This window comes from Phyllobates terribilis, unplaced genomic scaffold, assembly GCF_046119375.1.
Source record: "Phyllobates terribilis strain yellow unplaced genomic scaffold, ASM4611937v1 Scaffold_362__1_contigs__length_1925733, whole genome shotgun sequence".
In the NCBI taxonomy this organism is placed as follows: domain Eukaryota; kingdom Metazoa; phylum Chordata; class Amphibia; order Anura; family Dendrobatidae; genus Phyllobates; species Phyllobates terribilis.
Window position 1 is genome coordinate 762,549 of NW_027363122.1, and position 72,089 is coordinate 834,637.

The following is a 72,089-nucleotide window of genomic DNA, read 5'->3' on the forward strand; positions in this document are numbered from 1 at the left end:
TCCGTATCCCAGTCTGCATCCGGGGAGGTGTCCTCAGGTATTAGGACTCCCATCTCCAGGTCTACAGGCAGCTTACCTGGTCTAGCTCGCATCAGATAAGCCGGGGTGCAGTTTGTAGCATTCACCGGGATATTGTTGTATAGGTCTATCAGGTCCGGCAGTTTTTCTGGCCACTGGCTGCGTTCCTCCAGGGGCAACGTCTTCAGGAGATCAATGACTATATTGTTCATCTTCTCACACATCCCGTTGGTTTGTGGGTGGTAAGGCGTTGTACGAATTTTCTTACAGCCATAGAGGTTGCAGAACTCCTGGAAGATTTCAGCCTCGAACGCTGGACCCTGGTCTGTCAGGACCTGTTCCGGATACCCGTGTGGACGGCAGAAGTACTGCTGGAAGGCTCTGGTCGCTGTTTGGGCTGTCAAGTCCTTTACCGGGACCACCACTAGAAAACGGGAATAGTGGTCCACGATTGTCAGTGCGTAGATGTATCCGGACCGGCTTGGAGCCAACTTGACGTGGTCCAGAGCTACCAGCTCAAGAGGCTGCGTGGTGACGATGGGCCTCAAGGATGTCTTCTGGCTGGTGCGGTCCTTCCTCCTCAGGTGACAAGGGACACAGTCTCTGCACCACTTTTCTACTGCTCCTCTCATGCCGACCCAAAAGAACCTTCCTCTTAGTAGGAACTCCAGTTTCTTCCAACCGAAGTGTCCCGCTCTGTCATGGTAAGCCCCCAGGACCATAGCTGCATCCCGCCTTGGGACCAGGACTTGCCAGGTCAGCTCGTGCGTCCGGTGGTTGACAATCCTTCTGCACAACTTGCCTTCGTAGAGGAACAGCTTGCTCTTCTCCTTTCATAGCTGCTTGGCTTCCTCTGGGGCATCTGGATCTAGGCGGGCGTCTTCCCGGGTCAGCAGATCTTTCACCAGGCGGACTGCAGGGTCACTATCTTGGGTCTCGGCCCAGCTGTGGTGAGGTAGGGGATTCATCATCACAGTTGTTAGATCCTCCTCCTTCACGCGGTGAGAGTGTTGAGAGGCTCCATACCGGTGAAACGCGGGGAGTTCTACCTCCTCCAGCTCTTCTGGGTCTTCGTCACCTTCAGGTAAGTGAGGCATTCTTGATAGGGCGTCCGCGTTGGCGTTGGTTTTGCCTGCCCGGTACTTGATCAAGAAGTCATAGTTGGAGAGACGGGCCATCCACCGCTGTTCCAGGGCACCCAGTCTTGCATTGTCCAGGTGTGTCAACGGGTTGTTGTCCGTGTACACGGTGAACTTCGCGGAGGCCAGGTAATGCTTGAAGCGTTCCGTCACGGCCCACACCACCGCCAAGAATTCTAGCTTGAAGGAGCTGTAATTCTCCGGGTTCCTCTCGGTGGGCCTCAGCTTCCGGCTGGCGTATGCGATCACCCGTTCTGTGCCCTGTTAGTTTTGGGACAGTACGGCTCCCAGTCCCACATTACTGGCATCTGTGTGGAGAATGAAAGGCTGGCCGTAATCAGGGTAGGCCAGGATCTCATCCCCCGTGAGGGCCATATTTAGCTGGCGGAAGGACTCCTCTTCCGGTTTATCCCACTTGAAGGGTGGCTTTTGACTCCTGGACTTGGACTGTCCGATCAGGAGGTCCTGCATAGGAGCTGCCATCTTAGTGAACCCGGGGATGAACCTTCGGTAGTAGCCTACCAACCCGAGAAACTGTCTCACCTCTTTGATGTTCGAGGGGCTTGGCCAGCTCTTGATTGCCGTGACCTTGTCAGGGTCGGGGGCTACTCCTTCCGCACTTACCACGTGCCCTAGGTACTGGACTTTTGGTTTCAGCAGGTGACACTTCGATGGTTTCACCTTCAGGCCATAGCCTGCCAGGGCTTCGAACACCTCGGCCAGGTGCTTGAGATGGTCCTCGTAGGTCTTCGAATAGACGATCACGTCGTCCAGGTAAAGGAGGACCGTCTCGAAGTTTCGGTGCCCTAGACAGCATTCCATCAGCCGCTGGAAGGTCCCTGGTGCGTTGCAGAGCCCGAAAGGCATACAGTTGAATTCGCTCAGTCCCGTCGGGGTGGTGAAGGCGGTCTTCTCCTTGTCAGCCTCTGCCACAGGAACCTGCCAGTACCCGCTAGTAAGGTCCAAAGTAGAAAAGAAGTTAGCAGATTTTAGTGCGGCTAAAGACTCTTCTATTCTAGGCAGCGGATATGCGTCTTTGTGGGTGATACGGTTGATTTGTCTATAGTCCACGCACATTCTCATGGTGCCGTCTTTCTTTTTCACCAGAACCAAGGGGGCTGCCCAGGGGCTACAGCTATCTCTAATGACCCCAGCTTCTTTCATTTCCCGCAGCATACCCTTGGCGTTCTGATAATGTGCAGGGGGTACAGGTCTGTGCCTCTCTTTTATTGGTGGGTGGCTCCCTGTGGGGATGTGGTGTTCTATCCCTTTTACTCTGCCGAAGTCTAGCGGGTGCTTACTAAAGACTCTCTCGTACTCCTGTACCACCCGGTAGACTCCTTGTTTTTGGTGCAGGGGAGTGGAGTCAGCACCCACGTGGAGTTTCTGGCACCAGTCCTCTTTTTGTTTCTGGGAGCCATTACCCTCCGCCTGAGGAGATGGAGGCAAGGGTTCCACGGCCCTGATAGCTTGGTGTTCGACAACAAACAGTTTGGCGAGTGTAGCGTACCTGGGTAAGTGTACTTCCCTCTCCCCAATGTTGAGGATGCGGACGGGCACCCTCCCATGACGGACATCAACCACCCCCCGGGCTGTCAAAATGGTGGGCCTGCTGTCTGAGTACACGGGTTCTACCATGGCTTGGTAGTCTCTACCTCTCAACCCGATTGCAGTCCGACACCAGATCATCATTTCACTTTTGGGAGGCATGGAAATGGGGAATGGATCACTGAGTCTTACGCTACCGATCTCACCACCAGACAGTTCTACCTGCTGCCGTCTCATCAGGGCTTTTATCTCCTTGTTGAGGACCCTCTGTTGGCTGGAACTAGCATTCACCGCCACCTGTTGTTGAATTACAATTACCTCTGAAAGACAATTTTCAATTATGTTAGTACCCACAGTTATTTTAGGGTGACTTTCATGACGGTCAATGTCCACAATAATCACTCCCTGTGCCGGCAGTTCAACTTTACCAATTTTAATGGTCATCTCCTTGAACCCCATCTGCGGCACGGGTAAGCCATTACTGGCGATGATGCTCAAGTTACTGTCTGGATACCGTGTGATATCAGCATCAGTCCAATACTGCTTAAAAAGTACATAAGGGATTGTGGTTACTTGCGACCCAGTATCCAGCAAGGCGCTCATGGGGATACCGTCCAGCACCACGGGTAAAACCGGGCGCCCCCCAATGTACTTATCACGCCAATTATAAGGGCCTGGTGATCTTATGCCTGGGGGTCGGCCCTCTGCCCCAGGTAGGACCCGTTTAAATTACAGTACCTGGAAATGTGTCCGGTCTGGTTGCATCGACGGCAAATGGGCTGTCCATCCTCTGCGTAGCGGTCTGTGGGCCTCCCTCGGAACGACGGGATCCTCCTCTGTCGACACCACGGGACATCCTCCGGACTTGAAGCCAGCTCGATGGGTCTTGACGGGTCCACTTACAACGCCTGGACGGTCCTGGTCAACGCCGCGACGCTCCTGGTCAGCTCCTGGACTTGGTGGTGCAGGCCTTTCGACGGGGCTTGGTTCAGGGCCTGTGCATCAGCCTCCACGGAGTCCATAGAGGAGGGCGCCGCCTCCTGGTGGTAGGTGATAGCAGGGCGCCGGGGGTTTTATAGCGCCACTGGTTGCAGATTCACGGAGCACCCTTATGGCCCTGTCCTTAAATTGGGCAAAGGTCAGGTCGGGGTTCTGAAAGAATATGAGGCGCAGTTGGGCCCTGTGGGCGCTAGACAGCAGACCTTCTATGAATTGTTCTGTTAGCAGCTTATCGGTTTCCTGCACACTGCCAGGGTCAGTTTGTTGAATAGCCCTCAAGGCTTCCTGCAGATTTAGGGCATAGTCTCTGATGCTGTCCTGTGCCCGCTGCTTACATCCATAGAACCTCATTTTAATCTCAGCGGAGGTACGTGTATCAAAGGTACCCCGCAGCCGGGCCAGAATACCCTTCACAGTCCTTTTCTCCTCAGTGGGCCATGATTTTACCTCCCTTTGGGCTGCGCCAGTTAACTGCCCTGTTAATATGCTGACCTTCTGCTCCTCTGTCAGGGGGTAAACCTGGAACAAACTGTATAGCCTTTCCTTGAAGTCAGTTAGGGCATGGGGCTCCCCTGAGTATTTGGGCAGCCAGGCCGCTCCAGGGATGTAGGGCAGGGCAAAGGGCATCACCGCTGCTGCAGCTGCGTTGGTGGTAGTGGGCGCCTCTGTGTCCGACATCTTCCTCCCCCCTAGTTAAGCGTGGCCTACCTTCCGACGATCCTCTTCTGTAGGCCGCGGCTCCGCTGCTGCTGCTATGGACGAGGACCTGGCGTCGCGTCCTGATGACGTCAGCGTCGCTCTCTCTCCCTTCCAGGACCTTGCGCAGCGTCGGTGCGTGGGGCGGAGCTTCGGATCTCGCGCGGTTTTGACGTCCACGCCCCTCTTCTTCCCGCGCGGCGTCCTGAAGATGGCGTCCGATGGCGGGAAGCAGCCGCGGATGGCGGGAAGACGGCCGAAGACGGTGGGAAACGGTCCAAGATGGCGTCTGATGGCGGGAATCGGCTCCGGATGGCGGGAAACGACTCCGGACGGCGGGAAACGGTCCAAGATGGCGTCTAATGGCGGGAATCGGCTCCGGATGGCGGGAAACGACTCCACAGGTAAGTTACAAAAGTCTTTTTCAGGCACGCAGTACCCGGTGGTTGCGGGCACGAAATCCTGCCGACTACGCCAAAGCTGACTCGCCCCCTGGGCCGTGGGGCACTCGGATCCGGGCAATAGGGAAACGGTGGGAGTAGTAGTGGCAACCCGGTTCCGTGGCTCAGGGTGGTCAGGCCAGTGGTAGTCCGTTATGTACTGATGTTTATGTCCGACTACGCCACCCGTGGATTGCGGTTATTAGGAACCGCCGCTGCATGCAGACCGCTGGGGCTGATGAGGTGTGCAGCTAGGGTAGTGTGACTCCCCACGGGAAGAGTGCGGCCCCAGGGCAGTATAGTGGATGGTGGGAGTGATGGTATTGAGAGTCCCAGTGCTGGTAGTGCTGGAGGAGCAAGGAGCACACAGACAACAGGTTGCAGTCCAGGGTCTTTACTAAAACAGGTAAATTGACCCACAAACAGTCCCGGCTAGGAGGGGACCTGGATGTCTGAGAGCAACGGGGAAATTGGCCCTGGTCAGGGTGAGGGTGTAGGCCTACCGTGCTTTCTGCGCTCCTTCTGGCTATCTCCTCCTGATAGGATAACAGCCCACGTTTCCGAGCTCTCCGTGTATTCTCGCCTGTATGGCCTGCGACGTGGGTTCCTTTCTGCTCCCAGCCTTGTACGGCTTTACTGGTCCCTTCGGTTGTGGCAGGGCCTCCAGGCTTCTTAGGCCAAGGAATGTACAGTCCCTTGCGGACTGGTTCTCTGCTGGGGGATGTGGAATCCTTCCAGCCTCAGACACCAAAGTCTGGTAAAGTTAAGTCTTTTCTCTGCCAAGACAGGCTCTCTTCGCCTCTTGTCTCTGACTTGTGGCTCTCCTACTGCCACACTTCCTCTTAGGTGCAATCAACTTTCTGTCCCTGCTCCACTCTGGGACACGTCTCAGTGCTGAGACAGGCAATCCAGTTCTCTCTAACCCTGCCCTCAGTACCAGCTTTTATAGGGGCAGCCAGCTCCCCCTACTGGCCTGAGACAGGAGGCATTGCATGCTAATGTTCCCCTGACTAGAGAACCTCCCCCTTGCTCTCAGACACAGCTTTAATTACACTTGTGGCATCCAGGTCAGGGTGACACAGATACCCTTCAAATGAAAGCTGAAAGTCTGAACTTCAACTGCATCTGAATTGTTTTGTTTAAAATTCATTGTGGTAATGTCTAGAACCAAAATTAGAAAAATGTTGTCTCTGTCCAAATATATATGGACCTAACTGTATGTCTAGTGAAACCTTTTCTTATACTACAAATGAAGTAGCTGAAATTATTTCCAATGTCTGAATTCCCAGTGATTTGGCACAAAGAATACCACATGGCTTGAGGGTAAACTTTCAACCAACAATGTTTAAAGATAATGACAATTTTTGTAAAAGATTCGAGCAAATTTTAAACAAGTACTCTTTCAACTTGTTTGTATTGGCATTCCTTGAGAAAGACGCCAATACAAACCTTTCTATGAACTCAGAAAAAAGGTACATACCCATGCCTACGCTGCCCGCAATGTAGCAATATACAGCGGGGTGATACTTTTTTCCACCCCCATACCGGGATTAGAATTCAAGGTTTTTTTACTTGTGATTCTTCTTTTGTAGTGTATGCGATCAAATGTCCTTGATGGTCTCATATATGTTGGTGAGACAACCTAACCTATACGAGACCGCATATCTCAAAACAAGTCGAGTATAAGATGTGGGAAGACTTATCTCCCCTTATCTTACCATTTTAATTTAAAGAAGCACTCCGTAGAACAAGTCAATTTTCAGGTTCTGGAACATGTACCACCATTAATATGTGGGGATAATAGGATTCAGGCATTAAAACGTCGTGAAGCTTTTTAGATCCATACGTTGGATACGTTGTAACCTCGGGATTTAAATAGAGAGTATGAGTTATCTAGCTTTCTGTAAATGTATTAATTATTGTTTTTCTGTTTCAGACACGTACTACTTGATTCCTTTCTCTGGAACTGCATGAAATCACATTTCTTCTCATAGAACTTTATTCACTCCTGTGGGTGATGATGTTGTCTGTTGATTAATGCTAGATATCACCTACTCCTCTCTATTTTCTTCTCTTCCTTTCTTTTCTTTTATTTCAATCTAATACTACATTGGGTAGTGATCAGTATATTTCCCTAAATTATTTTTCCTTATATTTTTTTCCCCTTGGTCTAGTTTATCCCTTAAACATGTATTACTATATTTTTCTTACTAATACCATTGGTAGCCAGAGGTCTACGCTTTATGAACACCTGTGATTCTATTATATATATATTCCCCATTCATTTTAACTGCCTTTACCTATTTTTTTCTTTTCTATTTGGATCTGGGTTATTGCAGATCCAATAACATGACACCGGGTGGCGACATACACATTTGTGCTTGTTACTTCCGTGTTTGCGATCATGTGACCTGATCACATGACCAGAAGTGAGTCATGCAGGTCCTTTTGCTCAGATTCCATTGCAACTTATGAAACAGGAAGTGGCCAATTGTCAGATCCTTGTCTCATTACACGGTTGCGTCTAGATCGCAGTTGATTTTTTGTGGTCCTCACTTTAGCCACTCCATTCTAGACGCCTCACTGCTGAACTTTCTAGATCGGAGTTGATCTTTTGAGGTTCTCACATGCTCCTCTTCGATCTAGTGCTTTCAGTGCTGAGGCGTCTAGATCGGAGTTTATCTTTTGAGGTTCTCACATTCTCCTCTTCGATCTAGTGCTTTCAGTGCTGAGGTGTCTAGATTGGAGTTTATCTTTTGTGTTAACCGTTTTAACAGTTCCACTCTAGATGCTTCAGTGTTGAGGTGACTAGATCGGAGTTGCTGGAGTGAGGGCCTCAAGAGAACAACTCCAATGTAGACAGTTCAGCACTGACACCACTAGATCGTAGTTGATTCCAGGAGCTTCTCATACACTCTGCAATCTAGATGCCTCTTCTGGCTTTTTATTGTAGTTTTAATGCTTTTTTATGGAATTGCTCATGTTTTTAATGGAGCAAACATCACAGGTCAAACAGGATTTTTTTATGCACTGTTATATATTTTTTCTATTTTTACACTCTTATACTTTGTGTTTGGGCAAAATTCTTTTTTTTCCAGATTAATAAAACTTGCATTGTCACTTTTTGCAATATAAAAAATTACACTCAGCACTGATTATTCAGTTTTGCCAGAATGTGACTTTTCCCATTTGTCCACAGCCCCGACATAGTGAAGAGTGTGCGGAGCTCCACGGGGAGAGGTGTAAAAGAGCGCCCCCGACAGTCACTATAATATACAAAACAGAATATATACAGTACAGACCAAAAGTTTGGACACACCTTCTCATTTAAAGATTTTTCTGTATTTTCATGACTATGAAAATTGTACATTCACACTGAAGGCATCAAAACTATGAATTAACACATGTGGAATTATATACTTAACAAAAAAGTGTGAAACAACTGAAAATATGTCTTATATTCTAGGTTCTTCAAAATAGCCACCTTTTGCTTTGATGACTGCTTTGCACACTCTTGGCATTCTCTTGATGAGCTTCAAGAGGTAGTCATCGGAAATGGTCTTCCAACAATCTTGAAGGAGTTCCCAGAGATGCTTAGCACTTTTTGGCCCTTTTACCTTCACTCAGTCCAGCTCACCCCAAACCATCTCAATTGGGTTCAGGTCTGGTGACTGTGGAGGCCAGGTCATCTGGCGTTTCACCCCATCACTCTCCTTCTTGTCAAATAGCCCTTACACAGCCTGGGGGTATGTTTGGTGTCATTGTCCTGTTGAAAAATAAATGATGGTCCAACTAAACGCAAACCAGATGGAATAGCATGCCGCTGCAAGATGCTGTGGTAGCCATGCTGGTTCAGTATGCCTTCAATTTTGAATAAATCCCCAACAGTGTCACCAGTAAAGCACCCCCACACCATCACACTTCCTTCTCCATGCTTCACGGTGGGAACCCGGCATTGAGAGTCCATCCGTTCACCTTTTCTGCGTCTCACAAAGACACGGTGGTTGGAACCAAAAATCTCAATTTGGACTCATCAGACCAAAGCACAGATTTCCACTGTTCTGATGTCCATTCCTTGTGTTCTTTAGCCCAAACAAGTCTCTTCTGCTTGTTGCCTGTCCTTAGCAGTGGTTTCCTAGCAGCTATTTTACCATGAAGGCCTGCTGCACAAAGTCTCCTCTTCACAGTTGTTGAAGAGATGTGTCTGCTGCTAGAACTCTGTGTGGCATTGACCTGGTCTCTAATCTGAGCTGCTGTTAACCTGTGATTTCTGAGGCTGGTGACTCGGATAAACTTATCCTCAAAAGCAGAGGTGACTCTTGGTCTTCCTTTCCTGGGGAGGTCCTCATGTGAGCCAGTTTCTTTGTAGCGCTTGATGGTTTTTGCAACTGCACTTTCAAAGTTTGCCCAATTTTGCGGACAGACTGACCTTCATTTCTTAAAGTAATGATGGCCACTCATTTTTCTTTACTTAGCTGCTTTTTTCTTGCCATAATACAAATTCTAACAGTCTTTCAGTAGGACTATCTGCTGTATTTTCACTGAAAGTCGCACGCGTATTTTCACTGAAACTCAGCAGCCATTTGAAAGACATCAAAAATGGGCTTTTTGGAACAGTGATAGCAATGGTACACGTCATAGAGTTTCAGAAACGAGGTCTCCCACATGCGCACTAAGCAAATCATCAATCTAGATCATATGAGGTGAGGTGAGGTGAGGTACAGATCCTCATATGATCTAGATTGATGATTTGCTTAGTGACTTGGCTTGAACAAGTTTTATAAAGATTTTTTCTATTTTTCATTGTTTGACCTGTACTACTGTAATTCATGCTCATGTGGGTATCTATTATGGTGCTCTTTTCTTTTTTTTTTTTGGTTAATTATTAATACTTACTGCCTTTTTTTAAACATTGTGTTTTTGTCTGATTTTAAATATTACTAATAAAGAATTCTTTGTATTTTTTGGATAATATTCAGTTTACGTCTTTTTTCTATTTGATATACTTACTAGTTGACGTTGAACAGCGTCACGTTTGGGTCCCTCCTACTAAATTTCTGCATGACTCTATTGGTCAGTTATGTTGACTGACAAAGTTCCGAAGGTAGACAGCAGCAGTGGTCGGCCTCCTACACAACGAGTAAATTATTCATGATCATGAGGCCATCCATCTCCTTAGTTTTCTGTTCCTTGGAATGCAAGCGCATGTATGTAGTAGCAGCTAGGCCTGAGGTGGTCAGCGTTTTGGCGCATATCCTACCTCCTACGAGGATTGCTGGATGTTTTCCTGCTACTATCCCTGTTCTATGACTCCCGTTTAAAAAAAGCTTGATGTGATGAATGATGGATGAGGTGGTGGCAAAGGAGAAAGAGCAGGAGGAACAGGAACCATTCACACCAATGTCAGGTCAGTCAACCACACATGTCTTGTAGGATATGTTTCTGTACCAAAAGGAGAGGTTTGGCTACACAGTTATAGGGCATACAGTGAGTGCAATGCCTACCAAAAATTTTGAGGCACTCCAATGCCCCTTAGAAGTGACATGGAGGTCAGAGGGCCTTAACTAAACCTTTTTTTCCATTTATAGCAACTGGGTCTACTGTACACTGTTGGCCTAAGCAGTGAATGGAAAGCTTTCCAAAAATTATGAGGAACTGCAATGCCCCTTGAAACAGACGTGGATTACAGCATACTAAAAACCTTCTACCCATTATTGGGGAGTGGGTCTCCCTTAGTGTTCACTTATGCATTGAAAAGCAAAAGCTGACTAAAAGTGTGGTGGAGGTCGCAGTGGAATAAAAAGACAATATCAATGCCCCTTGGAAGAGACATGGAGGTCACTGTAGCTTAACAAGACGATTTTAATGCACTTTGGAAGAGACGTGGAGTTCAGAGTGGTTTAACAAGACGTTTTTAATGCCCCTTGGAAGAGACGTGGAGGTCACAGTAGCTTAACAAGATGGTTTTAATGCCCCTTGGAAGAGACGTGGAGTTCAGAGTGGTTTAAAAAGACGTTTTTAATGACCCTTGGAAGAGACGTGGAGGTCACAGTAGCTTAACAAGACAGTTTTGATGCCTCTTGGAAGAGACTTGGAGTTCAGAGTGGTTTAACAAGACGGTTTTATTACTCCTTGTAAGAAACATGGAGTCCAGATTGGTTTAACAAGACAAGTTTAATGCCCCTTGGAAGAGACGTGGAGTTCAGAGTGGTTTAACAAGATGATTTTAACGGCCCTTGGAAGAGACGTGGATTTCAGAGTGGTTTAACAAGACGGTTTTAATGCCCCTTAGAAGAGACGTGGAGGTCACAGTGGAGTAAAGAGACAATATCAATGCCCCTTGGAAGAGTGGTGGAGGTTACAGTGGAATAAAGATACAATATCAATGCCCCTTGGAAGAGAGGTTGAGTTCAGAGTGGTTTAGCAACACGGTTTTAGTGCCCCTTGGAAGAGACGTGGAGGTCATAGTAGCTTAACAAGACGGTTTTAAAGCCCCTTGGAAGAGACATGGAGGTCACTGTAGCTTAAAAAGATGATTTTAATGCGCTTTGAAAGAGACGTGGAGTTCAGAGTGGTTTAACAAGACGTTTTTAATGCCCCTTGGAGGAGACGTGGAGGTCACAGTAGCTTAACAAGACGGTTTTAATGCCCCTTGGAAGAGACGTGGAGTTCAGAGTGGTTTAACAAGACGTTTTTAATGCCCCTTGGAAGAGATGTGGAGGTCACAGTAGCTTAACAAGACGGTTTTAATGCCCCTTGGAAGAGACGTGGAGTTCAGAGTGGTTTAACAAAACGTTTTTAATGTCCCTTGTAAGAGGCGTGGAGGTCACAGTAGCTTAACAAGATGGTTTTAATGCCTCTTGGAAGAGAATTGGAGTTCAGAGTGGTTTAACAAGACGGTTTTAATGCCCCTTGGAAAAGACGTGGAGGTCACAGTAGAATAAAGAGACAATATCAATGCCCCTTGGAAGAGTGGTGGAGGTTACAGTGGAATAAAGATACAATATCAATGCCCCTTGGAAGAGACGTGGAGTTCAGAGTGGTTTAGCAAGACGGTTTTAATGCCCCTTGGAAGAGACGTGGAGGACATAGTAGCTTAACAAGATGGTTTTAATGCCCCTTGGAAGAGACGTGGAGTTCAGAGTGGTTCAACAAGACAGTTTTAATGCCCCTTGGAAAATACGTGGAGGTCACAATAGCTTAACAAGACGGTTTTAATGCCCCTTGGAAGAGACGTGGAGGTCACAGTAGCCTAAAAAGACGGTTTTAGTGCCGTTTAGAAGGGACGTGGAGTTAAGAGTGGTTTAACAAGTCGATTTTAATGCCCCTTGGAAGAGACGTTGAGTTCAGAGTGGTTTAACAAGAAGGTTTTAATGCCCCTTGGAAGAGACGTGGAGGTCACAGTAGCTTAGCAAGACGGTTTTAATGCCCCTTGGAAGAGACATGGAGTTCAGAGTGGTCTAACAAGATGGTTTTAAGACCCTGTGGAAGAGACGTGGAGGTCAGAATAGCTAGACAAGACAGTTTTAATGCCCCTTGGAAGAGTGGTGGAAGTCGCAGTGGAACAAAAAGACAATATCAATGCCCCTTGGAAGAGCTGTGGAGCTCAGAGTTTTTTAACAAGACGGTTTTAATGCCCCTTGGATGAGTGGTGGAGGTCGAAGTGGAATAAAAAGACAATATCAATGCCCCTTGGTAGAGTGGTGGAGGTCGCAGTGAAATAAAAAGACAATATCAATGCCCAGTGAAAGAGACGGGGAGGTCATAGTAGCTGAACAAGACGGTTTTAATGCCCCTTGGAAGAGTGGTGGAGTTCAGAGTAGTTTAATAAGACGGTTTTAATGCCCCTTGGAAGAGACGTGGAGGTCACAGTAGCTTAACAAGACGGTTTTAATGCCTCTTGGAAGAGACTTGGGGTTCAAAGTGGTTTAACAAGACGGTTTTATTACCCCTTGTGAGAAACGTGGAGTCCAGATTGGTTTAACAAGACAGTTTTAAAGCCCCTTGGAAGAGACGTGGAGGTCACAGTAGCTTAAAAAGACGGTTTTAATGCCACTTGGAAGAGACGTGGAGTTCAGAGTGGTTTAACAAGATGGTTTTAACGGCCCTTGGAAGAGACGTGGAGGTCACAGTGGAATAAAGAGACAATATCAATGCCCCTTGGAAGAGTGGTGAAGGTTACAGTGGAATAAAGATACAATATCAATGCCCCTTGGAAGAGAGGTTGAGTTCAGAGTGGTTTAGCAAAACGGTTTTAATGGCCCTTGGAAGAGACGTGGAGGTCATAGTAGCTTAACAAGACGGTTTTAAAGCCCCTTGGAAGAGACATGGAGGTCACTGTAGCTTAAAAAGACAATTTTAATGCACTTTGAAAGAGACGTGGAGTCCAGAGTGGTTTAACAAGACGTTTTTAATGCCCCATGGAAGAGACGTGGAGGTCTCAGTAGCTTAACAAGACGGTTTTAATGCCCCTTGGAAGAGACGTGGAGTTCAGAGTGGTTTAACAAGACGTTTTTAATGCCACTTGGAAGAGACGTGGAGGTCACAGTAGCTTAACAAGACGGTTTTAATGCCCCTTGGAAGAGACGTGGAGTTCAGAGTGGTTTAACAAGACGTTTTTAATGCCCCTTGGAAGAGACGTGGAGGTCACAGTAGCTTAACAAGATGGTTTTAATGCCTCTTGGAAGAGACTTGGTGTTCAGAGTGGTTTAACAAGACGGTTTTAATGCCCCTTGTAAGAGACGTGGAGTTCAGAATGGTTTAACAAGATGGTTTTAATGCCCCTTGGAAGAGACGTGGAGGTCATAGTAGCTTAACAAGACAATTTTAATGCCACTTTGAAGAGACATGGAGTTCAGAGTGGTTTAACAAGACGGTTTTAATGCCCCTTGGAAGAGACGTGGAGGTCACAGTAGAATAAGGAGAAAATATCAATGCCCCTTGGAAGAGACGTGGAGTTCAAAGTGGTTTAGCAAGACGCTTTTAATTCCCCTTGGAAGAAACGTGGAGGACATAGTAGCTTAACAAGACTGTTTTAATGCGCATTGGAAGAGACATGGAGTTCAGAGTGGTTCAACAAGACGGTTTTAATGCCCCTTGGAAGAGACTTGGAGGTCACAGTAGCCTAAAAAGACGGTTTTAGTGCCGTTTAGAAGAGACGTGGAGTTAAGTGTGGTTTAACAAGTCGATTTTAATGCCCCTTGGAAGAGACGTTGAGTTCAGAGTGGTTTAACAAGAAGGTTTTAATGCCCCTTGGAAGAGACTTGGAGGTCACAGTAACCTAAAAAGACGGTTTTAGTGCCGTTTAGAAGAGACGTGGAGTTAAGTGTGGTTTAACAAGTCGATTTTAATGCCCCTTGGAAGAGACGTTGAGTTCAGAGTGGTTTAACAAGTCGGTTTTAATGCCCCTTGGAAGAGACATGGAGTTCAGAGTGTTCTAACAAGATGGTTTTAATGCCCCTTGGAAGAGACGTGGAGGTCACAGTAGCTTAACAAGATGGTTTTAATGTCCCTTGAAAGAGTGGGGGAGGTTACAGTGGAATAAAAAGACAATTTCAATTCCCCGTGGAAGAGAGGTGGAGGTCACAGTAGCTTAACAAGAAGGTTTTCATGCCCCTTGGAAGAGTGCTGGATGTCACAGTGGAATAAAAACACGATATCAATGTCCTGTGGAAGAGACTTGGAGAACACAGTAGCTTAACAAGACGGTTTTAATGCTATTTGAAAGAGTGGTGGAGGTTACAGTGGAATAAAAAGACAATATCAATTCCCCTTGGAAGAGTGGTGCATGTCGCAGTGGAATAAAAAGACTATATCAATGCCCCGTGGAAGAGGCGTGGAGAACACAGTAGCTTAACAAGACAATTTTAATGCCCCTTGGAAGAGTGATAGAGGTTACAGTGAAATTAAAAAGACGATATCAATGCCCCGTGGAAGAGACTTGGAGAACACAGTAGCCTAACAACATGGTTTTAATGCCCATTGGAAGAGTGGTGGAGATCGCATTGGAATAAAAAGACAATATCAATGCCCCTTGGAAGAGAGGTGCAGGTCACAGTAGCTTAACAAGATGGTTTTAAAGCACGTTGGAAGAGTGGTGGAGGCCGCTGTGGAAAAAAAAACAATATCAAAGCCCTGTGAGAGAGACGTGGAGGTCACAGTAGCTTAAATATACGGTTTTAATGCCCCTTGAAAGAGCTGTAGAGTTCAGAGTGGTTATCAAGATGGTTTTAATGACCCTTGGAAGAGAAGTGGGGGTCAGAGTAGCTTGACAAGACGGTTTTAATGTCCCTTGGAAGAGTGGTGGAGGTTACAGTGAAATGAAAAGACAATATCACTGCCACGTGGAAGAGACATGGAGGTCACAGTAGCTGAACAAGATGGTTTTAATGCCCCTTGGAAGAGTGGTGGATTTCAGAGTGGCTTAATAAGATGGTTTTAATGCCCCTTGGAAGAGACGTCAAGGTCCCAGTAGCTCAACAAAAGATGGTTTTAATGCCACTTGGAAGAGTGGTGGAGGTTACAGTGGAATAAAAAGACAATATCAATGCCCCGTGGAAGAGACATGGAGGTCACAGCAGCTTAACAAGATGGTATTAATGCCCCTTGGAAGAGTTGTTGAGGTCGCAGTGGAATAAAAAGACGATATCAATGCCCCTTGGAAGAGTGGTGGAGGTCGCAGTGGAATAAAAAGACAATATCAATGTCCCGTGGAAGAGACGTGGAGGTCACAGTAGCTTAATAACACGGTTTTAATGCCCCTTGGATGAGTGGTGGAGGTCGCAGTGGAATAAAAAGACAATATCAATTCCCCGTGGAAGAGACGTGGAGGTCATAGTAGCTTAAATAGACGGTTTTAATGCCCCTTGGAATAGCTGTGGAGGTCAGAGTGGTTTAACAAGATGGATTTATTGCCCTGTGGAAGAGACGTGGAAGTCACTGTAGCTTAGCAAAATAGTTTTAATGCCCCTTGGAAGAGTGGTGGAGGTTACAGTGGAATAAAAAGACAATATCAATGCCCCGTGGAAGAGACGTGGAGTATACAGTAGCTTAAAAAGACGGTTTTAATGCCCCTTGGAAGAGTGGTGGAGGTTACAGTAGAATAAAAAAACAATATCGATGCCCCATGGAAGAGACGTGGAGATCACAGTAGCTTAACAAGTTGGTTTTAATGCCCCTTGGAAGAGTGGTGGAGGTCACAGTAGAATAAAAAGACAATATTAATGCCTCTTGGAAGAGTAGTGGAGATCGCAGTGGAATAAAAAAACAATACCAATGCCCTGTGGAAGAGATGTGGAGGTCACAGTAGCTTAATAAGATGGTTTTATTGCCCCTTGGAAGAGTGGTGGAAGTCGCATTGGAATAAAAAGACAATATCAATGCCACTTGGAAGAGACGTGGAGGTCAAAGTAGCTTAAAAAGATGGTTTTAATGCCCCTTGGAAGAGCTTTGGAGTTCAGAGTGGTTTATCAAGATGGTTTTAATGCACCTTGGAAGAGACGTGTAGGTCACAGTAGCTTAACAAGGCAGTTTTAATGCCCCTTGGAAGAGTGGTGGAGGTTACAGTGGAATAAAAAGACAATATCAATGCCCCGTGGAAAAAACGTGGAGTTCAAATTAGATTAAAAAAACGGTTTTAATGCCCCTTGGAAGAGTAGTGGAGGTCGCAGTGGAATAAAAAAACAATACCAATGCCCTGTGGAAGAGACGTGGAGGTCACTGTAGCTTAACAAGACGGTTTTAATGACACTTGGAAGAACTGTGAAGTTCTAAGGGGTTTATCAAGATGGTTTTAATGCCCCTTAGAAGAGACGTGTAGGTCAGAGTAGCTTAGCAAGACGGTTTTAATGCGTATTGGAGGAGCGGTGGAGGTTACAGTAGAATAAAAAAACAATATCAATGCCCCATGGAAGAGACGTGGAGATCACAGTAGCTTAACAAGTTGGTTTTAATGCCCCTTGGAAGAGTGGTGGAGGTCACAGTAGAATAAAAAGACAATATTAATGCCCCTTGGAAGAGTAGTGGAGGTCGCAGTGGAATAAAAAAACAATACCAATGCCCTGTGGAAGAGATGTGGAGGTCACAGTAGCTTAATAAGATGGTTTTATTGCCCCTTGGAAGAGTGGTGGAAGTCGCATTGGAATAAAAAGACAATATCAATGCCACTTGGAAGAGACGTGGAGGTCAAAGTAGCTTAAAAAGATGGTTTTAATGCCCCTTGGAAGAGCTTTGGAGTTCAGAGTGGTTTATCAAGATGGTTTTAATGCACCTTGGAAGAGACGTGTAGGTCACAGTAGCTTAACAAGGCAGTTTTAATGCCCCTTGGAAGAGTAGTGGAGGTTACAGTGGAATAAAAAGACAATATCAATGCCCCGTGGAAAAAACGTGGAGTTCAAATTAGATTTAAAAAACGGTTTTAATGCCCCTTGGAAGAGTGGTGGAGGTTGCAGTGGAATAAAAAGACAATATCAATGCCCCTTGGAAGAGTGGTGGAGGTCGCAGTGGAATAAAAAGACAATATCAATGCCACGGGGAAGACACGTGGAGGTCACAGTAGCTTAATAAGATGGTTTTATTGCCCCTTGGAAGAGTGGTGGAGGTCGCTGTGGTATAAAAAGACAATATCAATGCCCCGTGGAAGAGACGTGGAGGTCACAGTAGCTTAACAAGGTGGTTTTAATGCTCCTTGGAAGAGCTGTGGAGTTCAGAGTGCTTTGACAAGATGGTTCTAATGCCCATTGGAAGAGACGTGTAGGTCACAGTAGGTTAACAAGACGGTTTTAATGCCCCTTGGAAGAGTGGTGGAGCTCGCTGTGGAATAGAAAGACAATATCAAAGCCCCGTGGAAGAGACGTGGAGGTCACAGTAGCTTAAATAGACCTTATTAATGCCCCTTGAAAGAGCTGTGAAGTTCAGAGTGGTTTAACAAGATGGATTTAATACTCTGTGGAAGAGACGTAGAGGTCAGAGTAGCTTAAAAAGACAATTTTAATGCCCCTTGGAAGAGTGGTTGAAGTCGCAGTGGAACAAAAAGACAATATCAATGCCCATTGGAAAAGTGCTGGAGGTCGCAGTGGAATAAAAAGACAATATCAATGCCCTGTTAAAGAGACGTGGAGGTCATAGTAGCTTAGATAAACGGTTTTAATGCCCCTTGGAAGAGTCAGGCAGGTCACAGTAGCTTAGCAAAAGACGGTTTTAATGCCTCTTGGAAGATTGGTGGAGATTACAGTGGAATAAAAAGACAATATCAATGCCCCGTGGAAGAGAAGTGGAGGTCACTTTAGCTTAACAAGACTGTTTTAATGCCCCTAGGCAGAGTGGTGGAGGTCGCAGTGGAATAAAAATACATTATCAATGCACCTTGGAAGAGTGGAGGAGGTCGCAGTTGAACAAATAGGCAATATCAGTGACCCCTTGGAAGAGTGGTGGAGGTCGCAGTGGTATAAAAAGACAATATCAATGCCCCTTGGAAGAGGGGTGAAGGTTAAAGTGGAATAAAAAGACAATATCAATGCCCCGTGGAAGAGACGTCGAGGTCATAGTAGCTGAACAAGATGGTTTTAATGCCCCATGGAAGAATGGTGGAGTTCAGTGTGGTTCAATAAGACGGTTTTAATGCCCCTAGGAAGAGACGGGAAGGTCACAGTAGTTTAACAAAAGACGGTTTTGATACCAATTGGAAGAGTGGTGGGGGTTACAGTGGAATATAAAGACAAAATCAATGCCCTATGGAAGAGACGTGGAGGTCACAGTAGCTTAACAAGACGGTTTTAATGCCCCTAGGCAGAGTGGTGGAGGTCGCAGTGGAATAAAAATCCAATATCAATGCCCCTTGGAAGAATGGTGGAGGTCGCAGTTGAATAAAAAGACAATATCAGTGACCCCTTGGAAGAGTGGTGGAGGTCGCAGTAGTATAAAAAGACAATATCAATGCACCTTGGAAGAGGGGTGGAGGTTACCGTGGAATAAAAAGACAATATCAGTGCCCCGTGGAAGAGACGTGGAGGTCACAGTAGCTTAACAAGACGGTTTTAATTCCCCTTGGATGAATGGTGGAGGTCGCAGTGGAATAAAAAGACAATATAAATGCCCCGTGGAAAAGACGTGGAGGTCAGAGTAGCTTTAAAACACAGTTTTAATGCCATTGGAACAGTGGTGGAGGTCGCAGAGGAATAATAAGACAATATCAATGTCCATTGGAAGAGTGGTGGAGGTCGCAGTGGAATAAAAAGACAATATCAATGCCCCGTGGAAGAGACGTGGAGGTCATAGAAGCTTAACAAGATGGTTTTAATGCTTCTTGGAAGAGCTGTGGAGTTCAGAGTGGTTTATCACGATGGTTTTAATGCCCCTTGGTAGAGTGGTGAAGGTTACAGTGGAATAAAAAGACAATATCAATGCCCCGAGAAAGAGACGTGGAGGTCACAGTAGCTTAACAAGACGTTCTTAATACCCCTTGGAAGAGTGGTAGAGGTCGCAGTGGAATAAAAAGACAATATCAATGCCCCTTGGAAGAGTGGTGGAGGTCACAGTGGAATAAAAAGACAATATCAATGCCACGGGGAAGAAACTTGGAGGTCACAGTAGCTTAATAAGATGGTTTTATGCCCCTTGGAAGAGAGGTGTAGGTCGCTGTGGTATAAAAAGACAATATCAATTCCCCGTGGAAGAGGTCACAGTAGCTTAACAAGACCGTTTTAATGTCTCTTGGAAGAGTGGTGGAGGTGACAGTGGAGTAAGAATACAATATCAATGCCCCGTGGAAGAGACGTGGAGGTCACAGTAGCTTAACAAGATGGTTTAAATGCCACTTGGAAGAGTGATGGAGGTCACAAAGGAATAAAAAGACAATATCAATACCCATTGGAAGATTGGTGGAGGTCGCAGTGGAATAAAAAGACAATAGCAATGCCTCGTGGAAGAGACGTGGACGTCACATTAGCTTAACAAGATCTTTTAATGCCCGTTGGAAGAGTGGTAGCGGTCGCTGTGGTATAAAAAGACAATATCAATGCCCCTTGGAAGAGACGTGGACGTCACAGTAGCTTAACAAGATGTTTTTAATGCCCATTGGAAGAGTGGTGAAGGTCGCTGTGGAAATAATAGACAATATAAAAGCCCCGTGGAAGAGACGTGGAGGACACAGTAGCTTAAATCAATGGTTTTAATGCCCCTTGGAATAGCTGTGGAGTTCAGAGTGGTTTAACAAGATTGTTTTAATGTCCCTTGGAAGATACGTGGAGTTCACAGTAGCTTAACAAGACGGTTTTAATGCCCCTTGAATGAGTGGTGGACATCGCAGTGGAATAAAAAGACAATATTAATGCCCCTTGGAATAGACGTGGAGGTCACAGTAGCTTAAAATGATGGTTTTAATGTCCCTTGCAAGAGTGGTGGAGGTCGCAGTGGAATAAAAAGACAATATCAATGCCCATTGGAAGAGTTGTGGAGGTCGCAGTGGAATAAAAAGACAATATCAATGCCCCGTGGAAGAGATGTGGAGGTCCCAGGAGCTTAACAAGATGGTTTTAATGCCCCTTGGAAGAGCTGTGGAGTTCAGAGTGGTTTATCAAGATGGTTTTAATGCCCCTTGGAAAAGACGTGGAGGTCACAGTAGCTTAACAAGACAGATTTAATGCCCCTTGGAAAAGTGCTGGAGGTTACGGTGGAATAAAAAGACAATATCAATGCCCCAAGGAAGAGACATGGAGGTCACAGTAGATTAACAAGACGGTTTTAATGCCCCTTGGAAGAGTGGTGGAGGTCGAGGTAGAATAAAAAGACAATATTAGTGCCCCGTGGAAGAGACGTGGGGGTCACAGTAGCTTAAATAGACGGTTTTAATGCCCCTTGGAATAGTTGTGGAGTTCAGAGTTTTTTAACAAGATGGCTTTAATTCCCCTTGGAAGACACGTGTAGGTCACAGTAGCTTAACAAAACTTTCTTAATGCCCATTGGATGAGTGGTGGAGGTCGTAATGGAATAAAAAGACAATATCAATGCCCCTTGGAAGAGACGTAGAGGTCACAGTAGCTTTAAAAGACAGTTTTAATGCCCCTTGGAAGAGTGGTGGAGGTGGCAGTGGAATAAAAAGACAATATCAATGGCCAATGGAAGAGTGGTGGAGGTCGCAGTGGAATAAAAAGACAATATCAATGCCCCGTGGCAGAGACGTGGTAGTCACAGTAGCTTAACAAGATGGCTTTAATGCCCCTTGGTAGAGCTGTGGATATCAGAGTGGTTTAACAAGATGGTTTTAATGCCCCTTGGAAGAGTGGTGGGGGTTACAGTGGAATAAAAAGACAATATCAATGCCCTATGGAACAGACGTGGAGGTCACAGTAGCTTAACAAGACGGTTTTAATGCCCCTAGGGAGAGTGGTGGAGGTCGCAGTGGAATAAAAATACAATATCAATGCCCCTTGAAAGAATTGTGGAGGTTGCAACTGAATAAAAAGACAATATCAGTGACCCCTTGGAAGAGTGGTGGAGGTCGCAGTAGTATAAAATGACAATATCAGTGCCCCTTGGAAGAGGGGTGGAGGTAAAGGTGGAATAAAAAGACAATATCAAAGCCCCGTGGTAGAGAGGTGGAGGTCATAGTAGCTGAACAAGATGGTTTTAATGACCCATGGAAGAGTCGTGAAGTTCAGTGTGGTTTAATAAGACGGTTTTAATGCCCCTTGCAAGAGACGTGGAGGTCACAGTAGCTTAAAAAAATACGATTTTAATTCCCCTTGGAAGAGTGGTGGGGGTTACAGTGGAATAAAAAGACAATATCAATGCCCCGTGGAAGAGACGTGGAGGTCACAGTATCTTAACAAGACGGTTTTAATGCCCCTAGGCAGAGTGGTGGAGGTCACAGAGGAATAAAAATACAATATCAATGTCCATTGGAAGAGTGGTGGAGGTCGCAGTGGAATAAAAAGACAATATCAATGCCCCGTGGAAGAGACGTGGAGGTCACAGTAGCTTAACAAGATGGTTTTAATGCTTCTTGGAAGAGCTGTGGAGTTCAGAGTGGTTTATCACGATGGTTTTAATGCCCCTTGGAATAGTTGTGAAGGTTACAGTGGAATAAAAAGGCAATATCAATGCCCCATGGAATAGACGTGGAATTCACAGTATCTTAAAAAGACGGTCTTAATGCCCCTTGGAAGAGTGTTGGAGGTCGCAGTGGAATAAAAAGATAATATCAATGCCCCTTGGAAGAGTGGTGGAGGTCACAGTGGAATAAAGAGACAGTATCAATGCCACGGGGAAGAGACGTGGAGGTCACAGTAGCTGAACAAGATGGTTTTAATGCCCCTTGGAAGAGTGGTGGATTTCAGAGTGGTTTATCACGATGGTTTTAATGCCCCTTGGAAGAGTTGTGAAGGTTACAGTGGAATAAAAAGACAATATCAATGCCCCTTGGAAGAGACGTGGACGTCACAGTAGCTTAACAAGATGTTTTTAATGCCCATTGGAAGAGTGGTGGAGGTCGCTGTGGAAATAAAAGACAATATAAAAGCCCCGTGGAAGAGACGTGGAGGACACAGTAGCTTAAATCGATGGTTTTAATGCCCCTTGGAATAGCTGTGGAGTTCAGAGTGGTTTAACAAGATTGTTTTAATGCCCCTTGGAAGATACGTGGAGTTCACAGTAGCTTAACAAGACGGTTTTAATGCCCCTTGCGTGAGTGGTGGACATCGCAGTGGAATAAAAAGACAATATTAATGCCCCTTGGAAGAGACGTGGAGGTCACAGTAGCTTAAAAAGACGGTTTTAATGTCCCTCTCAAGAGTGGTGGAGGTCGCAGTGGAATAAAAAGACAATATCAATGCCCATGGAAGAGTTGTGGAGGTCGCAGTGGAATAAAAAGATAATATCAATGCCCCGTGGAAGAGACGTGGAGGTACCAGGAGCTCAACAAGATGGTTTTAATGCCCCTTGGAAGAGCTGTGGAGTTCAGAGTGGTTTATCAAGATGGTTTTAATGCCCCTTGGAAGAGACGTGGAGGTCACAGTAGCTTAACAAGACGGTTTTAATGCCCCTTGGAAAAGTGGTGGAGGTTACGGTGGAATAAAAAGACAATATCAATGCCCCAAGGAAGAGACATGGAGGTCACAGTAGCTTAACAAGATGGTTTTAATGCCCCTTGGAAGAGTGATGGAGGTCGCAGTAGAATAAAAAGACAATATTAATGCCCCATGGAAGAGACGTGGAGGTCACAGTAGCTTAAATAGACGGTTTTAATGCCCCTTGGAATAGCTATGGAGTTCAGAGTGGTTTAACAAGATGGCTTTAATTCCCCTTGGAAGACACGTGTAGGTCACAGTAGCTTAACAAAACTTTCTTAATGCCCATTGGATGAGTGGTGGAGGTCGTAATGGAATAAAAAGACAATATCAATGCCCCTTGGAAGAGACGTGGAGGTCACAGTAGCTTTAAAAGACAGTTTTAATGCCCCTTGGAAGAGTAGTGGAGGTGGCAGTGGAATAAAAAGACAATATCAATGGCCAATGGAAGAGTGGTGGAGGTCGCAGTGGAATAAAAAGACAATATCAATGGCCCGTGGAAGAGACGTGGAAGTCACAGTAGCTTAACAAGATGGCTTTAATGCCCCTTGGTAGGGCTGTGGAGTTCAGAGTGGTTTATCAAGATGGTTTTATTGCCCCTTGAAAGAGACATGTAGGTCACAGTAGCTTAAGAAGAAGCTCTTAATGCCCCTTGGAAGAGTGGTGGAGGTGGCAGTGGAATAAAAAAGACAATATCAATGCCACGGGGAATAGACGTCGAGGTCACAGTAGCTTAAGAAGATGGTTTTACGGCCCCTTGGAAGAGTGGTGGAGATCGCAATGGAATAAAAAGACAATATCAATGACCCGTGGATGAGACGTTGAGGTCACAGTAGCTTAACAATATGGTTTTAATACCCCTTTGAAGAGTGGTGGAGTTCAGTGTGGTTCAATAAGACGGTTTTAATGCCCCATGGAAGAGACGGGGAGGTCACAGTAGCTTAACAAAAGACGGTTTTAATTCCCCTTGGAAGAGTTGTGGGGGTTATAGTGGAATAAAAAGACAATATCAATGCCCTATGGAAGAGACGTGGAGGTCACAGTAGCTTAACAAGATGGTTTTAATGCCCCTAGGCAGAGTGGTGGAGGTCGCAGTGGAATAAAAATACAATATCAATGCCCCTTGGAAGAATGGTGGAGGTCACAGTTGAATAAAAAGACAATATCATTGACCCCTTGGAAGAGTGGTGGAGGTTACAGTAGTATAAAAAGACAATATCAGTGCCCCTTGGAAGAGGGGTGCAGGTAAAGGTGGAATAAAAAGACAATATCAATGCCCCGTGGTAGAGACGTGGAGGTCATAGTAGCTGAAGAAGATAGTTTTAATGACCCATGGAAGAGTGGTGAAGTTCAGTGTGGTTTAATAAGACGGTTTTAATGCCCCTTGCAAGAGACATGGAGGTCACAGTAGCTTAACAAAAGACGGTTTTAATTCCCTTTGGAAGAGTGGTGGGGGTTACAGTGGAATAAAGAGAAAATATCAATGCCCGGTGGAAGAGACGTGGAGGTCACAGTAGCTTAACAAGACGGTTTTAATGCCCCTAGGCAGAGTGGTGGAGGTCACAGAGGAATAAAAATACAATATCAATGACCCCTTGGAAGAGTGGTGGAGGTCGCAGTTGAATAAAAAGACAATATCAATGACCCCTTGGAAGAGTGGTGGAGGTCACAGTGGAATAAAAAGACAATATCAATGCACCTTGGAAGAGGGGTGGAGGTTACCGTGGAATAAAAAGACAATATCAATGCTCCGTGGAAGAGACGTGGAGGTCACAGTAGCTTAACAAGATGGTTTTAATTCCCCTTGGATCAGTGGTGGAGGTCGCAGTGGAATAAAAAGACAATATAAATGCCCCTTGGAAGAGACGTGGAGGTCACAGTAGCTTAACAAGATGGTTTTAATGTCTCTTGGAAGAGTGGTGGTGGTTACAGTGGAATAAAAAGACAATATCAATGCCCCGTGGAAAAGAGGTAGAGGTCAGAGTAGCTTTAAAACAGTTTTAATGCCCTTGGAAGAGTGGTGGAGGTCGCAGAGGAATAAAAAGACAATATCAATGTCCATTGGAAGAGTGGTGGAGGTCGCAGTGGAATAAAAAGACAATATCAATGCGCCGTGGAAGAGACGTTAAGGTCACAGTAGCTTAACAAGATGGTTTTAATGCTTCTTGGAAGAGCTGTGGAGTTCAGAGTGGTTTATCAAGATGGTTTTAATGCTCCTTGGAAGAGTAGTGAAGGTTACAGTGGAATAAAAAGACAATATCAATGCCCATGGAAAAGATGTGGAGTTCACAGTAGCTTAAAAAGATGGTTTTAATGCCCCTTGGAAGAGTGTTGGAGGTCGCAGTGGAATAAAAAGACAATATCAATGCCCCGAGAAAGAGACGTGGAGGTCACAGTAGCTTAACAAGACGTTCTTAATACCCCTTGGAAGAGTGGTAGAGGTCGCAGTGGAATAAAAAGACAATATCAATGCCCCTTGGAAGAGTGGTGGAGGTCACAGTGGAATAAAGAGACAATATCAATGCCACGGGGAAGAGACGTGGAGGTCACAGTAGTTTAATAAGAAGGTTTTATGCCCCTTGGAAGAGAGGTGTAGGTCGCTGTGGTATAAAAAGACAAAATCAATTCCCCGTGGAAGAGACGTGGAGGTCACAGTAGCTTAACAAGATAGATTTAATGCCCCTTGGAAGAGCTGTGGAGTTCAGAGTGGTTTAACAAGACGGTTTTAATGCCCCTTTGAAGAGATATGTAGGTCACAGTAGCTTAACAAGACCGTTTTAATGTCTCTTGGAAGAGTGGTGGAGGTGACAGTGGAGTAAGAATACAATATCAATGGCCCGTGGAAGAGACGTGGAGGTCACAGTAGCTTAACAAGATGGTTTAAAAGCCCCGTGGAAGAGACGTGGAGGACACAGTAGCTTAAATCGATGTTTTTAATGCCCCTTGGAATAGCTGTGGAGTTCAGAGTGGTTTAACAAGATTGTTTTAATGCCCCTTGGAAGATATGTGGAGTTCACAGTAGCTTAGCAAGACTGTTTTAATGCCCCTTGAGTGAGTGGTGGACATCGCAGTGGAATAAAAAGACAATATTAATGCCCCTTGGAAGAGACGTGGAGGTCACAGTAGCTTAAAAAGACGGTTTTAATGTCCCTTGCAAGAGTGGTGGAGGTCGCAGTGGAATAAAAAGACAATATCAATGCCCATTGGAAGAGTTGTGGAGGTCGCAGTGGAATAAAAAGACAATATCAATGCCCCGTGGAAGAGACGTGGAGGTCCCAGGAGCTTAACAAGATGGTTTTAATGCCCCTTGGAAGAGCTGTGGAGTTCAGAGTGGTTTATCAAGATGGTTTTAATGCCCCTTGGAAGAGACGTGGAGGTCACAGTAGCTTAACAAGACGGTTTTAATGCCCCTTGGAAAAGTGGTGGAGGTTACGCTGGAATAAAAAGACAATATCAATGTCCCAAGGAAGAGACATGGAGGTCACAGTAGCTTAACAAGATGGTTTTAATGCCCCTTGGAAGAGTGATGGAGGTCGCAGTAGAATAAAAAGACAATATTAATGCCCCGTGGAAGAGACGTGGAGGTCACAGTAGCTTAAATAGACGGTTTTAATGCCCCTTGGAATAGCTGTGGAGTTCAGAGTGGTTTAACAAGATGGCTTTAATTCCCCTTGGAAGACACGTGTAGGTCACAGTAGCTTAACAAAACTTTCTTAATGCCCATTGGATGAGTGGTGGAGGTCGTAATGGAATAAAAAGACAATATCAATGTCCCTTGGAAGAGACGTGGAGGTCACAGTAGCTTTAAAGGACAGTTTTAATGCCCCTTGGAAGAGTGGTGGAGGTGGCAGTGGAATAAAAAGACAATATCAATGGCCAATGGAAGAGTGGTGGAGGTCGCAGTGGAATAAAAAGACAATATCAATGGCCCGTGGAAGAGACGTGGAAGTCACAGTAGCTTAACAAGATGGCTTTAATGCCCCTTGGTAGAGCTGTGGAGTTCAGAGTGGTTTATCAAGATGGTTTTATTGCCCCTTGGAAGAGACATGTAGGTCACAGTAGCTTAACAAGAAGCTGTTAATGCCCCTTGGAAGAGTGGTGGAGGTGGCAGTGGAATAAAAAGACAATATCAATGCCACTTGGAAGAGACGTGGAGGTCACAGTAGCTTATCAAGACTGTTTTAATCCCCCTTGGATGAGTGGTGTAAGTCGCAGTGGAATAAAAAGACAATATTAATGCCCCTTGGAAGAGTGATGGAGGTCGCATTGGAATAAAAGGACAGTATCATTGCTACTTGGAAGAGACGTAGAGGTCACAGTAGCTTAAAAAGACGATTTTAATGTCCCTTGGAAGAGTAGTGGTGGTCGCAGTGGAATAAAAAGACAATATCAATGCCCCGGGGAAGAGACGTGGATGTCACAGTAGCTTAGCAAGATGGTTTTATTGCTCCTTGTAAGAGTGCTGGTGGTTGCTGTGGTATAAAATGACAATATCAATGACCGAGGAAGAGACGTGGAGGTCAAAGCAGCTTACCAAGACAGTATTAATGTACCTTGGAAACGTGGTAGAGGTCGCAGTGGAATAAAAAGACAATACCAATGCCCCTTCGAAGAGACGTCGTGCTCACAGTAGCTTAACAAGATGGTTTTATTGCCCCTTGGAAGAGTGGTGGAGGTTGGTGTGGTATAAAAAGACAATATCAATGCCCCGTGGAAGAAACGTGGAGGTCAAAGTAGCTTAACAAGACGCTTTTAATGCTCCTTGGAAGAGACGTTGAGTTCAGAGAGGTTTATTGAGATGGTTTTAATGCCCCTTGGAAGATACGTGTAGGTCACATTAGCTTAACAAGATGGTTTTAATGCCCATTGGAAGAGTGGTGGAGGTTACAGTGGAATAAAAAGACAATATCAATGCCTCGTGGAAGAGACGTGGAGTTCATAGTAGCTTAACAAGACGGTTTTAATGCCCCTTGGTAGAGTGGTGGAGGTCACAGTTGAATAAAAAGACAATATCATTGACCCCTTGGAAGAGTGGTGGAGGTTACAGTAGTATAAAAAGACAATATCAGTGCCCCTTGGAAGAGGGGTGCAGGTAAAGGTGGAATAAAAAGACAATATCAATGCCCCGTGGTAGAGACGTGGAGGTCATAGTAGCTGAAGAAGATAGTTTTAATGACCCATGGAAGAGTGGTGAAGTTCAGTGTGGTTTAATAAGACGGTTTTAATGCCCCTTGCAAGAGACATGGAGGTCACAGTAGCTTAACAAAAGACGGTTTTAATTCCCTTTGGAAGAGTGGTGGGGGTTACAGTGGAATAAAGAGAAAATATCAATGCCCGGTGGAAGAGACGTGGAGGTCACAGTAGCTTAACAAGACGGTTTTAATGCCCCTAGGCAGAGTGGTGGAGGTCACAGAGGAATAAAAATACAATATCAATGACCCCTTGGAAGAGTGGTGGAGGTCGCAGTTGAATAAAAAGACAATATCAATGACCCCTTGGAAGAGTGGTGGAGGTCACAGTGGAATAAAAAGACAATATCAATGCACCTTGGAAGAGGGGTGGAGGTTACCGTGGAATAAAAAGACAATATCAATGCTCCGTGGAAGAGACGTGGAGGTCACAGTAGCTTAACAAGATGGTTTTAATTCCCCTTGGATCAGTGGTGGAGGTCGCAGTGGAATAAAAAGACAATATAAATGCCCCTTGGAAGAGACGTGGAGGTCACAGTAGCTTAACAAGATGGTTTTAATGTCTCTTGGAAGAGTGGTGGTGGTTACAGTGGAATAAAAAGACAATATCAATGCCCCGTGGAAAAGAGGTAGAGGTCAGAGTAGCTTTAAAACAGTTTTAATGCCCTTGGAAGAGTGGTGGAGGTCGCAGAGGAATAAAAAGACAATATCAATGTCCATTGGAAGAGTGGTGGAGGTCGCAGTGGAATAAAAAGACAATATCAATGCGCCGTGGAAGAGACGTTAAGGTCACAGTAGCTTAACAAGATGGTTTTAATGCTTCTTGGAAGAGCTGTGGAGTTCAGAGTGGTTTATCAAGATGGTTTTAATGCTCCTTGGAAGAGTAGTGAAGGTTACAGTGGAATAAAAAGACAATATCAATGCCCATGGAAAAGATGTGGAGTTCACAGTAGCTTAAAAAGATGGTTTTAATGCCCCTTGGAAGAGTGTTGGAGGTCGCAGTGGAATAAAAAGACAATATCAATGCCCCGAGAAAGAGACGTGGAGGTCACAGTAGCTTAACAAGACGTTCTTAATACCCCTTGGAAGAGTGGTAGAGGTCGCAGTGGAATAAAAAGACAATATCAATGCCCCTTGGAAGAGTGGTGGAGGTCACAGTGGAATAAAGAGACAATATCAATGCCACGGGGAAGAGACGTGGAGGTCACAGTAGTTTAATAAGAAGGTTTTATGCCCCTTGGAAGAGAGGTGTAGGTCGCTGTGGTATAAAAAGACAAAATCAATTCCCCGTGGAAGAGACGTGGAGGTCACAGTAGCTTAACAAGATAGATTTAATGCCCCTTGGAAGAGCTGTGGAGTTCAGAGTGGTTTAACAAGACGGTTTTAATGCCCCTTTGAAGAGATATGTAGGTCACAGTAGCTTAACAAGACCGTTTTAATGTCTCTTGGAAGAGTGGTGGAGGTGACAGTGGAGTAAGAATACAATATCAATGGCCCGTGGAAGAGACGTGGAGGTCACAGTAGCTTAACAAGATGGTTTAAAAGCCCCGTGGAAGAGACGTGGAGGACACAGTAGCTTAAATCGATGTTTTTAATGCCCCTTGGAATAGCTGTGGAGTTCAGAGTGGTTTAACAAGATTGTTTTAATGCCCCTTGGAAGATATGTGGAGTTCACAGTAGCTTAGCAAGACTGTTTTAATGCCCCTTGAGTGAGTGGTGGACATCGCAGTGGAATAAAAAGACAATATTAATGCCCCTTGGAAGAGACGTGGAGGTCACAGTAGCTTAAAAAGACGGTTTTAATGTCCCTTGCAAGAGTGGTGGAGGTCGCAGTGGAATAAAAAGACAATATCAATGCCCATTGGAAGAGTTGTGGAGGTCGCAGTGGAATAAAAAGACAATATCAATGCCCCGTGGAAGAGACGTGGAGGTCCCAGGAGCTTAACAAGATGGTTTTAATGCCCCTTGGAAGAGCTGTGGAGTTCAGAGTGGTTTATCAAGATGGTTTTAATGCCCCTTGGAAGAGACGTGGAGGTCACAGTAGCTTAACAAGACGGTTTTAATGCCCCTTGGAAAAGTGGTGGAGGTTACGCTGGAATAAAAAGACAATATCAATGTCCCAAGGAAGAGACATGGAGGTCACAGTAGCTTAACAAGATGGTTTTAATGCCCCTTGGAAGAGTGATGGAGGTCGCAGTAGAATAAAAAGACAATATTAATGCCCCGTGGAAGAGACGTGGAGGTCACAGTAGCTTAAATAGACGGTTTTAATGCCCCTTGGAATAGCTGTGGAGTTCAGAGTGGTTTAACAAGATGGCTTTAATTCCCCTTGGAAGACACGTGTAGGTCACAGTAGCTTAACAAAACTTTCTTAATGCCCATTGGATGAGTGGTGGAGGTCGTAATGGAATAAAAAGACAATATCAATGTCCCTTGGAAGAGACGTGGAGGTCACAGTAGCTTTAAAGGACAGTTTTAATGCCCCTTGGAAGAGTGGTGGAGGTGGCAGTGGAATAAAAAGACAATATCAATGGCCAATGGAAGAGTGGTGGAGGTCGCAGTGGAATAAAAAGACAATATCAATGGCCCGTGGAAGAGACGTGGAAGTCACAGTAGCTTAACAAGATGGCTTTAATGCCCCTTGGTAGAGCTGTGGAGTTCAGAGTGGTTTATCAAGATGGTTTTATTGCCCCTTGGAAGAGACATGTAGGTCACAGTAGCTTAACAAGAAGCTGTTAATGCCCCTTGGAAGAGTGGTGGAGGTGGCAGTGGAATAAAAAGACAATATCAATGCCACTTGGAAGAGACGTGGAGGTCACAGTAGCTTATCAAGACTGTTTTAATCCCCCTTGGATGAGTGGTGTAAGTCGCAGTGGAATAAAAAGACAATATTAATGCCCCTTGGAAGAGTGATGGAGGTCGCATTGGAATAAAAGGACAGTATCATTGCTACTTGGAAGAGACGTAGAGGTCACAGTAGCTTAAAAAGACGATTTTAATGTCCCTTGGAAGAGTAGTGGTGGTCGCAGTGGAATAAAAAGACAATATCAATGCCCCGGGGAAGAGACGTGGATGTCACAGTAGCTTAGCAAGATGGTTTTATTGCTCCTTGTAAGAGTGCTGGTGGTTGCTGTGGTATAAAATGACAATATCAATGACCGAGGAAGAGACGTGGAGGTCAAAGCAGCTTACCAAGACAGTATTAATGTACCTTGGAAACGTGGTAGAGGTCGCAGTGGAATAAAAAGACAATACCAATGCCCCTTCGAAGAGACGTCGTGCTCACAGTAGCTTAACAAGATGGTTTTATTGCCCCTTGGAAGAGTGGTGGAGGTTGGTGTGGTATAAAAAGACAATATCAATGCCCCGTGGAAGAAACGTGGAGGTCAAAGTAGCTTAACAAGACGCTTTTAATGCTCCTTGGAAGAGACGTTGAGTTCAGAGAGGTTTATTGAGATGGTTTTAATGCCCCTTGGAAGATACGTGTAGGTCACATTAGCTTAACAAGATGGTTTTAATGCCCATTGGAAGAGTGGTGGAGGTTACAGTGGAATAAAAAGACAATATCAATGCCTCGTGGAAGAGACGTGGAGTTCATAGTAGCTTAACAAGACGGTTTTAATGCCCCTTGGTAGAGTGGTGGAGGTCACAGTAGCTGAACAAGACGGTTTTTATGTCTCTTGGAAGAGTGGTGGAGGTTACAGGGAAATAAAAAGACAATATCAATGCCCTCAGGAAGAGACATGGAGGTCACAGTAGCTTATCAAGACGGTTTAAATGCCCCTTGGAAATGTGGTGGAGGTCGCAGTGGAATAAAGACAATATCAATGCCCCGTGGAAGAGACGTGTAGGTCACAGTAGCTTAACAAGATGGTTCTAATGCCCCTTGGAAGAGTGGTGGAGGTCGCAGTGGAATAAAAAGACAATATGAATGCACCTCGGAAGAGTGGTGAAGGTCGCAGTGGAATAAAAAGACAATATCAATGCCCCTTGAAGAGTAGTAGAGTTCATAGTAGCTTACAAGACGTTTTTAATGCCCCTCGGAAGAGTGGTGGAGGTTACAGTGGAATAAAAAGACAATATCAATGCCCCGTGGAAAAGACGTGGAGGTCACACTAGCTTTAACCCCTTAACTACCGAGGACGTATTAGTAAGCATATTTGCGTACTGCCCGTTCAGTGAGGGCTGCTGCGCTGAGCCCTCACTGAACGGAGCACATGTCAGCTGATTCTTACATGTGCCCGCAACAGCCGCGGGTGGAATCGCGATCCACCCGTGGCTGTTAACATGTTAAATGCTGCTGTCAATCTCTGCTGTCAAGCATTTAACGGTCGCTTCCGGGTGGCACGTCATAAGCCACGCCCACCGGCGACCCCGTCACGTGATCGCGGGTCGCCGATGGGCGTGCATGACAACCCAGGGTCTGCAGCAGACGCCTGTGGTTGTCATGATCTTATCGCTATGAGCGCCACCTAGTGGTCGGCGCTCATAACACAGGACCATTTCTGCTGCATGCAGGGGATCTGCTCGTCCTCTGTATGTAGCAGAGGCGATCGGATAGTTGCTGCTTCTAGTCTCCTATGGAGACTATAGAAGCATGCAAAAAATAAAAAAAAAAAGTTTTTAAAAATATAAAAAAAATAAAAAAATATAAAAGTTTAAATCACCCCCCTTTCGCCCCATTCAAAATAAAAAAAAAAACCCCACATACACATATTTGGTATCGCCGCGTTCAGAATCGTCCGATCTATCAATATAAAAAAAAAATTAATCCGATCGGTAAACGGCGTAACGAGAAAAAAATTCTAAACGCCAGAATTACTTTTTTTGGTCGCCGCAAAATTGAAATAAAATGCAATAACGGGCGATCAAAACATCGGATCTACCCCAAATGTTATCAATAAAAACGACAGCCCGGTTCGCAAAAAATAAGCCATAAACCAGCCCCAGATCACGAAAAATGGAGACGCTACAGGTCTTAGAAAATGGCGCTATTTTTTTATTTATTTTTTTACCAAATTTTGGAATTTTTTTTCACCACTTAAATATAAAAGAACCTATGCATGTTTGGTGTCTATGAACTCGTAATGACCTGTAGAATAAGAAGGGCAGGTCAGTTTTAGCATTCAGTGAACGTGGTAAAAAAAAAAAAAAAAAAAACAACTGTGGTATTGCACTTTTTTTGCAATTTTACCGCACTTGGAATTTTTTTACCGTTTTCCCGTACAGGATATGGTAAAACTAGTAATGGCGTTGAAAAGTACAACTCGTCTCGCAAAAAATAAGCCCTCACATGGCCATATTGACCAAAAAATAAAAACGCTATTGCTCTGGGAACAAGGGGAGCAAAAACGAAAATGCAAAAACGGAAAATGCTCCTGGGCTTAAGGGGTTAAAAGATGGTTTTAATGCCCCTAGGCAGAGTGGTGGAGGTCGCAGTGGAATAAAAAGACAATATCAATGCCCCTTGGAAGAGTGTTGGATGTTGCAGTGGAATAAAAAGACAATATCAATGACCCCTTGGAAGAGTGGTGGAGATTGCAGTGGAATAAAAAGACAATATCAAAGCCCCGTGGAAGAGGGGTGGTAGTTACAGTGGAATAAAAACTCAATATCAATGCCCCGTGGAAGAGACATGGAGGTCATAGTAGCTGAACAAAATGGTTTTAATGCCCCTTGGAAGAGTGGTGGAGTACAGAGTGGTTTAATAAGACGGTTTTAAAGCCGCTTGGTAGAGACGTCGAGGTCACAGTAGCAGAACAAGACAGTTTTAATGCCCCTTAGAAGAGTGGTGGAGGTTACAGTGTAATAAAAAGACAATATCAAAGCCCCATGGAAGAGACTTTGAGGTCACAGTAGCTTAAAAAGATGGTTTTAATGCCCCTTGGAAGAGTGGTGGAGGTCGCTGTGGAATAAAAAGACAATATCAAGGCACCGTGGAAAAGACGTGGAGGTCACAGTAGCTTAAATATACAGTTTGAATGCCCCTTGGAATAGCTGTGGAGTTCAGAGTGGTTTAACAAGATGGTTTTTATGCACCTTGGAAGAGAATTGGAGGTCACAGTAGCTTAACAAGACAGTTTTAATGCCCCTTGGATGAGTGGTGGAGGTTACAGTGGAATAAAAAGACTATATCAATGCCCCTACGAAGAGACGTCGAGGTCACAGTAGCTTACAAGACGGTTTTAATGTCCCTTGGAAGAGTGGTGGAGGTTACAGTGGAATAAAAAGACAATATCAATGCCCCATGGAAGAGACATGGAGGTCAAAGTAGCTTAACAAGACAGTTTTAATGCCCCTTGGATGACTGGTGGATGTCGCAGTGGAATAAAAAGACAATATCAATGCCCCTTGGAAGAGGGGTGGTGGTTACAGTGGAATAAAAAGACAATATCAATGCCCCGTGGAAGATACGTGGAGGTCATAGTAGCTGAACAAGACGGTTTTAATGTCCCTTGGATGGGTGGTGGATGTCGCAGTGGAATAAAAAGACAATATCAATGCCCCTTGGAAGAGGGGTAGTGGTTACAGTGGAATAAAAAGACAATATCAATGCCCCGTGGAAGAGACATGGAGGTCACAGTAGCCTAACAAGACGGTTTAATGCCCCTTGGATGATTGGTGGAGGTCACTGTGGAATAAAAAGACAATATCAAAGCTCCGAGGAAGAGACGTGGAGGTCACAGTAGCTTAAATAGATGGTTTTAATGCACTTTGGAATAGCTGTTGAGTTCAGAGTAGTTTAACAAGATGGTTTTTATGCACCTTGGAAGAGAAGTGGAGGTCACAGTAGCTTAACAAGACAGTTTTAATGCCCCTTGGATGAGTGGTGGATGTCGCAGTTTAATAAAAAGACAATATCAATGCACCTTGGAAGAGGGGTGGTGGTAACAGTGGAAGAAAAAGACAATATCAATGCCCCGTGGAAGAGACGGGGAGGTCATAGTAGCTGAACAAGACGGTTTTGATGCCCCTTGGAAGAGTGGTGGAGTTCAGAGTGGTTTAACAAGGTGGTTTTAATGCACCTTGGAAGAGACGTGGAGGTCACTGTAACTAAACAACATGGTTTTAATGCCCCTTGGAAGAGTGGTGGAGATCGCAGTGGAATAAAAAGACAATTTCAATGCCCATTGGAAGAGTGGTGGAGGTCGCAGTGGAATAAAAATACAATATCAATGTCCCGTGGAAGAGATGTGGAGGTCACAGTAGCTTAATAAGACGGTTTTAATGCCCCTTGGAATAGCTGTGGATTTCAGAGTGGTTTAACAAGATGGTTTTAATGCCCCTTGGAAGAGACGTGGAGGTCACAGTAGCTTAACAAGAGGGTTTTAATGCCCCTTGGATGAGTGGTGGAGTTTACAGTGGAATAAAAAGACAATATGAATGCACTGTGGAAGAAACATGGAGGTCACAGTAGCTTAACAAGATGGTTTTAATGCCCCTTGGAAGAGTGGTGGAGGACGCAGTGGAATAAAAAGACCATATCAATGCCCCTTGTAAGATTGGTGGAGGTCGCAGTGGAATAAAAAGACAATATCAATGTCCCATGTAAGAGATGTGGAGGTCACAGTAGCTTAACAAGATGGTTTTAATGCCCCTTGGAAGAGTGGTTGAGGTCGCAGTGGAATAAAAAGACAATATTAATGCCCCTTGGAAGAGTGATGGAGGTCGCAATGGAATAAAGAGAATATCAATACCCCTTGGAAGAGACGTGGAGGTCACAGTAGCTTAACAAGACGTTTTTAATGCACCTTGGAAGAATGGTGGAGGTCGCAGTGTAATAAAAAGACAATATGAATGCACCTCGTAAGAGTGGCGGAGGTCGCAGTGGAATAAAAAGACAATATCAATGCCCCTTGGAAGAGACGTAGAGTTCAAAGTAGCTTAACAAGATGGTTTTAATGCCACTCGGAAGAGTGGTGGACGTTACAGTGGAATAAAAATACAATATCAATGCCCCGTGGAAAAGACGTGGAGGTCACAGTAGCTTTAAAAGATGGTTTTATTGCCCCTAGGCAGAGTGGTGGAGGTCGCAGTGGAATGAAAAGACAATATCAATGCCCCTTGGAAGAGTATTGGAGGTCAAAGTGGAATAAAAAGCAATATCAAAGACCCCTTGGAAGAGTGGTGGAGGTCGGAGTGGAATAAAAAGACGATATCAATGTCCCTTGGAAGAGGGGTGGTGGTTACAGTGAAATATAAACTCAATATCAATGCCACGTGGAAGAGACATGGAGGTCATAGTAGCTGAACAAAATGGTTTTAATGCCGCTTAGAAGAGTGGTGGAGTTCAGAGTGGTTTAATAAGATGGTTTTAATGCCGCTTGGAAGAGACGTCGAGGTCACAGTAGCAGAACAAGACAGTTTTAATGCCCCTTGGAAGAGTGGTGGAGGTCGCAGTGAAATAAAAAGACAATATGAATGCGCCTTGGAAGAGTGATAGAGGTCGCAGTTGAATAAAAGGGCAGTATCAAAGCACCGTGGGAAAGACGTGGAGGTCACAGTAGCTTAAATAGACGATTTGAATGCCCCTTGGAATAGCTGTGGAGTTCAGAGTGGTTTAACAAGATGGTTTTTATGCACCTTGGAAGAGAATTGGAGGTTACAGTAGCTTAACAAGACGGTTTTAATGCCCCTTGGATGAGTGGTGGAGGTTACAGTGGAATAGAAAGACAATATCAATGCCCCTACGAAGAGACATCGAGGTAAAAGTAGCTTACAAGACGGTTTTAATGTCCCTTGGAAGAGTGGTGGAGGTTACAGTGGTATAAAAAGACAATATCAATGCCCCGTGGAAGAGACATGGAGGTCACAGTAGCTTAACAAAACAGTTTTAATTCCCCTTGGATGAGTGGTGGAGGTAGCAGTGGAATAAAAATACAATATCAATGTCCCGTGTAAGAGACGTGGAGGTCACAGTAGCTTAACAAGATGGTTTTAATGACCCTTGGAAGAGTGGTGGAGGTCGCTGTGGAATAAAAAGATAATAACAAAACCCCGTGGAAGAGACGTGGAGGTCACAGTAGCTTAAATAAATGGTTTTATTGCTCCTTGGAAGAGATGTGGATTTCATAGTGTTTTAACAAGATGGTTTTAATGCCTCTTGGAAGAGACGTGGAAGTCACAGTAGCTTAACAAGATGGTTTTAATGCCCCTTGGAAGAGTGGTGGAGGTTACAGTGGAATAAAAAGACAATGTCAATGCCCCGTGGAAGAGACGTTGACGTAACTGTAGCTTACCAAGACGGTTTTAATGCCCTTTGGAAGAGTGGTGGAGGTCACAGTGGAATAAAAAGACAATATAAATTTCCCTTGGAAGAGATGTGGAGTGCAGAGTGTTTTAATAAGACGGTTTTAATGCCCCTTGGAGGAGACATGTAGGTCACAGTAGCTTAACAAGACGGTTTTAATGCCCCTTGGAAGAGTGGTGCAGGTCGCAGTGAAATAAAAAGACAATATCAATTCCCATTGGAAGAGTGGTGGAGGTCGCAGTGGAATAAAAGGACAATATTAATGCCCCTTGGAAGAGTGATGGAGGTCGCAGTTGAATAAAAGGACAGTATTAGTGCCCCGTGGAAGAGACATGGAGGTCACATTAGCTTAACAAGATGGTTTTAATGCCCCTTGGAAGAGTGGTGGAGGTCGCTGTGGAATAAAAAGACAATATCAATGCCCCGTGGAAGAGACGTGGATGTCACAGTAGTTTAAATAGACGGTTTTAAAGCCCCTTGGAATAGCTGTGGATTTCAGAGCGGTTTAACAAGATTGTTTTAATGCCCCTTTTAAGAGAGGTGGAGGTCACAGCAGCATAACAAGACGGTTTTAATGCCCCTTGGATGAGTGGTGGAGGTTATAGTGGAATAAAAATACAATATCAATGCCCCTTGGAAGAGACGTCGAGGTCCCAGTAGATTAATTAGAAGGTTTTAATGCCCCTTGGAAGAGTGGTGGAGGCTACAGTGGAATAAATAGACAATATCAATGCCCCTTGGAAGAGAAGTGGAGGTCACAGTAGCTTAACAAGGCAGTTTTAATGTCCCTTGGAAGAGTGGTGGAGGTCTCAGTGGAATAAAACGACAATATCAATGCCCCTTGGAAGAGAAGTGGAGGTCACAGTAGCTTAACAAGGCAGTTTTAATGTCCCTTGGAAGAGTGGTGGAGGTCACAGTGGAATAAAAAGACAATATCAATGTCTCGTGCATGAAACGTGGAGGTCACAGTGTAATATACGGACAGTATCAATGCCCCGTGGAGAGAAGTGGAGGTCGCTGTAGCTTAACAAGGTGGTTTTAATGCCCCTTGGAAAATTGGTGGAGGTCGCTGTGGAATAAAAAGACAATCAATGCCCCGAGGAAGAGACGTTGAGGTCAGAGTAGATTAAATAGACGGTTTTAATGCCCCTTGTAATAGCTGTGGAGTTCAGAGTGGTTTAACAAGATGGTTTTAATGCCCCTTGGAAGAGACGTGGAGTTCTCAGCAGCCGAACAAGACTGTTTTAATGCCCCTTGGATGAGTGGTGGAGGTCGCAGTGGAATAAAAAGACAATATCAATGCCCCGTGGAAGAGTTGTGGAGGTCGCAGTGCAATAAAAAGACAATATCAATGCCCCGTGGAAGACTCGTGGAGGTCACAGTAGCTTAACAAGATGGTTTTAATGCCCCTTGTAATAGCGGTGGAGGTCGCTGTGGAATAAAAAGACAATATCAATGCCCCTTGGAAGAGTGGTGGAGGTCACAGTGGAATAAAAAGATGATATCAATGCCCCTTGGAAGAGGGGTGGTGGATACAGTTTAATAAAAACTCAAAATCAATGCCCCGTGGAAGAGACATGGAGGTCATAGTAGGTGAACAAGATGGTTTTAATGCACCTTGGAAGAGTGGTGGAGTTCAAAGTGGTAGAAAAACACAATACTAATGCCCCTTGGAAGAGTGAGAGAGATCGCAGTTGAATAATAGGATAGTATCAATGCCCCGTGGAAGAGACGTGAAGGTCACAGCAGCTTAACAAGATGGTTTTAATGCCCCTTGGAAGAGACATGGAGGTCACAGTAGCTTAACAAGATGATTTTAATGCCCCTTGGAAGAGTGGTGGAGGTCGCATTGGAATAAAAAGACAATATCAACACCGGTTGGAAGAGTTGTGGAGGTCGCAGTGGAATAAAAAGACAATATCAATGGCCCAAGGAAGAGATGTGGAGGTCATAGTATCTTAACAAGATGGTTTTAATGCCCCTAGGCAGAGTGGTGGAGGTCGCAGCGGAATAAAAAGACAATGTCACTGCCCCTTGGAAGAGTGGTGGAGGTCACAGTTTAATAAAAAGACAATATCAATGACCCCTTGGAAGAGTGGTGGAGGTCGCAGTGGAATAAAAAGATGATATCAATGCCCCTTGGAAGAGGGGTGGTGGATTCAGTTTAATAAAAACTCAATATCAATGCCCCGTGGAAGAGACATGGAGGTCATAGTAGGTGAACAAGATGGTTTTAATGCACCTTGGAAGAGTGGTGGAGTTCAGAGTGGTTTAATAAGACGGTTTTTATGCCCCTTGGAAGAGACGTCGAGCTCACAGTAGCTGAAGAAGACGGTTTTATTGCCCCTTGGATGAGTGGTGGAGGTTACAGTGGAATAAAAAGACAATATCAATTCCCCGTGGAAGAGATATGGAGGTCACAATAGCTTAACAAGACCGTTTTAATGTCCCTTGGAAGAGTGTTGGAGGTCGCAGTGGAATAAAAAGATAATATCAATGTCCCGTGGAAGTGACGTGGAGGTCACAGTAGCTTAATAAGACGGTTTTAATACCACTTGGAGGAGTGGTGGAGGTCATAGTGGAATAAAAACACAATATTAATGCCCCTTGGTTGAATAATAGAACAGTATCAATGCCCCGTGGAAGAGACGTGAAGGTCACAGCAGCCTAACAAGATGGTTTTAATGTCCCTTGGAGGAGACGTGGAGGTCACAGTAGCTTAACAAGATGGTTTTAACGCCCCTTGGAAGAGTGATGGAGGTCGCATTGGAATAAAAAGACAATATCAACACCGCTTGGAAGAGTTGTGGAGGTCGCAGTGGAATAAAAAGACAATATCAATGTCCCAAAGAAGAGACGTGGAGGTCATAGTAGCTTAACAATATGGTTTTAATGCCCCTAGGCAGAGTGGTGGAGGTCGCAGTGGAATAAAAAGACAATATTAATGCCCCTTGGAAGAGTGGTGGAGTTCACAGTGGAATAAAAAGACAATATCAATGACCCCTTGGAAGAGTGGTGGAGGTCGCAGTGGAATAAAAAGATGATATCAATGCCCCGTGGAAGAGACGTGAAGGTCACAGCAGCTTAACAAGATGGTTTTAATGCCTCTTGGAAGAGTGGTGGAGGTCACTGTGGAATAAAAAGACTATCAAAGCCCCGTGGAAGAGACGTTGAGGTCACAGTAGCTTAAATAGATGGTTTTAATGCCCTTTGGAATAGCTGTGGAGTTCAGAGTGGTTTAACAAGATGGTTTTTATGCACCTTCGAAGAGACGTGGAGGTCACAGTAGCTTAACAAGATGGTTTTAATGTCCCTTGGATGAGTGGTGGAGGTTATGTGGAATAAAAATACAATATCAATGCCCCTTTGAAGAGACGTCGAGGTCACAGTAGCTTACAAGACGGTTTTACTGTCCCTTGGAAGAGTGGTGGAGGTTACAGTGGAATAAAAAGACAATATCAATGCCCCGTGGAAGAGACATGGAGGTCACAGTAGCTTAACAAGATGGCTTTAATGCCCCTTGGAAAAGTGGTTGAGGTTGCAGTGGAATAAAAAGACAATATTAATCCCCCTTGTAAGAGTGGTGAAGGTCGTAGTGGAAATAAAGGACAGTATCAATGCCTCGTGGGAGAGACGTGGAGGTCACAGTAGCTTAACAAGACGGTTTTAATGCCCGTTGGAAGATACGTGGAGGTCACAGTAGCTTAACAAGACGGTTTTAATGCCCGTTGGAAGAGTGGTGGAGGTCAGAGTGGAATAAAAAGACAATATCAATGAACATTGGAAGAGTGGTGGAGGTCGCAGTGGAATAAAAAGACGATATCAATTCCCCGTTGAATAGACTTATAGGTAACAGTAGCTTAACAAGATGGTTTTAATGCCCCTTGGAAGAGAGGTGGAGGTCGCAGTGGCATAAACTGACAATATCAATACCCCGTGGAAGAGACGTGGAGGTCACAGTAGCTTAACAAGTCGGTTTTAATGCCCCTTGGAAGAGTGTTGGAGGTAGCTGTGGAATAAAAGGACAGTATCAATGCCCAAAGGAAGAGACGTGGAGGCCACAGTAGCTTAACAAGACGGTTTAATGCCCCTTGGATGATTGGTGGAGGTCACTGTGGAATAAAAAGACAATATCAAAGCTCCGAGTAAGAGACGTGGAGGTCACAGTAGCTTAAATAGATGGTTTTTAGGAGGAAGCCAATGTGGCTAAATAAGGAAGTCAAGAGGGCAATGAAAAACAAAAAAAGGGCTTTCGGTAAACTTAAACAAGAAGGCAGCGAGGAAGCGCTAATAACTTATAGGGAAAAAAACAAAATCTGTAAGAAACAAATAAGAATAGCAAAAGAGGAGACAGAGAGACTAATTGCCAAAGAAAGTAAAACGAATCCCAAACTGTTCTTTAACTATATAAACAGTAAAAGGATTAAAACTGATGGAGTTGGCCCATTGAAAAATAACCTGGGTAAAATCATAGAGGGCGATGAGGGTAAAGCAAACCTACTCAATAGCTTCTTCTCCACTGTTTTCACAAAAGAAAACAATTTATCGGAGGAAATGCAAAGTAATAAAGTAAACCCTCCGCTAAATATCACCCACCTAACCCAGGAGGAAGTTCAGAAACGCCTAAATAATATCAAAATAGACAAGTCACCAGGCCCAGATGGCATACACCCCCGGGTACTAAAAGAATTAAGTAATGTGATAGACAGACCGCTGTATCTTATATTCAAGCACTCTTTATGGACAGGGACTGCCCCACTAGACTGGCGCCAAGCAAATGTGGTACCAATATTCAAAAAGGGGTCTAAAAGTGACCCTGGGAACTATAGACCAGTCAGCTTAACGTCTGTTGTGGGTAAATTGTTTGAAGGATTTCTTAGAGATGCTATTGTAGAATATCTTAATGATAATAACTGTCTAACTCCATATCAACATGGATTCATGAGAGATCGCTCCTGCCAAACAAACCTGATTGCCTTCTACGAGGAGGTGAGCTCACAGCTGGACCGGGGAGAGTCAGTGGATGTTGTATACCTTGACTTCTCCAAAGCGTTTGATACCGTGCCACACAAAAGGTTGGTATATAAAATGAGAATGCTTGGTCTGGGGGATAATGTGTGTAAGTGGGTAAATAGCTGGCTGAGTAATAGAAAGCAGAGGGTGGTTATCAATGGAGTAAGCTCAGGGTGTGTCAGGGTTACTAGCGGGGTGCCTCAAGGGTCTGTCTTGGGCCCTATATTATTTAATATATTTATTAATGATCTAGTGGAAGGGTTGCATAGTAAAATAGCAATATTTGCAGATGATACTAAACTTTATAAAGTAGTTAACACAGATGAGGATAGGGCACAGCTACAGGAGGATTTAGATAAATTGGGGAGTTGGGCCAAAAAATGGCAAATGGGGTTCAATGCCGATAAATGTAAAGTCATGCACATGGGAAAGAAAAACAGCAGTCACCCATACATATTAAATGGGAAACCGTTGGGGAAATCTGACATGGAGAAGGACCTGGGCGTCTTGGTTAATAGCAAATTAAATTGGAGTGCCCAGTGTCAGGCAGCAGCTGCGAAGGCAAATAGAGTCATGGCATGCATCAGAAGAGGAATAGGGGCATATGATGAGAACATTGTTCTTCCTCTGTATAAAGCGCTGGTAAGGCCGCACTTAGAATATTGTGCACAGTTCTGGGCTCCGGGGCTCAGGAAAGACATATTGGAGCTAGAATGGAGGGACTAGAATACCCAGAGAGGTTGTCAAAATTAGGCCTATTTACGTTGGAAAAGAGAAGGCTTAGGGGAGACCTCATAAACATGTATAAATACATCAGGGGGCAGTACAGAGATCTCTCCCATGACCTGTTTATACCAAGGATGGTGACAAAGACGAGGGGGCACACTATGCGTCTGGAGGAAAGGAGGTTCCTGCACCAGCATAGAAGGGGATTCTTTACGGTCAGAGCCGTGAGACTCTGGAACTCTCTGGGAGAGGAAGTGGTGATGTCCAACTCACTTAATGAGTTCAAGAGAGGCCTGGACGCCTTTCTTGAGAACAATAAAATTACATCTTATGCTTAGTGATAGTTAATTAATCCAGATTGGTGTCGGGAAGTGAATTTTTTCCTCAATGATGTCAATTGGCCTATACCGCATGTTTTTTTTTGTTTTGTTTTGTTTTTTTTTGCGTTCCCCTGGATCAACGCTGCGGAATAGCTGCAGTGCACAAGAAATAGGCTGAACTGGATGGACGCTTGTCTTTTTTCGGCCTTATAAACTATGTAACTATGTAACTATGTAACTATGTTTTAATGCCCCTTGGAATAGCTGTGGAGATCAGAGTAGTTTAACAAGATGGTTTTTATGCACCTTGGAAGAGAAGTGGAAGTCATAGTAGCTTAACAAGACAGTTTTAATGCCCCTTGGATGAGTGGTGGATGTCGCAGTGGAATAAAAAGACAATGTCAATGCCCCTTGGAAGAGGGGTGGTGGTTACAATGGAATAAAAAGACAATATCAATGCCCCGTGGAAGAGACGTGGAGGTCATAGTAGCTGAACAAGACAGTTTTAATGCCCATTGGATGAGTGTTGGAGGTCGCAGTGGAATAAAAGGACCATATCAATGCCCCTTGTAAGAGGGTGGAGGTCGCAATGGAATAAAAAGACAATATCAATGTCCCATGTAAGAGATGTGCAGGTCACAGTAGCTTAACAAGATGGTTTTAATGCCCCTTGGAAGAGTGGTTGAGGTCGCAGTGGAATAAAAAGACAATATTAATGCCCCTTGGAAGAGTGATGGCGGTCGCAATGGAATAAAGACAATATCAATGCTCCTTGGAAGAGACGTGGAGGTCACAGTAGCTTTAAAAGATGGTTTTAATGCCCCTAGGCAGAGTGGTGGAGGTCGCAGTGGAATGAAAAAACAATATCAATGCCCCTTGGAAGAGTATTGGAGGTCGCAGTGGAATAAAAAGCAATATCAATGACCCCTTGTAAGAGTGGTGGAGGTCGCAGTGGAATAAAAAGACAATATCAATGTCCCATGTAAGAGATGTGCAGGTCACAGTAGCTTAACAAGATGGTTTTAATGCCCCTTGGAAGAGTGGTGGAGGTCGCAGTGGAATAAAAACACAATATGAATGCCCCTTGGAAGAGTGATAGAGGTCGCAGTTGAATAAAAGGGCAGTATCAAAGCCCCGTGGAAGAAACGTGGAGGTCACAGTAGCTTAACAAGATGGTTTTAATGCCCCTTGGAAGAGTGGTGGAGGTCGCTGTGGAATAAAAAGACAATTTCAAAGCACCGTGGGAAAGACGTGGAGGTCACAGTAGCTTAAATAGACGGTTTGAATGCCCCTTTGAATAGCTGTGGAGCTCAGAGAGGTTTAACAAGATGGTTTTTATGCACCTTGGAAGAGAATTGGAGGTCACAGTAGCTTAATAAGACGGTTTTAATGCCCCTTGGATGAGTGGTGGAGGTTACAGTGGAATAAAAAGACAATATCAATGCCCCTACGAAGAGACATCGAGGTCAAAGTAGCTTATAAGACGGTTTTAATGTCCCTTGGAAGAGTGGTGGAGGTTACAGTGTAATAAAAAGACAATATCAATGCCCCGTGGAAGAGACATGGAGGTCACAGTAGCTTAACAAGACAGTTTTAATGCCCCTTGGATGAGTGGTGGAGGTCGCAGTGGAATAAAAATACAATATCAATGTCCCGTGGAAGAGACGTGGAGGTCACAGTAGCTTGACAAGATGGTTTTAATGACCCTTGGAAGAGTGGTGGAGGTCGCTGTGGAATAAAAAGATAATAACAAAACCCCGTGGAAGAGACATGGAGGTCACAGTAGCTTAAATAAATGGTTTTATTGTTCCTTGGAAGAGATGTGGATTTCATAGTGGCTTAACAAGATGGTTTTAATGCCTCTTGGAAGAGACGTGGAAGTCACAGTAGCTTAACAAGATGGTTTTAATGCCCCTTGGAAGAGTGGTGGAGGTTACAGTGAATATAAAGACATTATCAATGCCCCATGGAAGAGACGTTGACGCAACTGTACCTTACCAAGACGGTTTTAATGCCCTTTGGAAGAGTGGTGGAGGTCACAGTGGAATAAAAAGACAATATCAATTCCCATTGGAAGAGTGGTGGAGGTCGCAGTGGAATAAAAGGACAATATTAATGCCCCTTGGAAGAGTGATGGAGGTTGCAGTTGAATAAAAGGACAGTATTAATGCCCCGTGGAAGAGACATGGAGTTAACAGTAGCTTAACAAGACGGTTTTAATGCCCCTTGGATGAGTAGTGGAGGTTTTAGTGGAATAAAAAGAGAAAATCAAAGCCCCGTGGAAGAGACGTGGAGGTCACAGTAGTTTAAATAGACGGTTTTAATGCCCCTTGGAATAGCTGTGGATTTCAGATTGGTTTAACAAGATTGTTTTAATGCCCCTTGGAAGAGACATGGAGGTCACAGCAGCGTAACAAGACGGTTTTAATGCCCCTTGGATGAGTGGTGGAGATTATAGTGGAATAAAAAGACAATATCAATGCCCCTTGGAAGAGACGTCGAGGACCCAGTAGATTAACAAGGAGGTTTTAATACCCCTTGAAAGAGTGGTGGAGGCTACAGTGGAATAAATAGACAATATCAATGACCCTTGGAAGAGACGTGGAGGTCACAGTAGTTTAACAAGGCAGTTTTAATGCCCTTTGGAAGAGTGGTGGAGGTCTCAGTGGAATAAAAAGACAATATCAATGCCCCTTGGAAAAGTGGTGGAGGTCGCAGTGGAATAAAAAGACAATATCAATGCCCCTTGGAAAAGTGGTGGAGGTCGCAGTGGAATAAAAAGACAATATCAATGTCCCGCGCATGAAACGTGGAGGTCACAGTGTAATATACGGACAGTATCAATGCCCTGTGGAAGAGAAGTGGAGGTCACTGTAGCTTAACAAGATGGTTTTAATGCCCCTTGGAAAATTGGTGGAGGTCGCTGTGGAATAAAAAGACATTATCAATGCCCCGAGGAAGAGACGTTGAGGTCACAGTAGCTTAAATAGACGGTTTTAATGCCCCTTGGAATAGCTGTGGAGTTCAGAGTGGTTAAACAAGATGGTTTTAATGCCCCTTGGAAGAGACGTGGAGTTCTCAGCAGCTTAACAATACGGTTTTAATGCCCCTTGGATGAGTGGTGGAGGTCGCAGTGGAATAAAAAGACAATATCAATGCCCCGTGGAAGAGGGGTGGTGGTTACAGTGCAATAAAAAGACAATATCAATGCCCCGTGGAAGACTCGTGGAGGTCACAGTAGCTTAACAAGACGGTTTTAATGCCCCTTGGAATAGCGGTGGTGGTCGCTGTGGAATAAAAAGACAATATTGAAGCTCCGTGGAAGAGACGGGGAGGTCACAGCAGCTTAAATAATTGGTTTTATTGCGGCTTGGAAGAGCTGTGGAGTTCCTATTGGTATAACAAGATGGTTTTAATGCCCCTTGGAAGAGACGTGGAGGTCACAGTAGCTTAACAAGATGGTTTTAATGCCTCTTGGAAGAGTGGTGGAGGTCGCATTGGAATAAAAATACAATATCAACACTGCTTGGAAGAGTTGTGGAGGTCGCAGTGGAATAAATAGACAATATCAATGTCCCGAGGAAGAGACGTGGAGGTCATAGTAGCTTAACAAGATGGTTTTAATGCCCCTAGGCAGAGTGGTGGAGGTCGCAGTGGAATAAAAAGATGATATCAATGCCCCTTGGAAGAGGGGTGGTGGATACAGTGGAATAAAAACTCAATATTAATGCCCCGTGGAAGAGATATGGAGGTCATAGTAGGTAAACAAGATGGTTTTAATGCACCTTGGAAGAGTGGTGGAGTTCAGAGTGGTTTAAAAAGACGGTTTTTATGCCCCTTGGAAGAGACGTCGAGCTCACAGTAGCTGAAGAAGACGGTTTTATTGCCCCTTGGATGAGTGGTGGAGGTTACAGTGGAATAAAAAGACTATCAAAGCCCCGTGGAAGAGATGTGGAGGTCACAGCAGCTTAACAAGATGGTTTTGATGCCCCTTTGAAGGGTGGTGGAGGTCGCTGTGGAATAAAAAGACTATCAAAGCCCCGTGGAAGAGATGTGGAGGTCACAGTAACTTAAATAGACGGTTTTAATGCCCATTGAAATAGCTGTGGAGTTCAGAGTGGTTTAACAAGATGGTTTTTATGCACCTTGGAAGAGACGTGGAGGTCACAGTAGCTTAAAAAGATGATTTTAATGCCCCTTGGATGAGTGGTGGAGGTTTTGTGGAATAAAAATACAATATCAATGCCCCTTTGAAGAGACGTCGAGGTCACAGTAGCTTACAAGACGGTTTTAATGTCCCTTGGAAGAGTGGTGGAGGTTACAGTGGAATAAAAAGACAATATCAATGCCCCGTGGAAGAGACATGGACGACACAGTAGCTTAACAAGATGGCTTTAATGCCCCTAGGAAGAGTGGTGGAGGTCGCAGTGGAATAAAAAGACAATATTGGTGCCCCTTGGAAGAGTGATGAAGGTCGCAGTGGAAGAAAAGGACAGTATCAATGCCCCGTGGGAGAGACGTGGAGATCACAGTAGCTTAGCAAGACGGTTTTAATGCCCGTTGGAAGATACGTGGAGGTCACAGTAGCTTAACAAGACGGTTTTAATGCCCGTTGGATGAGTGGTGGAGGTCAGAGTGGAATAAAAAGACAATATCAATGAACATTGGAAGAGCGGTGGAGGTCGCAGTGGAATAAAAAGATGATATCAATTCCCCGTTGAAGAGACGTGGAGGTCACAGTAGCTTAACAAGATGGTTTTAATGCCCCTTGGAAGAGTGGTGGAGGTCGCAGTGGCATAAACTGACAATATCAATACCCCGTGGAAGAGACGTGGAGGTCACAATAGCTTAACAAGTCGGTTTTAATGCCCCTTGGAAGAGTGTTGGAGGTAGGTGTGGAATAAAAGGACAGTATCAATGCCCCATGGAAGAGACGTGGAGGTCACAGTAGTTTAAATAGACGGTTTTAATGCCCTTTGAAATAGCTGTGGAGTTCAGAGTGGTTTAACAAGATGGTATTTATGCACCTTGGAAGAGACGTGGAGGTCACAGTAGCTTAACAAGACGGTTTTAATGCCCCTTGGATGAGTGGTGGAGGTTATGTGGAATAAAAATACAATATCAATGCCCCTTTGAAGAGACGTCGAGGTCACAGTAGCTTACAAGACGGTTTTAATGTCCCTTGGAAGAGTGGTGGAGGTTACAGTGGAATAAAAAGACAATATCAATGCCCCGTGGAAGAGACATGGTGGTCACAGTAGCTTAAGAAGATGGCTTTAATGCCCCTTGGAAGAATGGTGGAGGTCGCAGTGGAATAAAAAGACAATATTAATGCCCCTTGGAAGAGTGATGAAGGTCGCAGTGGAAGAAAAGGACAGTATCAATGCCCTGTGGGAGAGAAGTGGAGGTCACAGTAGATTAACAAGATGCTTTTAATGCCCCTTGGAAGAGCTGTGGATTTCAGAGTGGTTTATTAAGATGGTTTTAATGCCCTTGGAAGAGACTTGTAGGTGACAGTAGCTTAACAAGATGGTTTTAATGCGACTTGGAAGAGTGGTGGAGGTCGCAGTGGAATAAAAAAACAATATCAATGCCCCGTGGAAGAGACGTGGAGGTCACAGTATCTTAAAAAGACGATTTTAATGCCCCATGGAAGAGGGTTGGAGGTCGCAGTGGAATAAAAAGACAATATCAATGCCCCGTGGAAGAGACGTGGAGGTCACAGTATCTTAAATTGATGGTTTTAATGCCCCTTGGAAGATCTGTGGAGTTCAGAGTGCATTATCAAGATGGTTTTAATGTGCCTTGGAAGAGAAGTGTAGGTCACCGTAGCTTAACAAGACGGTTTTATTGCCCCTTAGAAGAGTGCTGGAGGTCGCAGTGGAATAAAAAGAAAATATCATTGCCTCTTGGAAGAAACTTGTAGGTCACAGCTGCTTAACAAGATGGTTTTAATTCCCCTTGGAAGAGTGGTGGATGTCACAGTGGAATTAAAAGACAATATCAATGCCCCATCGTAGAGACGTGGTTGTCACTGCAGCTCAACAAGACGGTTTTACTGCCCCTTGGAAGAGTGGTGGACGTCGCAGTGGAATAAGAAGACAATATCAATGCCCCTTGGAAGAGTGGTGGAGGTCTCAGTGGAATAAAAAGACAATATAAATGCCCCGTGGAAAAGGCGTGGAGGTCATAGTAGCTGCACAAGATGGTTTTAATGCCCCTTGGAAGAGCTGTGGAGTTCAGAGTGGTTTAACAAGATGGTTTTAATGCCCCTTGGAAGAGACGAGTTCACAGTAGCTTAACAAGACGGATTTAATGCCCCTTGGAAGAGTGGTGGATGTTACAGTGGAATAAAAAGACAATATCAATGCACAGTGGAAGAGACATGGAGGTCAAAGTAGGTTAACAAGCCGGTTTTAATGCCTCTTGGAAGCGTGGTAGAGGACGCAGTGGAATAAAAAGGCAATATCAGTGCCCCTTGGAAGAGTGTTGGAGGTCGCAGTGGAATAAAAAGACAATATCAATGTCCCTTGGAAGAGACTTGGAGGTAACAGTAGCTTAATAAGATGGTTTTAATGCTCCTTGGAAAAGTGGTGGAGGTCGCAGTGCAATAACAATACAATATCAATGCCCCTTGGAAGAGTGATGGAGGTCGCAGTGGAATAAAAAAACAATATCAATGCCCCCTGGAAGAGACATGGAGGTCATAGTAGCTTTACAGAATGGTTTTAATGAACCTTGGAAGAGTGATGGAGTTCAGAGTGGTTTAATAAGATGATTTTAATGCCCCTTGGAAGAGACGTCGAGGTCACAGTAGCTTAACAAGACGGTTTTAATGCCCCTTGGTTGAGTGGTGGAGGTCGCAGTGCAATAAAAAGACAATATTAATGCTCCTTGGAAGAGTGATAGAGGTCGCAGTGGAATAAAAGGACAGTATCAATGCCCCTTGGAAGAAACATGGAGTTCACAGAAGCTTAACAAGAGGGATTTAATGCCCCTTGGAAGAGGTGTGGAGTTCAGAATAGTCTAACAAGTCTGTTTTGATGGCCCTTGAATGAGATGTGAAGGTCACTGTAGCTTAACAAGACTGCTTCAATGCCCCTTGGAAGAGGTGTGGAGTGAAAAGTGGTTTAACAAGACGGTTTTAATGCCCCCTGGATGAGAAGTGGAGGTCACAGTAGCTTAACAAGACGGTTTTAATGAACCTTGAAAAAGTGGTGGAGGTTACAGTGGAATAAAAAGACAATATCAATGCCCCATGGTAGAGACTTGGAATTCACATTAGCTTAACAAGACGTTTTTAATGCCCCTTGGAAGAGTGGTGGAGGTCGCAGAGGAATAAAAAGACAATATCAATGCCCCTTGGAAGAATAGTGGAGTTCGCAGTGGAATAAAAAGACAATATCAATGACCCGTGGAAGAGACGTGGTGGTCACAGTAGCTTAACAAGACTCTTTTATTTCCCCTTGGAAGAGTGGTGGAGGTCGCAGTGGCATAATAAGACATTATTAGACAAGATTGGTGGAGGTTACAGTGGAATAAAAAGACAATATCAGTGCCCCATGGAAGAGACGTGGAGGTCACAGTAGCTAAACAAGACGGTTTTAATGCCCCTTGGAAGAGTGGTGGAGGTCGCAGTGGAATAAAAAGACAATATCAATGCCCCTTGGAAGACTGGTGGAGGTCGCAGTGGAAAAAAAAGGCAACATCAATGTCCCGTGGAAGAGACGTGTTGGTCACAGTAGCTCAACAAGACAGTTTTAACCCCCTTTGGAAGAGTGGTGGAGGTTACAGTGGAATAAAAAGACAATATCAATACCCTTTGCAAGTGATGTGGGGATCACAGTAGCTTAACAAGATGGTTTTAGTGCCCCTTGGAAGAGTGGTGGAGGTCGCAGTGGAATAAAAAGACAAAATAATGCCCCTTGGAAGAGTGATGAAGGTCGCAGTGGAAGAAAAGGACCGTATCAATGCCCCGTGGGAGAGAAGTGGAGGTCACAGTAGCTTAACAAGACTGTTTTAATGCCCATTGAAAGAGTGGTGGAGGTCGGAGTGGAATAAAAAGACAATATCAATGAACATTGGAAGAGTGGTGGAGGTCGCAGTGGAATAAAGAGATGATATAATTTCCCCGTTGAAGATACGTGGAGGTCAAAGTAGCTTAACAAGTCGGTTTTAATGCCCCTTGGAAGAGTGTTGGAGGTAGCTGTGGAATAAAAAGACAATACCAATGTCCCGTGGAAGAGTGGTGGAGGTCGCAGTGGAATATAAAGACAATATCAATGCCCCATGGAAGAGTGGTGGAGGACGCAGTGGAATAAAAAGACAATATCAATGCCCCGGGGAGAAGACGTGAAGGTCACAGTAGCTTTACAAGACGGTTTTAATGACCCTTGGAAGAGTGGTGGAGGTTGCTGTGATATAAAAAAGACAATATCAATGCCCCGTGGAAGAGACGTGGAGGTCACAGTAGCTTAACAAGACACTTCTAATGCCCCATGGATGAGTGGTGGAGGTCGCAGTGGAATAAAAAGACAATAAAAATGCCCCGTGGAAAAGGAATGGAGGTCATAGTAGCTGCACAAGACGGTTTTAATGCCCCTTGGAAAAGCTGTGGAGTTCAGAGTGGTTTAACAAGACGGGATTAATGCCCCTTGGAAGAAGCGTGAAGGTCACATTGGCTTAACAAAACGGCTTTAATGACCCTTGGAAGATTGGTGGAGGTTACAGTGGAATAAAAAGACAATATCAGTGCCCCGTGGAAGAGACGTGGAGGTCACAGTAGCTAAACAAGACGGTTTTAATGCCCCTTGGAAGAGTGGTGGAGGTCGCAGTGGAATAAAAAGACAATATCAATGCCCCTTGGAAGACTGGTGGAGGTCGCAGTGGAATAAAAAGGCAACATCAATGTCCCGTGGAAGAGACGTGGTGGTCACAGTAGCTCAAAAAGACAGTTTTAATCCCCTTTAGAAGAGTGGTGGAGGTTACAGTGGAATAAAAAGACAATATCAATGCCCTGTGGAAGTGACGTGGGGATCACAGTAGCTTAACAAGATGGTTTTAGTGCCCCTTGGAAGAGTGGTGGAGGTCGCAGTGGAAAAAATAGACAATATCAATGCTCCGTGGAATATACGTGGAGGTCACAGTAGCTTAACAAGATGGTTTTAATGCCCCTTGGAAGAGCTGTGGAATGAAGAGTGGTTTAATAAAACGGTTTTATTGCCCCTTGGAAGAGACGTATGGGTCACAGTAGCTTAACAAGACTGTTTTAATGCCCTTTGGAAGAGCTGTGGAGTACAGAGTGGTTTAACAAGACGGTTCAAATGCACGTGGAAAAGACGTGGAGGTCAAATTAGATTAACAAGACAGTTTTAATGCCCCTTGGAAGAGTGGTGGAGGTCGCAGTGGAATAAAAAGACAATATCAATGCCACTTGGAAGACTGGTGGAGGTCGCAGTGGAATAAAAAGACAATAAAAATGCCCCGTGGAAAAGGAATGGAGGTCATAGTAGCTGCACAAGACGGTTTTAATGCCCCTTGGAAAAGCTGTGGAGTTCAGAGTGGTTTAACAAGACGGGATTAATGCCCCTTGGAAGAGGCGTGAAGGTCACATTGGCTTAACAAAACGGCTTTAATGACCCTTGGAAGATTGGTGGAGGTTACAGTGGAATAAAAAGACAATATCAGTGCCCCGTGGAAGAGACGTGGAGGTCACAGTAGCTAAACAAGACGGTTTTAATGCCCCTTGGAAGAGTGGTGGAGGTCGCAGTGGAATAAAAAGACAATATCAATGCCCCTTGGAAGACTGGTGGAGGTCGCAGTGGAATAAAAAGGCAACATCAATGTCCCGTGGAAGAGACGTGGTGGTCACAGTAGCTCAAAAAGACAGTTTTAATCCCCTTTAGAAGAGTGGTGGAGGTTACAGTGGAATAAAAAGACAATATCAATGCCCTGTGAAAGTGACGTGGGGATCACAGTAGCTTAACAAGATGGTTTTAGTGCCCCTTGGAAGAGTGGTGGAGGTCGCAGTGGAAAAAATAGACAATATCAATGCTCCGTGGAATATACGTGGAGGTCACAGTAGCTTAACAAGATGGTTTTAATGCCCCTTGGAAGAGTGCTGGAGGTCGCAGTGGAATAAAAAAACAATATCAATGCCCCGTGGTAGAGTGGTGGAGGTCGCAGTTGCTTAACAAGACGGTTTTAATGCCCCTTGAAAGAGAGGTGGAGGTCACAGTAGGTTAACAAGACGGTTTTAATGCCCCTTGGAAGAGCTGTGGAGTTCAGAGTGGTTTAACAAGATGGTTTTAATGCCTCGTGGAAGAGATGTGGAGGTCACAGTAGCTTATGAAGCTGGTTTTCATGCCCCTTAGAAGAGTGGTGTAGGTTACAGTGGAATAAAAAGAAAATATCAATGCCCCGTGGAAGAGACGTGGAGGTCACAGTAGCTAAACAAGACTGTTTTAATGCCCCTTGGAAGAGTGGTGGAGGTCGCAGTGGAATAAAAAGACAATATCAATGCCCCTTGGAAGACTGGTGGAGGTCGCAGTGGAAAAAAAAGGCTACATCAATGTCCCGTGGAAGAGACGTGTTGGTCACAGTAGCTCTACAAGACAGTTTTAATCCCCTTTGGAAGAGTGGTGGAGGTTACAGTGGAATAAAAAGACAATATCAATATCCTTTGCAAGTGATGTGGGGATCACAGTAGCTTAACAAGACGGTTTTAGTGCCCCTTGGAAGAGTGGTGGAGGTCGCAGTGGAATAAAAAGACAATATTAATGCCCCTTGGAAGAGTGATGAAGGTTGCAGTGGAAGAAAAGGACCGTATCAATGCCCCGTGGGAGAGAAGTGGAGGTCACAGTAGCTTAACAAGACGGTTTTAATGCCCATTGAAAGAGTGGTAAAGGTCGGAGTGGAATAAAAAGACAATATCAATGAACATTGGAAGAGTGGTGGAGGTCGCAGTGGAATAAAGAGATGATATAATTTCCCCGTTGAAGATACGTGGAGGTCAAAGTAGCTTAACAAGTCGGTTTTAATGCCCCTTGGAAGAGTGTTGGAGGTAGCTGTGGAATAAAAAGACAATACCAATGCCCCGTGGAAGAGTGGTGGAGGTCGCAGTGGAATATAAAGACAATATCAATGCCCCATGGAAGAGTGGTGGAGGACGCAGTGGAATAAAAAGACAATATCAATGCCCCGGGGAGAAGACGTGAAGGTCACAGTAGCTTTACAAGACGGTTTTAATGACCCTTGGAAGAGTGGTGGAGGTTGCTGTGATATAAAAAAGACAATATCAATGCCCCGTGGAAGAGACCTGGAGGTCACAGTAGCTTAACAAGACACTTCTAATGCCCTATGGATGAGTGGTGGAGGTCGCAGTGGAATAAAATGACATTATCAATGCCCCTTGGGAGAGACGTCGAGGTCACAGTAGCTTAACAAGACGGTTTTAATGCCCCTTGGTTGAGTGGTGGAGGTCGCAGTGCAATAAAAAGACAATATTAATGCCCCTTGGAAGAAACGTGGAGTTCACAGAAGCTTAACAAGAGGGATTTAATGCCCCTTGGAAGAGATGTGAAGTTCAGAGTAGTCTAACAAGTCTGTTTTGATGGCCCTTGGATGATATGTGAAGGTCACAGTAGCTTAACAAGACTGCTTCAATGCCCCTTGGAAGAGGTGTGGAGTGCAAAGTGGTTTAACAAGACGGTCTTAATGCCCCCTGGATGAGAAGTGGAGGTCACAGTAGCTTAACAAGACAGTTTTAATGAACCTTGAAAAAGTGGTGGAGGTCGCAGAGGAATAAAATGACAATATCAATGCCCCTTGGAAGAATAGTGGAGTTTGCAGTGGAATAAAAAGACAATATCAATGACCCGTGGAAGAGACGTGGTGGTCACAATAGCTTAACAAGACTCTTATTTCCCCTTGGAAGAGTGATTGAGGTCGCAGTGGCATAATAAGACATTATCAATGCCCCGTGGAAGAGATGTGGAGGTTTCAGGAGCTTAACAAGATAATTTTAATGCCCCTTGGAAGAGCTGTGGAATGAAGAGTGGTTTAATAAAACGGTTTTATTGCCCCTTGGAAGAGACGTGGGGGTCACAGTAGCTTAACAAGACTGTTTTAATGCCCTTTGGAAGAGCTGTGGAGTACAGAGTGGTTTAACAAGACGGTTCAAATGCACGTGGAAGAGACATGGAGGTCAAATTAGCTTAACAAGACAGTTTTAATGCCCCTTGGAAGAGTGGTGGAGGTCGCAGTGGAATAAAAAGACAATATCAATGCCACTTGGAAGACTGGTGGAGGTCGCAGTGGAATAAAAAGACAATAAAAATGCCCCGTGGAAAAGGAATGGAGGTCATAGTAGCTGCACAAGACGGTTTTAATGCCCCTTGGAAAAGCTGAGGAGTTCAGAGTGGTTTAACAAGACGGGATTAATGCCCCTTGGAAGAGGCGTGAAGGTCACATTGGCTTAACAAAACGTCTTTAATGACCCTTGGAAGATTGGTGGAGATTACAGTGGAGTAAAAAGACAATATCAGTGCCCCGTGGAAGAGACGTGGAGGTCACAGTAGCTAAACAAGACGGTTTTAATGCCCCTTGGAAGAGTGGTGGAGGTCGCAGTGGAATAAAAAGACAATATCAATGCCCCTTGGAAGACTGGTGGAGGTCGCAGTGGAATAAAAAGGCAACATCAATGTCCCGTGGAAGAGACGTGGTGGTCACAGTAGCTCAAAAAGACAGTTTTAATCCCCTTTGGAAGAGTGGTGGAGGTTACAGTGGAATAAAAAGACAATATCAATGCCCTGTGGAAGTGACGTGGGGATCACAGTAGCTTAACAAGACGGTTTTAGTGCCCCTTGGAAGAGTGGTGGAGGTCGCAGTGGAAAAAATAGACAATATCAATGCTCCGTGGAATATACGTGGAGGTCACAGTAGCTTAACATGATGGTTTTAATGCCCCTTGGAAGAGTGCTGGAGGTCGCAGTGGAATAAAAAAACAATATCAATGCCCCGTGGTAGAGTGGTGGAGGTCGCAGTTGCTTAACAAGACGGTTTTAATGCCCCTTGAAAGAGAGGTGGAGGTCACAGTAGGTTAACAAGACAGTTTTAATGCCCCTTGGAAGAGCTGTGGAGTTCAGAGTGGTTTAACAAGATGGTTTTAATGCCTCGTGGAAGAGATGTGGAGGTCACAGTAGCTTATGAAGCCGCTTTTCATGCCCCTTAGAAGAGTGGTGTAGGTTACAGTGGAATAAAAAGAAAATATCAATGCCCCTTGGAAGAGTGGTGGAGGTCGCAGTTGCTTAACAAGACGGTTTTAATGCCCCTTGGAAGAGCTATGGAGTTCAGAGTAGTTTATCAAGATGGTTTTAATGCCCCTTGGAAGAGAAGTGTAGGTCACAGTAGCTTAACAAGACGTTTTTAATGCCCCTTGGAAGAATGGTGAAGGTTACAGTGGAATAAGAAGAAAATATCAATGCCCCATGGAAGAGACGTGGAGTTCACAGTAGCTTAAAAAGACGGTTTTAATGCCCTTTGGAAGAGTGGTGAAGGTCGCAGTGGAATAAAAAGACAATATCAATGCCCCTTGAAAGAGAAGTGGAGGTCACAGTAGCTTAACTAGACTGTTTTAATGCCCCTTGATAGAGCTGTGGAGTGCAGAGTGGTTTAACAAGACGGTTTTAATTCCCCTTGGATGAGACATGGAGTTCACTGCAGCTTAACAAGACGTTTTTAATGGCCCTTGGAAGAGTGGTGGAGGTTGCAGTGGAATAAAAATACAATATCAATGCCCCTTGGAAGAGAGGTGGAGGTCACTGTAGCTTTACAAGACAGTTTTAATGCTCCTTGGAAGAACTTTGGAGTTCATAGTGGTTTAACAAGACGGTTTTAATGCTCCTTGGAAGAGACGTGGAGGTCATAGTAGCTCAACTAGACAGTTTACTGCCCCTTGGAATAGTGGTGCAGGTCACAGTGGATTAAAAAGACAGTATTAATGCCCTTGGAAGAGTGGTGGAGGTCACAGTAGAATAAAAAGACAATATCAATGCCCCGTGAAAGAGACTTGGAGGTAACAGTAGCTTAAAAAGACGGTTTTAATGCCCCTTGGAAGAGCTGTGGAGTTCAGAGTGGTTTAACAAGACGGTTTTAATGTCCTTTCGATGAGATATAGAGGACAAAGTAGCTTAACAAGATGGTTTTAATGCCCCTTGGAAGAGCTTTGCAGTTCACAGTGGTTTAACATTACGGTTTAATTGTCACTTGGAAAAGACGTGAAGGTCACAGTAGCTTGACAAGATGGTTATAATGCCCCTTAGAAGAGTGGTGGAGGTCACAGTGGAATAAAAAGACAATATCAATGCCCCGTGGAAGGGATGTGGAAGTCACAGTAGCTTAACAAGACGTTTTTAATGCCCCTTGGAAGAGTGGTGGAGGTCGCAGTAGAATAAAAAGACAATATCAATGCTCCGTGGAAGAGACTTGGAGGTAACAGCAGCTTAACAAGATGGTTTTAATGCCTATTGGAAGAGCTGTGGAGTTCAGAGTGGTTTAACAAGACGGTTTTAATGCCCCTTTGAAGAGACGTGGAGGTCATAGTAGCTCAACTAGACAGTTTACTGCCCCTTGGAAGAGTGGTGCAGGTCACAGTGGATTAAAAAGACAGTATCAATGCCCTTGGAAGAGTAGTGGAGGTCGCAGTAGAATAAAAAGACAATATCAATGCCCCGTGAAAGAGACTTGGAGGTAACAGTAGCATAAAAAGACGGCTTTAATGCCCCTTGGAAGAGCTGTGGAGTTCAGAGTGTTTTAACAAGATGGCTTTAATGCTCCTTGGAAGAAACGTGGAGGTCACAGCAGCTTAACAAGACGGTTTTAATGCCCCGTGGAAGAGTGGTGTAGGTTACAGTGGAATAAAAAGACAATATCAATGCCCCGTTGAAGAGACGTGGAGGTCACAGTAGCTTAACAAGACGGTTTTAGTGCCCCTTGGAAGAGTGCTGGAGGTTACAGCGGTATAAAAAGACAATATCAATGTCCCGAGGAAGAAACGTGGAGGTCACAGTAGCTTAAGAAGATGGTTTTAATGCCCCTTGGAAGATTGGTGGAGGTCGCAGTGGAATAAAAAGACAATGTCAATGTCCCTTGCAAGTGTGGTGGAGGTCGCTGTGGAATAAAAAGACAATATCAATGCTCCGTGGAACAGAAATGGAAATCACAGTATCTTAACAAGACGGTTTTAATGCCCCTTGGAAGAGTGCTGGAGGTCGCAGTGGAATAAAAAGACAATATCAATGCCCCTTGGAAGAGTGGTGGAGATGACAGTGGAATAAAAAGACTATATCAATGCGCCTTGGAAGAATGATGGAGGTCGCAGTGGAATAAAACGACAATATGAATGCCCCTTCGAAGACACTTGGAGGTCAAAGTAGCTTAACAAGACATTTTTATTGCCCCTGGAAGAGAGGTGGAGGTCGCTGTGGAATAAAAAGACAATATCAATGCCCTGTGGAAGAGACCTGGATGCCACAGTAGCTTAACAAGATGGTTTAATGTCCCTTGGAAGAGTGGTGGAAGTCACAGTGGAATAAAAAAGCCATATCAATGCGCCGTGGAAGACAATTGGTCACAGTAGCTTAGCAAGACAGTTTTAATGCCCCTTGGAAGTGACGTGGAGGTCACAGTAGCTTAACAATATGGTTTTAATGCCACTTGGAAGACTGGTGGAGGTCGCAGTGGAATAAAAAGACAATATCAATGCCCATTGGAAGAGCTGTGGAGTTCAGAGTGGTTTAACAAGATGGTTTTAATGACCCTTGGAAGAGATGTGGAGGTCACGGTAGCTTAATAAGACGGTTTTAATGCTCCTTCGAAGAGTGGTGGAGGTTAGAGTGGAATAAAAAGACAATATTAATGCCCCGTGGAAGTGACGTGGAGATCACAGTAGCTTAACAAGATGGTTTTAGTGCCCCTTGGAAGAGTGGTTCAGGTCACAGTGGAATAAAAAGACAATATCAATGCCCCTTGGAAGAGTGGTGGAGGTCGCAGTGGAATAAAATTACAATATCAATGCCCCTTGGAAGAGTGGTGTAGGTCACAGTGCAATAAAAAGACAATATCAATGTCCTGTGGATAAGACGTGGAGTTCAGAGTAGCTTAACAAGACAGTTTTTATGCCCCTTGGAATAGTGGTGGAGGTCGCAGTGGAATAAAAAAACAATATCAATGGCCCGTGAAAGAGATGTGGAGGTCACAGTAGCTTAATAAGACGGTCTTAATGCCACTTGGAAGAGTGGTGGAGGTCGCAGTGGAATCAAAAAACAATATCTTTGCCCCTTGGCATAGTGGTGGAGGTCGCAGTGGAATAAAAAGACAATAACAATGCCCCTGGAAGAGACTTGGAGGTCACAGTAGCTTAACAAGATGGTTTTAATGCCCCTTGGAATAGTGGTGGAGGTCGCAGTGGAATAAAAAGACAATATCAATGGCCCATGAAAGAGATGTGGAGGTCACAGTAGCTTAACAAGACGGTCTTAATGACACTTGGAAGAGTGGTGGAGGTCGCAGTGGAATAAAAAAACAATATATATGCCCCTTGGCATAGTGGTGGAGCTCGCAGTGGAATAAAAGGACAATAACAATGCCCCTTGAAGAGACGTGGAGGTCACAGTAGCTTAACAAGACGGTTTTAATGCCCCTTGGTAGAGTGGTGGAGGTCGTAGTGGAATAAAAAGACAATATAAATTTCCCCTGTCGAAGAGACGTGTAGGTCACAGTAGCCTAACAAGATGTTTTATTGCACTTTGGAAGAGTAGTGCAGCTCGCAGTGGAATAAAAAGACAATATTAATGCCCCGTGGAAGAGACTTGGAGATCACAGTAGCTTAACAAGATGGTTTAAATGACCCTTAGAAAAGCTGTGGAGTTCAGAGTGGTTTAACGAGACGGTTTTCATGACCCTTGGAAGAGACGTGGAGGTCACAGTAGCTTAACAAGACAGTTTTAATGCCCTTTGGAAAAGGGGTGGAGTTTCCCTTGGAATAACAGGACAATATCAATAACCCGTGGAAGAAATGTGAAGGTGGCTTTAAAAGACGGCTTTATTGCCCCGTGGAAGAGTGGTGGAGGTCGCAGTGGAATAAAAGAACAATATCAATGCCCCATGGAAGAGACGAGGAGGCCACAGTAACTTAACAAGATGGTTTAATGCCCCTTGGAAGAGTGGTGGAAGTCACAGTGGAAAAAAAAAACTATATCAATGCCCCGTGGAAGAAGAGACATGGAGGTCACAGTAGCTTAACAAGACGGTTTTAATGCCCCTTAGAAGAAACATGGAGGTCATTGTAGCTTATCCAAACGGTTTTAATGCCCCTTGAAAGAGTGGTGGAGGTTGCAGTGGAATAAAAAGACAATATCAATGCCCTTGGAAGAGAGGTGGAGGTCGCAGTGGAATAAAAAGACAATATCAATGCCCCAAAGAAGAGACGTGCAGGTCCCAGAAGCTTAACAAGACAGTTTTAATGCCCCTTGTAAGAGTAGTGGAGGTTGCAGTGACACAAAAAGATAATACCAATGCCCCGCGAAAGAGACATTGAGGTCACAGTAGCTTAGCAAGATGGATTTAATGCCCCTTGGAAGAGTGGTGGAGGTCGCAGTGGAATAAAAAGACAATATCAGTGACCCGTTTTAAAGACTTAGAGGTCACAGTAGCTTAACAAGACGGTTTAATGCCCCTTGGAAGAGCTGTGGAGTTCAGAGTGGTTTAACAAGACGGTTTTCATGCCTCTAGGAAGAGACGTGGAGGTCACAGTAGCTTTGCAAGATGGTTTTAATGCCCCTTGGAAGAGCTGTGGAATTCAGAGTGGTTTAACAAGACAGTTTTAATGCCCCTTGGAAGAGAAGTGGAGGACACAGTACTTAACAAGATGGTTTTAATGCCCCTTGGAAGAGAGGTGTATGTTACAGTGGAATAAACAGACTATATCAATGCCCCGTGAAAGAGACATGGAGGACACAGGAGCTAAACCAGACTGTTTTGATGCCCCTTGGAAGAGTGGTGGAGGTCGCAGTGGAATAAAAAGACAATATCAATGCCCCTTGGAAGAGTGGTGGAGGTCGCAGTGGAATAAAAAGAAAATATCAATGCTGCTTGGAAGAGACGTGGAGGTCACAGTAGCTTAGCAAGAAGGCTTTAATGCCCCTTGGAATAGTGGTGGAGGTCGCAGTGGAATAATAAGACAATATCAATGCCCAGTAGAAGAGACTAGGAGGTCCCGGTAGGTTAACAAGAAGGTTTCAATACCCTTGGAAGAGCTGTCGAGTTTAGAGTTGTTTAAGAAAATGGTTTTAATGCCCCTTGGAACAGTGGTGGAGGTCGCAGTGGAATAAAAAGACAATATCAATGCCCCATGGAAGAGTGGTTGAGGTCGCAGTGGAAAAAAAAAGACAATATCAATGCCCCTTGGAAGAGTGGTGGAGGTTGCAGTGGGTTAAAAAACAATATCAATACCCCGTGGAAGAGACGTGGAGATCACTGTAGCTTAACAAGAGGGTTTTATTGCCCCTTGTAAGAGCTGTGGAGTTCAGAGTGTTTTAACAAGATGGTTTTAATGACCCTTGGAAGAGACATGGAGGTCAAAGTAGCTTAACAAGATGGTTTTAATGCCCCTTGGAAGAGTGGTGGAGGTTACAGTGGAATAAAAAGACAATATCAATGCCCCATGGAAAAGATGTGGAGATCACAGTAGCTTAACAACATATTTTTAATGCCCCTTGGAAGAGTGGTGGAGGTCGCAGAGGAATAAAAAGACAATATCAATGCCCCATGAAAGAGTGGTGGAGGTCGCAGTGGAATAAAAAGACAATATCAATGCCCCGTGGAAGAGATTTGGAGGTCACAGTAGCTTACCAAGACGTTTTTAATGGCCCTTGTAAGAGTGATGGAGGTCGCAGTGGAAAAAAAAGACAATATCAATGCCCCGTGGTAGAGACGTGGAGGTAACAGTAGTTTAACAAGACGGTTTTATTGCCCCATGGGAGAGCTGTGGAGTTCAGAGTGGTTTAACAAGATGGTTTTAATGCCCCTTGGAAGAGACGTGTAGGTCACATTAGCTTAACAAGACTGTTTTAATGCCCAGTGGAAGAGAGGTGGTGGTTAAAGTGGAATAAAAAGACAATATCAATGCCCTGTGGAAGAGACGTCGAGGTCACAGTAGCTTAATAATATGGTTTTACTGCCCCTTGAATGAATGGTGGAGGTTGCAGTGGAATAAAAAGACAATATCAGTGCCCTTTGGAAGAGTGGTGGAGGTCGCAGTGGAATAAAAAGATAATATCAATGTCCCTTGGAAAAGTGGTGGAGGTCGCAGTGGAATAAAAAGACAATATCAATGTCCCATGGAAGAGACGTGGAGGTCACATTAGCTTATCAAGACAGTTTTAATGCCCCTTGGAAGAGTGATGGAGGTTGCAGTGGAATAAAAAGACAATATCAATGCCCCGTGGAACAGAAATGGAAATTACAGTAGCTTAACAAGAGGGTTTTATTGCTATTTGGAAGAGTGCTGGAGGTCGCAGTGGAATAAAAAGACAATATCAATGCCCCTTGGAAGAGTGGTGAAGGTCGCACTGGAATAAATAGACAATATCATTGCCCTGTGGAAGACACTTGGAGGTCACATTAGCTTAACAAGACGTTTTTATTGCCCCTGGAAGAGAGGTGAAGGTCGCTGTGGAATAAAAAGACAATATCAATGCCCTGTGGAAGAGACCTGGAGGCCATAGTAGCTTAACAAAACGGTTTAATGTCCCTTGGAAGAGTGGTGGAAGTCGCAGTGGAATAAAAGAACCATATCAATGCCCCGTGGAAGACAATTGGAGGTCACAGTAGCTTAACAAGACAGTTTTAATGCCCCTTGGAAGAGACTTGGAGGTCACAGTAGCTTAACAATATGGTTTTAATGCCACTTGGAAGACTGTTGGAGGTTACAGAGGAATAAAAAGACAATATCAATGACCTGTGGAATAGATGTGGAGGTCACAGTAGCTTAACAATATAGTTTTAATGCCCCTTGGAAGAGTGGTGGAGGTCGCAGTGGAATAAAAAGACTATCAATGCCCCGTGGAAGAGACATGGAGGTCACAGTAGCTTAACAATATAGTTTTAATGCCCCTTGGAAGAATGGTGGAGGTCGCTGTGGAATAAAAAGACAATATCAATGCCATATTGGAAGAGCTGTGGAGTTCAGAGTGGTTTAACAAGATGGTTTTAATGATCCTTAGAAGAGACGTGGAGGTGACGGTAGCTTAGTAAGACGGTTTTAATGCTCCTTCGAAGAGTGGTGGAGGTTACAGTGGAATAAAAAGACAATATTAATGCACCGTGGAAGTGACGTGGAGGTCACAGTAGCTTAACAAGATGGTTTTAGTGCCCCTTGGAGGAGTGGTTCAGCTTGCAATGGAATAAAAAGACAATATCAATGCCCCTTGGAAGAGTGGTGGAGGTTGCAGTGGAATAAAATTACAATATCAATGCCCCTTGGAAGAGTGGTGGAAGTCGCAGTGCAATAAAAAGACAACATCAATGCCCTGTGGATAAGACGTGGAGGTCACAGTAGGTTAACAAGACAGTTTTTATGCCCCTTGGATTAGTGGTGGAGGTCGCAGTGGAATAAAAAAACAATATCAATGGCCCGTGAAAGAGATGTGGAGGTCACAGCAGCTTAACAAGACGGTCGTAATGCCACTTGGAAGAGTGGTGGAGGTCGCAGTGGAATCAAAAAACAATATCTGTGCCGCTTGGCATAGTGGGGGACGTCGCAGTGGAATAAAAATACAATAACAATGCCCCTGGAAGAGACTTGGAGGTCACAGTAGCTTAACAACACGGTTTTAATACCCCTTGGAATAGTGGTGGAGGTCGCAGTGGAATAAAAAAACAATATCAATGGCCCGTGAAAGAGATGTGGAGGTCACAGTAGCTTAACAAGACGGTCTTATTGCCACTTGGAAGAGTGGTGGAGGTCGCAGTGGAATAAAAAAACAATATATATGCCCCTTGGCATAGTGGTGGAGGTCGCAGTGGAATAAAAGGACAATAACAATGCCCCTTGAAGAGATGTGGAGGTCACAGTAGCTTAACAAGACTGTTTTAATGCCCCGTGGTAGAGTGGTGGAGGTCGTAGTGGAATAAAAATACAATATCAATTTCCCCATCGAAGAGACGTGGAGGTCACAGTAGCCTAACAAGACGTTTTATTGCACTTTGGAAGAGTAGTGCAGGTCGCAGTGGAACAAAAAGACAATATCAATGCCCCGTGGAAGAGACTTGGAGATCACAGTAGCTTAACAGGATGGTTTTAATGCCCCTTGGAAGAGACGTGGAGCTCACAGTAGCTTAACAAGACAGTTTTAATGCCCTTTGAAAGAGTGGTGGAGTTTCCCGTGGAATAACAGGACAATATCAATGACCCGTGGAAGAGACGTGAAGGTCACAGTAGCTTAAAAAGACGGCTTTATTGCCCCTTGGAAGAGTGGTGGAGGTCGAAGTGGAATCAAAGAACAATATCAATGCCCCGTGGAAGAGACGAGGAGGCCACAGTTACTTAACAATATGGTTTAATGCCCCTTGGAAGAGTGGTGGAAGTCGCAGTGGAATAAAAAAACTATATCAATGCCCCGTGGAAGAGACATGGAGGTCACAGTAGCTTAACAAGACGGTTTTAATGCCCCTTAGAAGAAACATGGAGGTCACTGTAGCTTATCCAAATGGTTTTAATGCCCCTTGGAATAGTGGTGGAGTCTACAGAGGATTAAAGAGACAATATCAATGCCCCGTGGAAGAGACGTGGAGGTCACTGTAGCTTTACAAGATGGTTTTAATTCCCCTTGAAAGAGTGGTGGAGGCCGCAGTGGAATAAATAGACAATATCAATGTCCTTGGAAGAGAGGTGGAGGTCGCAGTGAAATAAAAAGACAATATCAATGCCCCGCTGAAGAGACGTGCAGGTCCCAGAAGCTTAAGAAGACAGTTTTAATGCCCCTTGTAAGAATAGTGGAGGTTGCAGTGAAACAAAAAGACAATTTCAATGCCCCGCGAAAGAGACGTGGAGGTCACAGTAGCTTAACAAGATGGATTTAATGCCCCTTTGAAGAGCTGTGGAGTTCAGAGTGGTTTAACAAGACAGTTTTAATGCCTCTTGGAAGAGACGAGGAGGTCACAGTAGCTTTACAAGATGGTTTTAATGCCCCTTGGAAGAGTGGTGTAGGTTACAGTTGAACAAACAGACAATATCAATGCCCCGTGAAAGAGACATGGAGGACACAGTAGCTAAACCAGACGGTTTTGATGCCCCTTGGAAGAGTGGTGGAGGTCGCAGTGGAATAAAAAGACAATATTAATGCCCCTTGTAAGAGTGTTGGAGGTCGCAGTGGAATAAAAAGAAAATATCAATGCCCCTTGGAAGAGACATGGAGGTCACAGTAGCTTAGCAAGAAGGCTTTAATGCCCCTTGGAATAGTGGTGGAGGTCGCAGTGGAATAATAAGACAATATCAATGCCCAGTAGAAAAGACGAGGAGGTCCCAATAGGTTAACAAGACGGTTTCAATGCCCTTGGAAGAGCAGTGGAGTTCAGAGTTGTTTAAGAAGATGGTTTTAATGCACCTTGGAACAGTGTTGGAGGTTAGAGTGGAATAAAAAGACAATATCAATGCCCTGTGGAAGAGACGTGGAGGTCACAGTAGCTAAACAAGATTGTTTTAATGCCCATTGGAAGAGTGGTGGAGGTCGCAGTGGAATAAAAAGACAATATCAATGCCCCATGGAAGAGTGGTTGAGGTCGCAGTGGAAAAAAAAAGACAATATCAATGCCCCTTGGAAGAGTGGTGGAGGTTGCAGTGGAATAAAAAACAATATCAATACCCCGTGGAAGAGACGTGGAGATAACAGTAGCTTAACAAGGCGGTTTTAATGCCCCTTGGAAGAGCTGTGGAGTTCAGAGTGTTTTAACAAGATGGTTTTAATGCCCCTTGGAAGAGATATGGAGGTCAAAGTAGCTTAACAAGTGGCTTTTAATGCCCCTTGGAAGAGCGGTGGAGGTTACAGTAGAATAAAAAGACAATATCAATGCCCCATGGAAAAGATGTGGAGATCACAGTAGCTTAACAAGACGGTTTTATTGCCCTGAGGGAGAGCTGTGGAGTTCAGAGTGGTTTAACAAGATGGTTTTAATGCCCCTTGGAAGAGACGTGTAGGTCAAATTAGCTTAACAAGACGGTTTTAATGCCCAGTGGAAGAGATGTGGTGGTTACAGTGAAATAAAAAGACAATATCAATGCCCTGTGGAAGAGACGTCGAGGTCACAGTAGCTTAATAATATGGTTTTAGTGCCCCTTGAAAGAATGGTGGAGGTTGCAGTGGAATAAAAAGACAATATCAGTGCCCTTTGGAAGAGTGGTGGAGGTCGCAGTGGAATAAAAAGATAATATCAATGTCCCTTGGAAAAGTGGTGAAGGTCGCAATGGAATAAAAAGACAATATCAATGTCCCGTGGAAGAGACGTGGAGGTTACAGTAGCTTATCAAGACAGTTTTAATGCCCCTTGGAAGAGTGATGGAGGTTGCAGTGGAATAAAAAGACAATATCACTGCCCCGTGGAAGAGACGTGGAGGTCACAGTAGCTTAACAAGACGCTTTTAATGCCCCTTGGAAGAGCTGTGTAGTTCAAAGTGGTTTAACAAGATGGTTTTAATGCCCCTTGGAAGAGTGGTGGAGATCGCAGTGGAATCAAAAGACAATATCAATGCCCCCTGGAAGAGTGGAGGAGGTCGCAGTGGAATTAAAATACAATATCAATGCTCCGTGGAAGAGATGTGGAGGTCACAGTAGCTTAACAAGATGGTTTTATTGCCCCTTGGAAGAGTGGTTGAAGTTGCAGTGGATAAAATGGACAATATCAATGCCCCGTGGAAGAGACGTGGAGGTCACAGTAGCTTGAGAAGACGGTTTCAATGCAATCTGGAAGAGCTGTGGATTTCAGAATCGCTTAACAAGATGGTTTTAATGCCCCTTAGAAGAGAAGTGAGGTCACAGTAGCTTAACAAAATGGTTTTAATGCCCCTTGGAAAAGTGGTGGAGGTTACAGTGGTATAAAAAGACAATATCAATGCCCCGTGGAAGAGACGTGGAGTCCACAGTAGCTTAACAAGATGGTTTTAATGCCCCTTGGAAGAGTGGTGGAGGTTCCAGTGGAATAAAAAGACAATATCAATGCCCCTTGCAAGAGTGGAGGAGGTCGCAGTGGAATAAAAAGACAGTATCAATGCTGCGTGGAAGAGACGTGTAGGTCACAGTAGCTTAACAAGACGGTTTTCTTGCCCCTTGGAAGAGTGGTGGAGGTCGCACTGGAATAAAAAGACAATATAAATGCCCCGTGGAAGAGACGTGGAGGTCACAGTAGTAGTGTTGAGCGAATATGCTCGACACTGCTCGGTACTCGCCCGAGCAACACACCCCTCGGGATGTTCGGCGAGCACCGAGCATTTCCAGGTCACTCGGGCGGGAGCTTGGGTCTCCGCCCTGCATGTTTGGCACCTTTACAGAGCCAATGATCATGCAGGGATTGCCAGCCAGTCACTGTAATGCCGCAGCCATGTTGGTTGCGGGCATTACATTGATTGGCTGGCTGCACAGCGTCACCTCGAGTATTTAAAACCGGGCTCCGCCATCTTGGACACAGTCGCTCTGGATTAGCCAGTGTAGGGAAAGCACTGCTGAGCTAGGGAGAGATTTATACTGCGAAATAGTTAGTTTAGGGTCTGTAAAGGCTGCCAAATCAAACAAACAGTCCTTCTCAGGACTAATATCCATCCCAAATGTCAGGCAGGCAGGCAGGCAGGCTGTATAGGAGACGCAAAGGTTAAAGCAGAAAACATTGCATTACAGTCCTGTGTGCTCCTGTTGCTGAAATTTCTGGACTCAGCTCCAGTTCCTAGCGGCCAGGAAAAATCCTTTTTTTCTCATCTAAATCCTCTTTTTTTTTTCCCTCCTTCACACCGTACAAATACCCGTCTTATTAACCTTTTAGTGTCCCCCTCCTTCAAAATAAAAAAAAAAAAGTGTGTCTGTGACAGTTCAGACACAAATATATCTGTTTAAAATAGTCTGGTGTAGGACAGAGAAACAAAAGTGTGGTTTTGCAGGTCCATGGTTCAAACCTCTATATTATCCACTTTTGGGCCATTTTTACCTAAAAAAAACAGTTTGAGTGTGTCGCTCACTGTTCAGCCGCAAATATATATATTGAAAAAAGTCTGGTATATGCCAGTAAATTATAACTTTGGTTGTGCTGTTCCACGGTAAAAAAATCTCTGTATTATCCTGCTTTTGCCATTTGTAGCCGTAAAGAAAAACAGTAATAGTGTCTCCTGATTGTTCAGACACCAATATATCTGTTTAAAAGAGTCTGGTATACACCAGTAAATTATAACTGTGGTTTTCACGTTCCACGTTAAAAAATCTCTATTATCCAGCTTTTGGTATTTTTTCCATAAAGAAAAAAAGTAATAGTATCTCCTCATTGTTCAGACACCAATATATCTGTTTAAAAGAGTCTGATATACAAAAGTAAATTATAACTGTGGTTTTGCCATTCCACGTTAAAAAATCTCTATTATTCAGCTTTTGGTATTTTTTCCTTAAAGAAAAACAGTAATAGTGTCTCCCTGATTGTTCAGACACAAATATATCTGTTTAAAATAGTCTGGTGTAGGCCCGAGAAATAGAAGTGTGATTTTGCAGTTCCACGGTTCAAACCTGTGTATTATCCACTTTTGGGCCATTTGTACCTAAAAAAAAACAGTTTGAGTATGTCGCTCATTGTTAAGCCGCAAATATATATATTGAAAAAAGTCTGGTATACACCAGTAATTTATAACTGTGGTTGTGCTATTCCATGCTAAAAAATCTCTATGATTGTGCTTTTGGCATTTTTTGCCGTAAAAAAAAACAGTAATAGTGTCTCCCTAATTGTTCAGACACAAATATATCTGTTTTAAATAGTCTTGTGTAGGACAGAGTAAGAGAAGTGTGGTTTTGCAGTTCTTCGGTTCAAACCTCTGTATTATCCACTTTTGGGCCATTTGAACCTAAAAAAAATCAGTTTGAGTGTGTTGCTCACTGTGCAGCCTTTTTTTTTTAAAAAAAGTTTGGTATACACCAGTAAATTATAACTGTGGTTTTGCTATTCCACAGTAAAAAATCTCTATTATCCTGCTTTTGCTGTATTTTGCCATAAAGAAAAACAGTAATAGTGTCTCCTGATTTTTCAGACACAAATATATGTGTTGAAAATAGTCTGGTGTAGGCCCGAGAAGTAGAACTGTGGTTTTGCCGTTCCACGGGTCAAATCTCTGTATTATCCTGCTTTTGGCATTTTTTGCTGTAAAGAAAATCAGTAATAGAGTCTCCTGATTGTTCAGACACCAATATATCTGTTTAAAAGAGTCTGGTATACACCAGTAAATGATAACTGTGGTTGTGCTGTTCCACGGTAAAAAATCTCTATCATCCTGCTTTTGGCATTTTTTTGGGGTAAAAAAAAACTGTAATAGTGTCTCCCTGATTGTTCAGACACAAATATATCTGTTTAAATTAGTCTGGTGTAGGCCAGAGAAACAGAAGTGTGGTTTTGCAGTTCCAAAATTAAAACCTCTGTATTATCCACTTTTGGGCCATTTGTACCTAAAAAAAAAACAGTTTGAGTGTGTCGCTCAATGTTCAGCCACAAATATACAGTACAGAACAAAAGTTTGGACACACCTTCTCATTTAAAGATTTTTCTGTATTTTCATGACTATGAAAATTGTACATTCACACTGAAGGCATCAAAACTATGAGTTAACACATGTGGAATTATATACTTAAGAAAAAAGTGTGAAACAATTGAAAATATGTCTTATATTCTAGGTTCTTCAAAGTAGCCACCTTTTGCTTTGATGACTGCTTTGCACACTCTTGGCATTCTCTTGATGAGCTTCAAGAGTTAGTCACCGGAAATGGTCTTCACTTCACAGGTGTGCCCTGTCAGGTTTAATAAGTGGGATTTCTTGCCTTATAAATGGGGTTGGGACCATCAGTTGTGTTGTGTAGACGTCAGGTGGACACACAGCTGATAGTCCTACTGAATAGACTGTTAGAATTTGTATTATGGCAAGAAAAAAGCAGCTAAGTAAAGAAAAACGAGTGGCCATCATTACTTTAAGAAATTAAGTCAGTCAGTCCGAAAAATTGGGAAAACTTTGAAAGTGTCCCCAAGTGCAGTTGCAAAAACCATCAAGCGCTACAAAGAAACTGGCTCACATGGCGACCGCCCCAGGAAAGGAAGACCAAGAGTCACCTCTGCTTCTGAGTATAAGTTTATCCGAGTCACCAGCCTCAGAAATGGCAGGTTAACAGCAGCTCAGATTAGAGACCAGGTCAATGCCACACAGAGTTCTAGCAGCAGACACATCTCTACAACAACTGTTAAGAGGAGACTTTGTGCAGCAGGCCTTCATGGTAAAATAGCTGCTAGGAAACCACTGCTAAGGACACTCAACAAGCAGAAGAGATTTGTTTGGGCTAAAGAACACAAGGAATGGACATTAGACCAGTGGAAATCTGTGCTTTGGTCTGATGAGTCCAAATTTGAGATCTTTGGTTCCAACCACCGTGTCTTTGTGCGATGCAGAAAAGGTGAACGGATGGACTCTACATGCCTGGTTCCCACCGTAAAGCATGGAGGAGGAGGTGTGATGGTGTGATGGTGTGATGGTGTGGGGGTGCTTTGCTGGTGACACTGTTGGGGATTTATTCAAAATTGAAGTCATACTGAACCAGCATGGCTACCACAGCATCTTGCAGCGGTATGCTATTCCATCCGGTTTGCGTTTAGTTGGATCATCATTTATTTTTCATCAGGACAATGACCCCAAACACACCTTCAAGCTGTGTAAGAGCTATTTGACCAAGAAGGAGAGTGATGGGGTGCTACGCCACATGACCTGGCCTCCACAGTCACCAGACCTGAACCCAATCGAGATGGTTTGGGGTGAGCTGGACCGCAGAATGAAGGTAAAAGGGCCAACAAGTGCTAAGCATCTCTGGGAACTCCTTCCAGATTGTTGGAAGACCATTTCCAGTGACTACCTCTTGAAGCTCATCAAGAGAATGCCAAGAGTGTGCAAAGCAGTCATCAAAGCAAAAGGTGGCTACTTTGAAGAACCTAGAATATAAGACATATTTTCAATTGTTTCACAATTTTTTGTTAAGTATATAATTCCACATGTGCTAATTCATAGTTTTGATGCCTTCAGTGTGAATGTACAATTTTCATAGACATGAAAATACAGAAAAATCTTTAAATGAGAAGCTGTGTCCAAACTTTTGGTCTGTACTGTATATGTTTAAAAAAGTCTGGTATGCACCAGTAAATTATAACTGTGGTTCTGCTGTTCCACCGTAAAAATCTCTGTATTATCCAGCTTTTGGTATTTTTTCCGTAAAGAAAAACAGTAATAGTGTCTCCTGATTGTTCAGACACCAATATATCTGTTTAAAAGAATCTGATATACACCAGTAAATTATAACTGTGGTTTTGCCGTCCCACGGTAAAAAATCTTTATTATCCAGCTTTTGGTATTTTTTCCGT